The sequence below is a fragment of the Hordeum vulgare genome, chromosome 6H, assembly GCF_904849725.1.
Source record: "Hordeum vulgare subsp. vulgare chromosome 6H, MorexV3_pseudomolecules_assembly, whole genome shotgun sequence".
Classification (NCBI taxonomy): Eukaryota; Viridiplantae; Streptophyta; class Magnoliopsida; order Poales; family Poaceae; genus Hordeum; species Hordeum vulgare.
Window position 1 is genome coordinate 440,418,132 of NC_058523.1, and position 72,089 is coordinate 440,490,220.

At 41.8% G+C, this 72,089-nt stretch overlaps 1 protein-coding gene across 1 annotated transcript; it reads left to right on the plus strand.

Annotated features, from left to right (window-relative positions):
- The first annotated feature begins 21,859 nt into the window (after window positions 1–21,859).
- On the plus strand, window positions 21,860–25,884 carry LOC123401967 (bifunctional dTDP-4-dehydrorhamnose 3,5-epimerase/dTDP-4-dehydrorhamnose reductase). Its single transcript, XM_045095833.1, has 2 exons — window positions 21,860–22,525; window positions 25,092–25,884. The coding sequence occupies exons 1-2, from the start codon at window positions 22,076–22,078 to the stop codon at window positions 25,542–25,544; spliced, it is 903 nt and encodes a 300-aa protein (XP_044951768.1). The 5' UTR covers window positions 21,860–22,075; the 3' UTR covers window positions 25,545–25,884.
- The last annotated feature ends 46,205 nt before the right edge of the window (window positions 25,885–72,089 follow it).

The window sequence follows — 72,089 nt, forward strand, 5'->3', positions numbered from 1 at the left end:
TTTGTTCCGGATAGCATAAATAAATTATTGGATAATTCTTATAAGAAATCACCTGACAAATATGCATGCATGCAATATTTTTGGTTGTATCCAAGTGAACGGACGTGGATGTAGCCTAGAGGGCGGGGGGTGAATAGGTGCTTTAAAATAATTATGGTTTAGGCTTGACCAAATGTGGAATAAAACTAATGTTTAATTTATCAAGCACAAAACCTAAAACAATTAGGCTCACCTATGTGCACCAACAACTTATGCTAAGTAAGATAAACAACTAAGTGATAGCAAGAAATATAACAAGAAACAATATGGCTATCACAAAGTAAAGTGCATAAGTAAAGGGCTCAGGTAAGAGATAACCGGGGCACGTGGAGACGGTGATGTATCCCGAAGTTCACACCCTTGTTGTTGCTAATCTCCGTTTGGAATGGTGTGGAGGCACAATGCTCCCCAAGATGCCACTAAGGCCACCGTAATCTCCCCACGCCCTTGCACAATGCAAGATGCCGTAATTCCACTAAGGGACCCTTGAGGGTGGTCACCAAACCCGTACAAACAAGGTTGGGTCAATCTCCACAACTTAATTGGAGGCTCCCAACGACACCACGAAGCTTCACCACAATGGACTGTGGCTCCGTGATTACCTCAAATGTTCGGGGCATTCTCCACAACTTAAATGGAGACCCCGACGCATGCCCAGAGCTTTACACCATAATGATTGAGCTTCGACGCACCTTGAAGCTTCTAGGACGGCAAAGCATCCACGAAGAACAGTTTCTAGGGTACCAAGTACCCAAGGGTAACAAGCTTCTCAAACTTCACTTCCACGTATCACCGTGGAAAACTCAAACCGATGCAACTAATGCAATGACAAGAACACATGAAGTGGTCAAGGCCCTCACACTCAAATCCCTCCACAACAACGAAAGCTACGGAGGAATAAGAGAGGAAGAACAAGGAGCTTACAAAGAACTTCAAGATCAAGATCCAAGGGGTTCCCCTCACATAGAGGAGAAAGTGATTGGTGGAAATATGAATCTAGATCTCCTCTCCCTTCTCCCTCAAGAACTAGCAAGAATCATTGGAGGGATTCAGAGTTAGCAAGCTCTAAGAAGGTCAACAATGGGGGGCAAATACGAGCTCAACGGATAGGGACCATTGGGGAAGAAGACCCCCTTAAATAAGTCCCTCGAAATCCAACCTTTATGCACTCAGCCTGTGCACAAGCGATAGTACTGCTCAGGTGAGCGGTACTTCCGCGGGAGCGGAAGTTTCAAGGAAAAACGTGCAAATGACAAAGATCTTAGGGCGTAGCGCCGCCGGAGCGGTACTACCATTTGCTCGAGCGGTATTACCGCTCCCCCCAAGCGGTACTACCGATCAAAAAGGAAAAGACCCCGAAGATGCGAGAAGAAAAATATAAGCGGAAGAGAGGCCGGCACGGGAGGGCAGCAGTACCGCCAGAGTGGTACTACCTCTCTGCCCCAACAATACTTCCACTTGAGAAAGAAAACCTGTCCTGAAAGACTGCCATAACTTTCACATACGAGCTCCGAATTGAGCAAACTCAAGTTTGTTGGATTCCGGACGACAAGATCTATCCAACATCGACAAATGCAGTTATGAAAAATTCCAATGATATAGAGATGTGAAACCTCTATGAATGAAGAACTGGCAAAAACTCCAACATTGAAAACATCATAGAAGATGCACATGAACTCCATTTTCAATGAACTCAAGCTTGTCATAAAGATGACCATAAGCTCTAAAAATCACATAGAGAAACACCAAACAAGAACCAAGAAATATGATGCAAGGATGCAAATGGTTTGAGATCTCAAAAAAATGATACGATCAAGCTACTCAATTGAGAGCCACCTTGAAAGTACGATAATCTATCCTAAAATAGAAAAACCTATCAAGGGCAAACCTATACCTTGCACATAGTCCACTTCAGCTAGATGATGATGATCTTTACTTCCTCAAGATGGATCACCTCTCTTGATTGAGTTGTCTTGATGAATACTAGTTGATTTCTCCCCCATACTCACTATGGGTGAGCCACTCTTCAGCGCATCTTCACAAGTCCATTGCCACCATAATGGATGGCAAGCTTCAAGCATGATATCTTTGTGACACTTCACTTGAACTTGCACACCGCAATCTTCATGAAAATCACCACTTGATGTCATCCTTCATGGGTTGAATGAGATCTTCCTCTTGACGCAAGCCCATGGAAACACACCTAACCCCACATATTAACTCTCACGAAGACCATGGGTTATTACACAAAAGCGTAATGGACAATGCTTTTCATACCATGGGATCACTTGATCCCTCTCGGTACATCTTGTATACTTTGTGTGTTGATCAACTTTATTTAATCTTTGTCTTAGTATTGATCAACCTTGTATCTTTATGAACATTATTTGGACAGTACCTTTAATACCACCTTGGTCATCGTATAAACTCCTTAGAACCAACAGATGGACTTCAAGAAGTGCCTATGGAAAAACCCTTCGAATATAACTTAAGGCAACCGTTATTCCATAGGGGTTGTCATCAATTACCAAAACCACATATGGAGAAATATGCTCTGACACCAAGGTAGCTACGTCCTCATCATCCTTCCCTTCTTGAAAACAAATTCGTCCTCGGCCTTGATTAGTCTAAAATGTGGCTAACAAAAAAGACAAGGTGCGCATGTTTTATATGTATATGTCATCCATTTTCGTTTTCCTTCGTTTTTGTACATGTGACGTATTCATACGTGAGTAACTTCCATATGTCGTGACTATAAATTCAAACTATTATCACAAGAAGTAGTAGGCATGAAAATATTGCAATTTAAATTTGCACATATAAGTGAAGCTCTTATTCATATCAAAATATTTATAATTCTAATCATTAAACCATCCCAACATTGGTTAATAAAATTTAATAATTTCATATTTACATACTACATTATTCTTAAATAAGAAAACATGCAACAAGTCATTCAACACTAAATCGTCACAAAAATTAAGGGTTGTATCAAAATGATTATGCATTGGCACAGTTATTTTCATTTCTTTCAAGCTAGCATGATCATCACTCATGATGCAAATCTTATTCACACAAAATTCATTGTCTACGCCATAATCTCCAAGCAATTTATAAGTAAAATTATGGTTGTAAACACTTTGTAATGATTTCAAACATGTGATTTCAATTATTTTGTTTTTCGCGTGTGACAAAGGCATGGGTGCAATCAAAACCACATAATTCAAACAATTGACATGCAAAATTGGAGATAACACGTGCTCATGGTTAATCAGTTGTACTTTATCCAAATCAAATCTAGTCACCGAGGCACATGGATTTTTCTCATCAACAATTAGTTAAATGGGTGCACTCAAAATTGTTGGTATTTTAGTTGTTTGATCACATGACACATTCATAACAGTAACACGATTCTATAAAATAGGTGGTGCTCAAATCAATAGATAACTCAACAAATTATGTATTCAAGTCAACTAGGCATTCATCATACTCATGTGAAGTTATGTCGTCAATACCATTAGTGTTACCTTGTCTCAGTGACTCGGATGATGTAGGTATGGACAATGGTAATATACCATAGACTTGGGGCGATGTCGCGCTCACAATCTTAGGTGTGGCCGCTCTAGGAGGTGCATCGGTGGAGGATACAACCAGTGGTTGTGAGCATGAACTAGAATAGTAGTTGTCATAGTCTCCTAGGGCATCTTCGTGCATTTTTCTCTCAAAGATACAAGCACAAACACACATAACAGTAATGACATTCGGTACAATGAAATCTTGCATGAATCATGGTTCCAACCACAAAAAAAATTATTATTTTTATCATCCTGAGATTCATCCATGTCACAATGATGCATGTAAGATTTGAACTCTTGGTAGTAAGTATTAACAATGTTAGTGGCTTGTTTTAGTTCTTCCAATTTGTGAAGCAATTCACGATGATAGTATGGAGGAATAAATTGGTGTCTCATTATAGCTTTCAAATCTTTCCAAGTTATGGGTTGGTTATCAATGTTTTTCTTACGATACATACTCCATTAAACGGAAGCAAAACCAGTAAATTGTCGAGTGGCATCTCGTACTTTCTCAAGTTTAGGAAAATCATGGCTAGTAAAAATGTGTTCTACCTCAAGCTCCCAAGAAATATAAATAGTAAGATAGAATCTACCCTAAAATTGCGGTAGATAGAAAACTTGACCATATGCTTGTGTGTGTTGTCGCACCTCTTTTATTGGTGAAGATGTACTCATTGGCCAAGAACTTCTAAGTCCGAACCCTGTCATGATTAGTACAAATAAGAAACAAAATTCAAGAATGAAGTTCCTATAAACCACTAGGATGTGGTGGTCAAGAGCTCACAATAAAGAAAATATCAATATCTTACAGGTTCTTATCATGCAGCACGTGGTGGCCGGCAACCAACGGTGTCAAATAACTCCCGGGATTGAGTAAAATGATTACGTGGTGAACATTGATACGTCTCAAACGTATCGATAATTTATGAAGTATGCATGCCATGTTTGCCTATGTTTACAATACTTTTATATGGTTTTGCGACACTTTATATGATTTATTTAGAACTAACCCACACTGATGTTGTTTTCAGCACAATCGTGGTGTTGTTTTTTGTGCAAAAATAGAAGTTCTTGGAATTGGACGAAACTTTTTGACGATTTTCTGGAGGAAAAGAGAAATATTGAAGCAAGGAACCACCAGAGGGGGCCCCCTGGTGCCCACTAGACACCAGGGCGCGACAGCCCCCCAAGCGTGGCGTGGTGTCTAGCAGGCCACTCGTGGCCCATCTTGGCGTGATTCCAACACCCAGAAATCCTATAAATATAAAAAACTCCAGAAATAACCCTAGACAAGAAGTTCTACCGCTTCAGGCCTTTGTAGCCACGAAAAACCAATCTTAAGACGTTCCAGTACCCTGCTGGAGAAGGCAAATCATCTCCGGTTGCCATCTTCATCATCCCGACGGCCACCATGATGAGGAGGGGGTAGTCCACCCTCAGGGTTGAGGGTTTGTACCAGTAGCTATGTGTTTAATATCTCTCTTGTGTTCTTGAGATGTCATGATCTTGATATATCATGGGCCTTGTTAATATAGTTGGATCATATGGTGTTTGTCCCGAGCTATTATTGTGATGAATTGTGTCTTTCACTTTAAGATCTCGTTATGTTGGATTGAACATTCAGAATTGAGAGCACATGATATATGTGTTGCATTTGGATACCCTTAGTGACATTGGGGTATTCAAGTGATTCACTTGATATATGGTGTGGCATCAACTCGCGGATTCCTGAGGTGACATTGCGGTAATCTAGCCACAGTGGTTGTTTGCACGTTTTCATACTATGTTCTCTCGTAGAAATCTTGGTGTGCTCCTTGAAGTTCTTTATGTTGGATTGAGTATTATGATTCTGAATTTTTTATGGTGTTATTTTAGTACCAACCCTTGATAGATCGATCAGAAAGGATAAGTTGTTATCTTAGTACGAACTCTTGGAAAGATTGATCGAAAAGAATAACTTTGAGGTGGTTTCATACCCTACAAACAATTTCTTCTTATGTTATCCACTAGATAGGAACTTTGGAGTGATTCTTCATCACACGTTGAGGGATTGTTATGTGATCTAATTATATTAGCATTGTTGACAGATTGAACTAACGAAAGTACAGATCCTAGGCCTCATTTTCAAGCATTGCAATAGCGTTTGTGTCCACTTATGTTTCTTGCTACCTTGCTGTCTTTATATTTTCATATAAAAAAATCAATATCTACCATCATTACTACACTTGTATCACCATCTCTTCGCCGAACTAGTGTACCTATACAAATTACCATTGTATTTGGTGTGTTGGGGACACGAGAGACTTTTTATTATTTGGTTGCAGGGTTGTTTGAGAGAGACCATATTCATCCTATGCCTCCCACGGATTGATAAACCTTAGGTCATCCACTTGAGTGAATTTTTTTATTGTCCTATAAAACTCTTCGCTTGGAGCCCCAACATGAGTCTACAAGAACAAGTTGTGTATTTGACATCAAGCTCTTTTCTAGCGTCGTTGCCCGGGAGGTGAGTGCTTGAAGGTATATCTTTAGATCTTGCAATTGAATCTTTTATTTTCTTGTTTTACCACTAGTTTGGTTTATAAAAACAAAATTACAAAAAAATGGAATTGAGGTGGTCTCATATTGTTCATCTTTATCATGTCTTCCGTGAAAATGATGGTTGGGAAAATTGTGCTCAATCGCTAGAGGAAGAATTTATGAAAAATTCTTAACGTGAGTTTCTTGAATGATGAGATGATATAAACATTGCTGGTATGAATTGTCTGAATATCTATGATGCTAATGATATTCAAATCTACAAGCTTGGCGATGCTATGTTTGACAAAGATGAGATTTTTAGTCCCCCAAGTTTTGATGAGTAAATTTATTATGATGAAAGCATGCCTCCTAGTTCTGATGATTATAATGATGAAAGTGGGTTTGGAAGGGTGTTAACTCTAGGTACTAATGATCCCACTACTTTGGAGGTGTCAAATCTTTTCATAATGATAAAAGTGGATGTGGAGTGGTCATGACTTTATTTAGTGATGAATCCACTATTTTGGAAGAGGTTTCAATTGACTATGACAATAAAGTTGCTAGCTATGATGATTATGGTGAGGGCATGTATGTTACAAAGAGTAATAAAAAGCATGAAACTTGTAATCATTCTAATTTTCAATTGGATATATCAATCAAGTATCTCATGATTGTTATTTTGTTGATTTTTCTCCCACTGCTATGAATGAGAAGAATTTTGCTTGTGCGGGTAGTAATAAAAATTCTATGCTTGTGCATTATGAAAATAATGTTGTATGTGATAGTTATATTGTTGAATTCATTCACGATGCTATTGGAAATTATTATGAGGGAGGAACATATGCTTGTAGGAATTGCAATAATATCAAGTTTCCTCCCCATGTGTTCAAAGTTTTGAAGTCATGCTTGTTTTGCCTTCCTACGAAAATTGATTCTTGCTCCCATAAATTGTTTGCTTGCAGAATCCCTATGCATAGTAAGTGGTTTAGACTTAAATGTGCTTTTCATGTGACTCATGATGCTCTTTTTGCATGTTTCAATTACTATTCCTATGTGAGCATCATTGAAATCATCATGCCTAGCTAAAAGGCATTAAAGAAAAGCGCTTGTTGGGAGACAAAAAATATTTATCCTTTATGTTTTTGTGTATTAACATGATTAAGTTACTGTATTAATCATGCTTTATAGCTTTTATTTCAATAAAGTGCCAAGTAAAGCCTTTGGGATAGTGTGGATACTTGCTTGTTTGATTCTGTGCAAAAACATAAACTTTTACATCTAGTGTGTAATTTCTATGATTTTACTGGAGCGTCAAAAAATTCTGAAATTTTTGCATAGTTTTTGCATGCAAGTTATCTACGTTGTCCTAATTGTTCAGAATTTTTAGAGTCAGGGAAGTATGGTTTTAATGCAGATCTAACAGACTGTTCTGTTTTTGACAAATTCTGTTTTGCATGCATAGTTTGCTTGTTTTAGTGTTTCCATAACTTATATTGAGTGATATAAATTATGACAATGATATAATACAGTAGGTATTATGTGAGAACCATTATGAATCTTGTCTTGACAATACCTGAGTGAATGATCTATATTTGTCATACTAACCCATCTCATGAAGTTCCGTTAAGTTTTGTGTGATTGAAGTTTTCAAGCTTTGGGTTGGATGCCAATATGAGGATAATAAGGAGCAGAAATAACCTAAGATTGAGGATTCCCAAGGCACCCCAAGGTAATATCTAAGGAAGACTCAAGTGTCTAAGCTTGCGGATGCCCCGGAAGGCATCCCCTCTTTCATCTCCAACATTATCAGTATATCTTACTTGGAGCTATATTTTTATTCATCACATGTTATGTGTTTTGCATGGAGCATAATTTCATTTTGTTGTTCTCTGTTAGATGTTATTTGTAATCTTGTTTGTTAATAAAAAGTTCCAAGAATTGCCATTAGGATGCTTTAATTGCATGTGTGATGTGTGCTGTACAAAAACAGAAACTTTTCCTGTAGTGTTTGAATTATCGTATTTTAATGGAACGCAGAAAGTTTCTAAAAGAATTACAATGTATTGTAATACAGATTATTTATGATTTACTAAAAAATTAAGAATTTTTCGAGATACAGAAGTACACTTTTTAAATAAATTGTATAGACTGTTCTGCTTGGACAGATTGTTGTCATAGTTTTGTTATCTACTTATCCTATAGTTTCCCTGGCTTATATTGGTAGATATAAATGGTGGAAATGATAGTAGACAGTACGTAATGTTTTAAAATTATTATTCAACTTGTCTGGGTAGTACATAAAGAGTTGATTTACTTTTATGTGTACTAACCTATCTCACGAGTTCTTTTCAAGTTTTGCATGGATGAAGTTTTCGAGACTTAGGTGAAACCATGATATAAGAGGAATTAAGGAGACAGAAAAGCTCAAGCTTGGTGATTCCCAAGGCACCCCAAGTAAATATTTCAAGAAGTCTCAGGCATCTAAGCTTGGGGATGCTATGCATCCCACCTCTCTTCATCAAACAAATATCGGTTAGCCTATGTTGAGCCTAAATTTTTATTTCTCCACATGATATGTGCTATTATTGGAGTGTCTTTTGTATTATTTGCTGTTTTAAATAAAATATCAGCTCTGAAAATATTTATTTAGAGAGAGTCCTCACATAGGTACTTAATTGTTTGACTACTCATTGATCTTCACTTATATCTTTTGAGAGTAGTTTGATTGAATTGCTCTAGTACTTCACTTATATATATTTTTAGCATAGTGGTGCTGTTATTTTGAAGAAATATGCCCTCATGATTCACTTAGATTATTTTGAGAGTTAGTATAAACTTTGAAGAAATCCTCTCTTGCTTCACTTATATTATTTTTAGAGTTGAAAATTTTAAAGAAACTTGTGCTCTAGTTCTTCACTTATATTTTTTGGAGAGCTTGTTATTAGCAATGGAAATTTACTTTAAATGAAATTGGTCCCAAAGTGATAGATATCCAGGGGATATATAATAAAAACTTTCACGAAGATCATTGGATATGATAATTTTGATTCCTTGCAATAGTTTTGCGATATGAAAATAGTGATATGTGTGTTATGTTGACGAGTAATTATGCTTTAGTAAGAATATTGGTTTTAAGGTTTGTGATTCCTTATGCATGCACATGAAGTCAATAATTATGCTATGAAATTACATCCTACTTGTGTTGCATTATTTGGTGTTAGTTATGTTTAATGTTCGCTTATGATGGTTTTCGTTCCTTGGTTGGGCGCTTCTTAATCTATTTGCTAGCCTTCACGTGTACTAAGCAAGAATGCTGCTTGTGCATCCTAATCCTAAACCCAAATTTGTGCCAAATGAGTCCACCATACCTACCTATATGAGGTATTTCAGTGTCATTCCAAGTAACTTTGTACGTGCCAACTCTAATGTTCAAAATAAACTTATATTTTTGTGTGCATGTACCGCTCATGGAGCGGCGAGGGGTGGCCGGTATCTTCCATGTTAAATAGGCTATTCTCAAGCTAAGTGTTTATTCACTTGTCATTGCATGAGATTATGACAGTAATAGGGATGCCCAGTCCCAAAATGCAAAGAAAATTTATTTTTGGTTGTCAAATAATAGATTCCTTGTAAACTATTGGTATGGACGGTACCTGTGGATGCAGCTAGCCGTGGAGTGTGAAAGAATGGTGAAAAAGGAGTAAACTTTCTTTTTAGTTTGGGAACTGCCTATGATTTGTTTAGCATGGAAGATATTGCAAACTCTTAGTCGTTTTCGTTGACAAGAAAAGCATGCCACCCAAAGTAATTTTATCTCTCAATTTAAGCTTTGAGCTCTAGCTCCTCTACAAATATATGTTTCCCTCTACGAAGGGCCTATCTATTTACTCTATGCCATTTTTATTTTGAATTCGAGTCTCCATCTTCTCTTATAAAGCACCAACTAAGGAACACTATTATCATACTTGACCATTGGATGTAGCTAATATTTGGGTGTGTTGCATGAATGGATCAATGATTGAGCATGATGGGCCAGGGATAGCGTTCTTTAGCATTGATATTTTGAAAGACTTGGTTGCTTGTTGATATGCTTGAATATCAAAATTTTCATGTCAAATTATACACTATTGCTTTGAATCATATACAAGTCCACATGTCCATGCTATAAAGAAAAGAATATGATGAATATGATAGTTTTCAATTGCCACTCTATCATGATAAGATTTATAAGAAAGAGTTGTTGTTATAACGCTAGGAGAAGTGATTAAAATTATCATTGATCAAACTTATGCACTATGCTTGCATTCACACTTCATAAATTATTTATTTTAAGATTTATCTACTCGAGGACGACTAGGAATTAAGCTTGGTGATGCTGATACGTCTCCAACATATCGATAATTTATGGAGTATTCATGCCATGTTTGCATATGTTTACAGTACTTTTATATGGTTTTGCTGCACTTTATATGATTTATTTATAACCAACCCGGACTGACACTATTTTTAGCAGAACTACCATGGTGTTGTTTTTTATGCAGAAATAAAAGTTCTCAGAATTGGATGAAACTTTTTGACAATTTCTTTTGGAGGAAAAGAGAAATATTGGAGCAAAGAACCACCAGAGTGGACCCCTGGTGCCCACTAGACACTAGGGCACGCCAGCCCCCCAAGGCGTGGTGTCGTGTCTAGTGGGCCACTCGTGGCCCATCTTGGCATGATTCCAGCGCCCAAAAATCTTATAAATATAGAAACCTCCAGAAATAACCCTAGACGAGAAGTTCCGCCTCCGCAGGCCTCTCTAGCTATGAAAAACCAATATGGAGACGTTCCAGTACCCTGTCGGAGAAGGGAAATCATCTCCGGTGGCCATCTTCATCATCCCGACGTACACCATAATGAGGAGGGAGTAGTCCCCTCGGGGCTGAGGGTTTGTACTAGTAGCTACGTGTTCAATATCGCTCTCATGTTCTTGAGATGTCATGATGTTGATATATCATGGGCCTTCTTAATATTGTTGGATCATATGGTGTTTGTCCCATGCTATTATTGTGATGAATTGAATCTTTCACTTTAAGGTCTCTCTATATTGGATTGAACATTCAGGTTTGAGAGCAGATGATATATTTCTTGCATGCAGATACCCGTAGTTACATTGGGGTATTCAAGTGATTAACTTGATATATGTTGTGGCATCAACTCACAGATTCCTGTGGTGACATTGGGGTAATCTAGGCATAGGGGTTGTTTGCACATTTTCATACTATGTTCTCCGATAGAAATCTTGGTGTGCTCCTTGAAGTTATCTGTGTTGGATTGAGTATTATGAATCTGAATTTGTTATGGTGTTATTTTAGTATAAACTATTGATAGATCGATCTTAAAGGATAACTTGTTATCCTAGTATGAACACTTGGAAAGATTGATCGGAAAGAATAACTTTGAGGTGGTTTTATACCGTACAAACAATTTCTTCTTATGTTCTCCACTAGATAGGAACTTTGGAGTGATTCTTTATCACACGTTGAGGGATTGTTATGTGATCCAATTATATTAGCATTGTTTATAGATTGCACTAGCGAAAGTACGGACCCTAGGCCTCATTTTTAAGAATTGCAATACCGTTTATGCCCACTTTTGTTACTTGCTATCTTGCTGGTTTTACATTTTAGATTACAAAAATCAGTATCAACTATCATTACTACACTTGTATCACCATCTCTTCACCGAACTAGTGCACCTATACAAATTACCATTGTATTTGGTGTGCTGGGGACACAATAAACTTTTTATTATTTGGTTGCAGGGTTGTTTGAAAGAGACCAGCCTCATCCTACGCCTCCCATGAATTGATAAACCTTAGGTCATCCACTTGAGTGAAATTTGCTACTGTCCTACAAAACTCTGCGCTTGGAGGCCCAACACGAGTCTACAAGAACAAGTTGTGTAGTAGACATCAAACGGATGTATACATGGTGTAGAAACATGTGAAGCTTGGAAGGCTTAAATATATAGTAGCAAAAGATAACAATAATCAATTCAGAGATGCAATGTTGAATAAACACTCAACGATGGTAATGTGTCGGTCCTAGGATAGTTCGTATTAGAGATGCGAGACTATAACACTAATAGAGTTATGTCCTAGCACAAATAGCAGCAATGGATTGTATGAAGTAGCTCTCAACAACAAGATATAAGTGAAGACCACAATGGCACTAAAGATAATGATGATAAATAACCACGAAGTAGAATATACCAAACTCTCTCTAAAACTTTCCTCTCGAAATAATATATGATATTTATTTTAAATTTTAATAATGCTAGTGATTCAAGCTTTCTAATGCAAAAAGAATCACTCAATTTCGAGTTCATATGAGGAGTCAAAAAAATCAGGAACTGACCTTTAAAACAAAGACAAGCAGTGTTCGCAAATTTCGGAGGGCAAAAAGTCCTATTTAGAAGCTAAATTGGAAGTAACAATAATAAACAAATTTCATGCACTATTCACATGCGGCTCGTCGATAGCTTGAATTTGAGTACTCGTGGAGCCAAAATGAACTTCGTATGAGGGAGATATACCTATTTTCCTAAACACTTCGCAAAACAGATTCCAATACGAATTCAGATATGAGATTGAATCTAAATAGATACAAAATTTGTTTGTTTTTTCAACTTTTTTGACTCTCTATTTTCTTTATTTTTTATTCTATTCTATCTCTTTTTTCTATTTTTTTATTCAAAATAAACCATATAAGATGCATATTGGATCATATCGATTTGGTGGAGAACGACTTTGACAATTTGAGTACAAACATCCATGACATTATGCATTAGCAATTGCTAATTAAAATCCCAGAGGTTATTGACCACGCCGGAGCATGATCAACCTGACCATGAAGGTCTATTCCTGCAAGCAATCAAAGAACACACAAGAATATGATAAATCGATCTGAATATTACGAATATATATGAAGTATTGATACAGTGGGGATGTGAAAGTGGTCTTGGTCTGATCGTTGGACACAAACAAAGAACACGAAGTTGCAATGGCTAACTTTTAACTAAACAAATCCCAATGAAAAAGGTAATGGATTGATATGTTTATATAGGACTAAGGGGTGATGGCTAAGGAGGTGGGAGGATATCCCAAGGCATCCTAAACCTAACCCTAGGTTATACAAGGCCCATGGGCCCAAGTGGAGGTGATGCAACACCTTTTGATTTGGACTTTGACTCGGATTCTGCACCATTGTCGTATCATTTTGGCTCTATCTCCACACTCATAAGGAATTTTAAGGTGAATCCAATTGCGTTGGATAATACACAAAAATATACTTTCCAACAAAAAAGGAATCACCCACTTTGTAGTCGAGATGCAAAAGTTGTTAGCGTTTTGAGTCAGGTATATATGTGTGTACAGTCCGAATCTGAGTGCAGAACATGGGGGACTTGGTCTCTATTTTCTTTTGGGCCAAAAGCGACATGAGAGGACTTCTTTAACAGAACCTCATCATTTTTTATGCGAGAGGACTTCTTGAACAACACATAATCATTCACTTTTCCTTTGTCTTCACACATGGTCCGTACAAGTGTTCAACAATTATGCATTTAGGCATGAAATAAAAATAGATAAAGTATTTTTGTTCAGGATAACATAGATAAATTATTGCATAATTCTTATAAGAAATCACCTCGCAAATATGCATGTATGCAATATTTTTGGTCGTATCCAAGGTAGCCATGTCCCCATCGACTCATCTCTCTCCGTGTTGGTGGTCGTGTGCCCTCCATGTTTTCCACGCACCCCGAGCAATCCAAGATGTTGTCATCGGTGGATCTTGCCGCTGCAACACCATAGGGGACCAGGCGCTGCTGCGATCTCTACTCCCTCCCTCTTTGTCAGGGGCGGAGCTAGAGCAAATATTACCCGATGCACCACTTTAACAAGGTTTAAAAAAATTAATCAACAAATGTATTAAATAAAGGTGTATTTCATAACTTCTAGCACACATTATTGGTTATAACATAAGACGGTTTCTAAAACCAAAATATAGAAACCAAAATATAGCCAAGTACGTACTTGTGTCACAAAAGAGGCTGACCAGAATGCTTATTATAATAATAAAACAAGGATCAAAATTACTTGAAAAAGATCGAGTTGCAGTTCCAAATTCCGAAATACATCATCGGACAACAAGTTCAATAACCTACAAGACACAAATAGAATTGAACTTACTAGTAGAATATAATAAAATGCGCAAATGAAAGTACTTAAATGGCTAAAATTTGAAAGTTACCTTTAGTATGTTCTGTTCCTCCGAGCCATGAAATACTCAACCACTTGAGCATTGGTGACCTTTTTCATTTCTTCTTTCTCCACATAACAAATAACATCATCACTCAAACTATCATCATTAAGACGATTACGCAAGCAAGTTTTGACAAGTTTCATAGCTGAAAAGCATCTCTCAACTGTAGCAGTGGCAATAGGCAAGACAATTACTAGTTTCAAGAAGAGATAAAACAATGGATACATAATGTGCCTCCTGGTCTGCACCATTTTTTTTAAAGCTCGGTGATTGTTGCTATGTTGGAAAAACTATCATGTGTGCGTACATCAGCAATATAGAGGCGTATATCCTTATCAAGATCCCTTAGTTCCCCAGAATCAAAATCTTGAGGGTATAGTTTAGCCAAACTCATGAGATTCTCCAAACTGAAATCATGAAATGAATCTCTTGGACTCAAAGCCGCCGACCAAACAAGTAAATTAGCGGATGTCTCACTGAACCTATTGTCAAGCTCTTGAACTAGCCAATCAAAAGCATCATTGAAATAATCAACTTGATAGTAATGTATGTTTGTAATTCCAGTTACCTTCCTTCTCTTTTTAGGATTAACATATGCTTCTTCCATGTCCAACTCTACAATATCATGTTTCTCACAAAACACATGAACTTCAGCTAGCATAGATTCCCATCCATTTTCTCTAAGGTCATTCAGAACAACTCTAGTTGACCTCACACATTTCATGGCATTTACTATGTCTTGATCCTTCCGTTGCAATGCCAATGATAATGTGTTTGTAGTTGTGAGGATTGTCAACATGAGATGCAAATAGAATACAAAGTCAAAAGATTGAAAATACACTAGAAGACCAAGAGCTTGGTCTCTATTTGTTCTATCAGTGTCTTCTTCTTCAACAAATTCTAGAACTTTAACAACTGACCTGAACATGTCAATCAAACTCTTGAGTGTTTTAGCATGGGAACCCCAACGAGTGTCTCCGGGTCTTTGAAGGCATTGCTCTTGATTTAATCATGTTCCTGTTGTAAGTTGTCCACACCCTAAGGCCTTTCTCATTTCTTCAAGATTAATATCTCTAATCATGTCCCTTCGCTTGGAAGATCCACCCACAACATTTAGCAAGGTAGAAATCATGCTGAAGAAATTACTAACTCCTTTATGCTTTATTACCACAACCACAACAACTAATTGAAGCTGGTGAGCAAAGCAATGAACATAATAAGCTGTGCTACTTTCTCTCATGATCAATGATTTGAGGCCATTAAACTCACCTCTCATATTGCTAGCACCATCATACCCTTGTCCTCTAACTTGATTGTAACTCAATTTATATTTTGCAAAAAGAGAATCAATTGAACTCCTGAGGTATGAAGAAGTTGTTTCTTTCACATGGACAAGACCAACAAAACTTTCTTTAGAATCTCCAAAACTATCAACATACCTCAAGGCCACAACCATTTGTTCTTTGCCAGAGATATCTCTAGACTCGCCAACAAGCAAACAAAACACATTATTGCGAACTTCTTTGAGAATAGATTGCACTATCACATGCGCAAAACCTTCAGCGACATCTTTCTAGACTTGAGGAGCACACATAAGAGAATTTTTGCAGCATCTTTTCCCGCAGCCCTGCGTACAACTGGATCATGCTCAGCTAAGAAGTCACGAACTTCCAAGAAGTTTCCTCTGTTGTGCGATTCCTCTGACTCATCATGTCCCCGGAAAGGCAATCCTTGTTTCAGCAATAGTCTAGCTCTGTCAATAGCGGCATTCAATCGAGCAAAATATGCAACCTTCAAAGCTTCACTTTGAACCTGAATAGCAACATCAATGTGTTGATCTTTTTTCTTAAAATCAAGTAACTTTTTCATTGCTTGACTATGGACACTTCCCACCTCACCAACATGTTCTCTTAACCTTGATTTCATGTTCCAGCTCTTCCAACCATTCACAACGAATGCCTCATATCCAGCTTCTTTCTTGTGATTACGGTCCCTAAATAAGAAGCAAGAAAAACAATATGCCCTTTTCTTCTCTTTGCTGTATTCAAGCCAGCTCTCAAATTCATCAAACCATTCAGGATTGAACTTTCTTTGTTTACCCCCCAAAATCTGTGGATTCAAAATCAATCTCTCTTGGCTAACAAGGTCCATTCAACAAATATTTTCTTCTTACCAGATCTTTCAAATTAGGATGATAATGCTCTATCAATTTTCTCTTGCCCGGATCATATTGAATCTCCACTTCCCAATTTATGCCTTCCTGAACATCCTGTGATGGTGCTTTTCTTTTGAGAAGAAACCTGTCCATAGATACCTATCTGTATTTGACAAATAACAAGTGAGACATTTAGACTTGTATAGACAGATGACGGCGTACGGTGTCGCAAAATTACCGAGCTCCAGATCGGCTGACGGCGTGCGGCTTGCCGGCGTCGCTCGCGTGCGTCCTGTCGCGTCTCGCGTGGTCTGCGCTCTGCGACGTCCGATGCCTTGACGACTGTGTACGCGACGGCCGGCGGTACCGGCGACGGCCGACGGCGAAACTGGCAACGTACGCGGCGGCCGGCGGTATTGGCGATGGCCGGCGGCGAAACTGACGACGTACGCGATGGCCGGCGGCACTGGCGATGGCAGGCGGCAAAACTGGCACGTACGCGACGGGCGGTTAGGTTTTTGATTCCTTAATCAATAGATCGAGCCATCCAGTCCCGATTCCTTAATCAATCGATGGCATGGTTAGGTACGCGACGTGAATACGTGAAAGTGTGATGTAGCTTTTCCTGAATCACCACTCTTGGGCTTCCCTGATGCACCACTCTTGGGCTTCCCTGATGCACTGGGCTTTTTTATTTAATAAGTAATACTAGCTAATTTTTGGACCCGTATTCCAATGCATACGGGTAGGCCCAATGGGCTCCGCCCCTGCTCTTTGTTCCATTCATTCATGCTTCATGGATGCCAACACCACGGCGGGGCTGCAGGACGGTTGCTGCATGCCGGTGTTGTGAGGTCGCCTCGTCCGCGGGCCAGTGCCGCGACAATGCTACTTCTCGAGCTTGCGTTGGTTTTTCCCTTGAAGAGGAAAGGGTGATGCAACAAAGTAGCGATAAGTATATCCCTCAGTTTGAGAACCAAGGTATAAATCCAGTAGGAGTATCAAGATGAGGCACCAATGCACCTGCGCAAAAACAAACAAACTTGCACCCAATGCGATAAAAGGGGTTATCAATCCCTTCACGATTACTTGCAAGGTGAGATCTGATGGTGATGAAAGGTAAAAGGAATAAAAGTGCAGCAAGGTATTTTTGGTAGATCTGAATATATGATGTGTAAAATAGACCCGGGGGCCACAGTGTTCACTAGAGGCTTCTCTCATGATAGCAAGTATTACGGTGGGTGAATGAATTACTGTCGAGCAATTGATAGAATCGTGCAAAGTCATGGCGATATATAAGGCAATGATCATACATATAGGCATCACATCCGAGACAAGTAGACCGATACTGTCTGCATCTACTACTATTACTCCACACATCGACCGCTATCCAACATGCATCTAGTGTATTAAGTTCATAACAAACGGAGTAACGCCTTAAGCAAGATGACATGATGTAGAGGGATAAATTCATACAAAATGATATAAACCCCATCTTTTTACCCTTGATGGCAACAACATGATGCGTGCCTCGCTACCCTTTCTGTCATTGGGTGAGGACACCGCACGATATGAACCCAAAACCAAGCACTTCTCCCATTGCAAGAATTATAGATCAAGTAGGCCAAATGAAACCCATAACTCGAAGAGAATTACAAGGATACGAAATCATGCATATAAGAAATCAGAGGAGACTCAAATAATATTCATAGATAATCTGATCATAAATCCACAATTCATCGGATCTCGACAAACACACCGCAAAAGAAAGTTACATCGGATAGATCTCCGTGAAGATCATGGAGGACTTTGTATTGAAGATCCAAGAGAGAGAAGAAGCCATCTAGCTACTAGCTATGGACCCGAAGGTGTGTGGTGAACTACTCATGCATCATCAGAGAGGCAATATTGTTGATGAAGAAGCCCTCCGTGTCTCAATCCCCCTCCGACAGGGCACCAGAACGGTCCCCAGATGGGATCTCGCGGAGACAGAAGCTTGCGGCGGCGAAAAAGTATTTTGTGGCTCTCTCTGGAGGTTTCAGAATTTTTGGGAATTTATAGGCGAAAGAGGTAGGGCAAAGGAGCCACGGGGGGCCCACGAGCCTGCTAGGCGCACCCCCCTAGGGCGCGCCTAGGGGGCTCGTGTCCTCCCCCGAGACCTCCTTCCTTGGTTCTCAAGTCCTGTGCGTATCTTCTGTTATGGAAAAAATCATTTCGCGGGTTTTATTCCGTTTGGACTCCGTTTAATATTCTTTTCTGAAAAAGGTCAAAAACACGGAAAAACAGAAACTAGCACTAGGCACTGAGTTAATAGGTTAGTCCCAAAAATGATATAAAATGGCATATAAATGCATATAAGACATCCCAAGTTGATAGTATAATAGCATGGAACAATAAAAAATTATAGATACGTTGGAGACGTATCAGACAACATCTCAGATTTGATGACGGCTCAACTGCTGCGACGTTTGCACTCATGTTGCTCCGACGATGTTGTGACCGATATTGCGACGACACCCCATACCGTGGAGATAACTGATATGTCTCCAACGCGTATATAGTTTTTTATTGGTCCATGCTATTATATTATAATTCTAGGATGCTTTTTAGGCATTTACTTGTTGTTTAATGTTATTTTTGAGCACTAATCTATTAACCCAGTGCCAAGTGCTAGTTGTTTTTTATGCATGTTTTTGGCTTTTCATATTTACAGTGTGAAACGGAGTATAAATACCCCGAAACTTTTTAATGATTTTTTATGGACCAAAAGAAGACCTGGAAGCTTCGGGAGAACACCGGAGGCCGCACAAGGGCCCCACAAGCCAACAGGGCATGCCGAGGGGGGTGGTCGTGCCGTGTTGGCTTGTGGCCGCTTCCCTTGGCCTCGGATGCCCCTCTCTGTCCTATAAATTCTAATAAATCCCAAAACCCTAGAGAGCCTCCTGAAACATTTTTTCCGCCGCCGCAAGTCTCTGTTTCGCCGTATGCCCATCTGGAGCCCTGTTCGAGTGCCTTGTCGGAGGGGGGATGGATCATGGTGGGCCTCTACATCAACCTTGCTGCTTCCATGGTGATGTGTGAGTAGTTCACCATAGACCTACGGGTTCATAGCTAGTACCTAGATAGCTCTTTGTTTATGTTCTTCCTTACCAAGAACACCGCGATTCCCACGGTGATCTATCTTATGTAATCACTTTGTTCGGTGTGTTTGTTGGGATCTGACAAATTTTGGTTTTATATTCAGATTATTCACAAAAAAAGATTTGAGTTTCCTCTGAATTATTATTTGATACTAATTTGCATGATCATTATAGCTTCGTAATTCTCTCCGATCTATCGGTTTAGTTTTGCCAACTAGATTGGTTTATCTTTAGTGAGAGAGGTGTGTTGTAGTGGATTCAATCTTGCGGTGCTCTATATCCCAGTGACAAAGCAGAGGACAAGATACATATTTGTATTGCTCCCACTAAGGATAAAACGATGGGGTCATATTAATTCGATTTACTTTGTCTGCATCATGTTATCATTCTTCAAACATTACTCTGTTTTACTTAATACTCTAGATGCATGTCGGATATCGATCGATGTGTGGAGTAATAGTAGTAGATGCATACATGAGTCGATCTACTTGTTTATGGACGTGATGCTTATATACATATGATCATTGCCGTGAATAAATATTGCATAACTATCCGCTTTTCTATCAATTGCCCAATAGTAATTTGTTTACCCACCGTATGCCTTCGAGAGAGAAGCCTCTAGCGAACATTATGGCCCCCAAATCTATCCACATATATTTACAAACACTCTCAATACCTTGCTACCATTTTTTATTTTTATTTATTTTCTATTTTATATCTATCCAACTATCATCTACACTACTCATTTTCTTGCAAGTAACGAGTTTAAGGAGATCGACAATCCTCTTTCCCTCGTTGGGTGCAAGTATGTGCTATTTTGTGTCTAGGTGATGAAAACGGGAAGTTGTGTGATCCTCTCATTGGTTCGATAATCTTGGTTCTCATTGATGGAAATATTTATCTATAATTTCCTGCATCACCCCCTCCTCTCCGGGGACAAATCCCAACGTAGACCACAAGTATCAATAACACAAATAGTTGCACATATTTGGGAGAGCCATACATAATATTTGTCTCTTGCGCTAAAGTTAGAATTTCAAATTCATGCTTTAAAAAAAATCAAGGTTAGGCAAGCAAATACGTATCCAAAATTTTAAATACTCCGGGTATGCCATAGTTGCATTGTTAACCATAGAAAATTATGTTGTGAAAAGGCTGATCATCTTAAAATTTCCCTACAAGATTCTAATTAAGTATTCATGTCATTGGCAATTATGTTTGTAGCTTAATGTTAATTGCAATTATATGATGTTCAATATAATATGTGCTTCCACCCAGTTAGAGAATTATGTATATTTTCGTCACTTAGGGTCTAACTATTTGCTAATGATTGAACGATGGAGAAGTAATTGTGTTGTAGAGAACAGGAAGCAAAAACGAAGGTTTGGATAATGAAGATGAACATATGCTTACAACAAAGAACTGGGTAGCACAGAATGAAAGAAAAGATTGTTAGATGAATGTATTTTGAAAAGGCCATACTTCATGTGCAAGGGCGGGCGCTGCCATGAACGTGCATTAGGTGTGTGTTTTGATGGCTACACCTTGAAGGTTGTCAATGGTTGTAGACCACTATGTATCAAATTTTTCATCTTGAGTTTGATAAGAAGAGGACAAGCGATAAAACAGATGAGTCGGGGTTGTCGTGTTGAAGTAGATAATGTGAAAATATCTATGTCTAAGGACTAGGATGATGGTGTTGGATGGTCTTGAGCCATGCTTACTGGGTTGAGACTTTTTAATATTATTTTTTACCCGTTACAACTCATGATCATGTTTGATACTTCTTTCGTTTTTAATATAAATGTTTAAATAAAATATTAGATAACTATATATAAAGTAAAATGAATAAATCTATAATCTATATATATATATATATATATATATATATATATATATATATATGTAGTTTATAATAAAAACTATTAAAAAAATTATAATTAGAAACGGAGGGGTAGTAATTCCCGAAATGCTTGAGCCCCGCTTAGGCCTCCTCTCCCACCACAAAATCACGTGGGCAATATAAAAACGGAAGAAGCTCAATTAGTAAGTTTATTAACTCACTGAAACAGCCTGTCGTCGTCGGTGGATGGCCTTGCCCATGCCCATGCGAGGCGAATGCATAAACCGATCCGGATCACGGTGCACCGGACAGCGCTGCAGCGTCACCGTCGGTGCTCCACCACCCTCCTCCTCACCCAGGATCACCCGGCCGCGGGGGACAGAGAATATTATCATCCCGCCTCCCTATTATAATCCCGGCCCCTTCCCGTCTCCATCTCGATCTCGCCACCACTCCCCCGTTCCCACTCCCCTCCCGGATCTCCCCATTCCGCCATGGCGATCTCCACCAACGGCTCCTCGCCGCCGGCGCTCAAGTTCCTCATCTACGGCCGCACCGGCTGGATCGGGGGTCTCCTCGGCAAGCTCTGCACCGCGCAGGGCATCCCCTTCGCCTACGGCGCCGGCCGCCTCGAGAACCGCGCCCAGCTCGAGGCCGACATCGACGAGGTCGCGCCCACGCACGTCTTCAACGCCGCGGGCGTCACCGGCCGCCCCAACGTCGACTGGTGCGAGACCCACCGCGTCGAGACCATCCGCGCCAACGTCTGCGGCACGCTCACGCTCGCCGACGTCTGCCGCGCCCGGGGCCTCGTGCTCATCAACTACGCCACGGGCTGCATCTTCGAGTACGACGCGGCCCACCCGCTCGGCTCGGGGGTCGGGTTCAAGGAGGAGGACACCCCTAACTTCGTTGGATCCTTCTACTCCAAAACAAAGGCCATGGTATGCCCTGTACCCATTCTCCCTTGCTTTAAGCTCTGATTGTCCCAAAAATTCTCTCTAGAATGCCAAAAGTGGAAATAGACCGGAACCCCTTTGCTCGATTTACAATGTCAATGCCTCATTGCGCGCTTAAATTTTGAAATGAGCGGCTTGATCATGGAGGGAAATGTGTCTTGCCGGTGGTTGAGATTCCATTGATCTGTAGAGTAGTTGGGAAGGCCTTAAGAGAGATTTGCTAATTTGCTTGTCAGCACCACTGCTATTTCATTGACTATCATTTGGTTAGATCTGCGGTAGTTTGTTGAATACCCCTAATTTCCTGGTCATCCTAATGTTAAAGATTCTGATCACGTGTTAGCTTGGGTTGACTTGATTTAAATTAAGTCAATGAAATCATGCTTACTTATGGGATCAAGTTATGGGGTCTCATTGAATTGCTGGAGTACTCTAACTGGTTTCCCCATCCATGCACACTAGTTTGCTGTTTTGATAATTGCATGCTTCTTCGAATTTGTGCTGCCCACTACGCAGAGCTTTACCAATTTTGACTATGCAAAGTAATTAGCAACTCCGGTTGTATAAACGTCCTGCCTCGATTATGTCTGTTACTAGATCTTAGTCATATTTTGTGCTTAGGTGATTGTTACCACTTGCCAAAGTCATTTCATCTTATTTTAGAATGTTTGCTTTATTGGTGTTGTAAAATTGTCGTTTAAATTCTTGAATCGCATTATAAGCGCATTACACTCAAAACCAGTATAATCTGATATGACTTAACACATTATGCAAAAGGGTCCGTTGTGCTACTGCTAACCTGGTTGGATAAGAAAGGACAAAGTTTGACAACTATAGATATAAAAATTGCAATACAAAATGAACCAACTGAATTTCTAGGCTTGGGTGAAAATTGTACGTGATAGTAACAATAATAGTGATGTTCACCCCAAGCAACAAAAAGACTGATGTTTGTGATGTGCTTTTAGCCTTTAGGTAACTAAAGTTAAGACACTTAGGCTTGCAGTACGGAAGTGTGTTTATTTTCCCAGGAATTTGTTGACAATTATGACTTCTGCCAACTGCCTGAATGCCATGAACTCCTATCCTGGAAAGCAGATGTTTATTTTGAAAGCAAAAGATGCCCTTGTTAGCAGGACCCTTGTCAATTTGAATTCCTTATATTTTTACTTGACACTGAGACACAGAATATAAGCAGTACATGTATTTGCACTTGAATGTACATCGTTTGGTTGGGCTGATTCTGTGATCTGTATGCTCTGTGCACTATTAGAAGATACTGTGATGCTCGTGGAACTTAAGAAAAGAACTGAACAGCACTGTAGGTATGCAATTGTAGATATTACTCAAGAAACTCTGTTTCCCTCATGTTGCTTTCTTTTGAATGTTTTTTTGTGCTACATGCCTACATCATCATAGGGACGAGTGGATTGTTCATTTTGTTTTGATAGAGTGGCTAATACTTAATGTAGTGATATATATATTTAACGTCCTACGACTCTACAGGTAACAGTCTCCTAGGACAATTATTAAGGTACCTTTTTGATATTAAAGGAACTAACTGATGTTTTAGAAAAAGAGGGGGGGGGGGGGGGTCATATGATAAACGGACAGTGTGTTCTTCAGAGATGATGTCTTTTGGTGTCACATGGGTGCATAACAAAAACAACAACAACGACAAGAACAACAAAGCCTTTACTCCCAAACAAGTTGGGGTAGGCTAGAGGTGAAACCCATCAGATCTCGCGACCAACTCATGGTTCTGGCACATGGATAGCAAGCTTCCACGCACCCCTGTCTGTGGCTAGTTCTTTGGTGCATAACAATTAGTTCAAAACAATTAAATTGCACCAGTTAGACTTAGTAGCTTAAAATCGGAGTTTTATCTTTTGCTGATGCACGAATCCTGAAGTCTACCCGAATGTACCTTATTTCTCAATCTTCATACAAATAACAAAACCCTTAAAAAACGTATTTAAAATTTGACAAAATTGTAATGACATATAGTAGATGCAGATTTTCAAAGAGTGATAACTGTCCAATATATGACTATAGCATTAGCCAGCCATCCTACTTTTCTTATTTGGCATCAACTGTAACATGAAAAGCCTGTTCATATTCTACATTTCTACATAACCAAATTCATCCTTAATTAATGATCATGATTGAGAAATAAGCCTGTCCAATAGGTCTTACTTCCAAAGAAGTTAGCATTGGACTTTAAAATGCTCAACTTACTATCCATTGAATACTGAAATGATCATAGGTATTTATTTTAACGAAAAGTTTCTACATAGGCAAAAGCTCAAATAGGCAGATCTATGACTCAAAAGAATACCTGGTTTAATCTCAGAGAGCAGATTTTGGTGAAAATAATACCCGGTTAATTGTGCCATTGTCCGTATCCGTATCTGTGCTCATTACCATTATTTTCATGATAGTTTGCTACTTTTAATTAATCCCTCTGTAAACTTTTATAAGACGTTTTAGGTGAGGGATTATGTTATTAGAAGAAGTATTTCAGGGTGAAGCTAACATTTACCTTCAATAGGTTGAGGAACTGCTGAAGAATTACGAAAACGTGTGCACCCTTCGTGTAAGGATGCCTATTTCATCTGATTTGTCCAATCCTCGCAATTTCATCACAAAGATCACCCGGTATGATAAGGTTGTGGATATCCCAAATTCAATGACAATATTGGATGAACTTCTTCCCATCTCAATTGAGATGGCGAAGAGAAACCTCACCGGAATCTGGAACTTCACTAATCCTGGTGTGGTGAGCCACAATGAGATACTGGAGATGTACAGGGATTACATCGATCCAAACTTCTCCTGGAAGAACTTCAACTTGGAGGAGCAAGCCAAGGTCATAGTAGCACCGAGGAGCAACAATGAACTTGACACTGTTAAATTGAAAACGGAGTTCCCAGAACTTCTGTCAATCAAGGAGTCGCTGATCAAAAACGTTTTCAAACCAAATCAGAAGACATCCAAGGCTTGACCAAATGGAGCAGTGTGCACAGAGCCTTATGTTGATGTTACTTGTTCGACATACATTTACATCGCTCTCCGGTGCTAATCCAATAAGCATGCGTAGTGTTTTATTCCGTCCCGGTCGTGTGCACGCATTGTTGTTGCAGGAGATAGTTTCTTATAGGAAGTCACCATCCCTTGTCATTACCAGATTATTACACAGAACACCACATGGTGTTGCTATTGTATCCTATGAATACGGTGGGAAATGGACCGAGTGAGGAACAGGGTCCTCTGTTGTATTGTACTATCACATAACTGGAGTGCATCATTTTTTATAAAGTTTGGTAGGAGATTGCTTTGGACCCATTGCTTTGGACCCTGCAATATGTTGCTGCCTGTCGGTTCGTTCATGATAAAAAGAAATATTTGCCCACATGGGATGGTATTGACTGTGGACATTTGTGCCGTGAAAGTGTAAACGCCACCCTCCATTTCTTTTCTATTTTCGGAAACAGGCTTCGAGGCCTGATTTATTTAAAAGCCACGAAGCTTAAACACTCCAAAAAACACCCTCCAAACATGACCTCAGTCCCGGGGAAGATCAGGAGGCTGACATCCGAAGCAATAGTTTGACCTCGCCATTTAGTAGGTTGACCAAAATCTCCTGTTCTATTCAGCAACTAGGTGTAATATAAATTGTTTTTATATCCGAAAAATGGTTATTGTAATTGAAAAAGCCATTTTTCATGTGTTTCAGGCCGGGCCGACCCGGGCTTGGGCTTTTCATATCAGCCTTTGTCAAGCCAGAGCGAAAACTCATCATTTAATATATGTTCTATGAAAATATATCCACAATGAATATAATTGTATTGATTTGGTATTTTAGATGAAAAAGATTCTATAAGCTTGACCAATGTTTATACAATTCGACTTTGATATTTTCAATATACTTCTTATTTTGGAATGGAGCAGTAAAGGTATCTCTAAAGGCGTGACTGCAGCGTTTCAGTGCCCATGCTCATCTGCATCCGGTTAGATTTTTTTTTCAAAACAAGTACTAATTTCTTTTAAAAACTTTTATTTTTTCCCATGGTAGATAAGTTCTTGCATGAGGTCCACTTCAATTTTCAGATCATTTGACATCTGAGCAGCTCTCAGCAAAAAATATAAATCAGGTCAAAATTGTGGATAAACATTAAACTATTTTAAAAAAATCGTCATCGAGCTGTACGTGTGCTGAACGCGGAGGCGCCGTTCGTTCGACACTTGATCGGGATGGATCGTGATGGGATCGTGAGACGGATCGTGATGAGATCGCGGGACGGACTGCGACTTGGATCGCGAAGATGTTCGACTACATCAACCGCGTTATATACACTCCCGCTTAGCGATCTACAAGGGTATGTGGTTCCGATCTCTCCTCTCGTAGATTGTCATCACCATAGATAGATCTTATGTGTTCGTAGGAATTTTTTGTTTACCATGCAACGTTCCCCAACAGTTTATACTTGGGCATGTACCGCCCCAACCAAAACCCAGGGGTTATTCCTCTCAGGTTGGGGCACGGTACTTGCTACTTGTGAGTTGCGTTTGGTTTTTCCACGAATAGGAAGGGTGAAGCAATATAGTAGCTGATAAGTATTTCCCTCAGTAGGAACGAAGGTTATCGAACCAATAGGAGAACCACATAAATTCCCGTCTTCAGCAACTACACACACAAAAGCAAACACTTGCACCCAACGCGGGCAGGAGGGTTGTCAATCCCCTTGAACTCGTTACTTCCAAGAATTAATTATGACAGTGATAGATATAATAAAAGAAAAGTAAAAAACAAATTAATAAAATTACAACAATGTATTTTTGTTTTTAGCAATACTATTAAGTAGACTTGGGGGCCATAGTTTTCACTACAGGATTCTCTCGAACACATAGCATACGATGGTAGACAAATTACTGTTGGGTAATTGACACAAAGCGCATAGTTATGATGTTATTCACGACAATGATCATGTATATATGCATCAGTTCCAAAACAAGTAGGCCAAAACGATTCTGCATCTACTACTATTACTTCACTTCGAGAGCGCTTCTATGCTTGCCTCTCTAGGTATCAAGTTCATGAAAAATAGAGTAATATTTTAGGCAAGATGAAATGATGTAGACAAAGTACACCCAATCAATATGAATAAACCCCATTGTTTATCCTTAATGTTAACAATACAAATACATGTCTTGTCCCCTTCATTCACTCGGATATGGAGCACCTCAAGATCGAACCCATTACAACGCACCACCCCACTGAAGATAAATCAATCTAGTTGGCCAAACCAAAGGGACATATCAGAGAGAAATACAAATCTATAACAATCATCCATAATAAAGTTTAGAAAAGATTCAATTACTTTCAATGAATAATTTGACTACAAACCCACAATTCATCGGATCCCAACAAACACACTACAAAAAAAGATTACAGTGTATAGAACTCCAAGGAGATCGAGGAGAACATGGCATTGAAGATCAAAGAGATAGAAAAAGCTATATAGCTACTAACTATGGACGTGTAGGTGTGTGGTCAACTACTCACACATCATCATGGAGCCATCGAGGTTGATGTAGACAACCTCAATGATCGATTACCTCTGGAAGATTACCAGAAATCGGTGGACTCCAAAAGACCCGAAACTTCACGAAGAATTCTGATGGAATATACAAGAATTATTGGGCCAAAAAATATACCAAAGGGGGCCACAAGCCAATATGGCGCGCTGTAAGTGCATCGAGTGCCCCTTAGTGATTTTGGTGGTTTGAAGACTTATAGGTTAAGTATCTAATGTGTTTATGAGTGTACACATGATCTAGAAGTCGCTGAGGAGTTTGAAATATTCAATGAATATCGACCCCTAAAAATGTATATCTTCGGCTGAAGAAATTGGTCTGAAGCTGAAGAATTGAATCGCGAACAAATTGCGATGAAATTGATATTCCTCATGAAGATATTGAAGATGAGGGATTCGGTGTGTCCTGAAGAAAATCAATCTGAAGACTTTGAAGCATGAAGATTTATTCTTTCTGTTTTATTTTCTTCACTCTTGAGTCATAGGAACACCGTACTGTTAAAGGGGGTCGAGGTAACACTTCGGAATGAATTTCCTCATGATGCTCAATCCAAGACTAATCCTACCAAAAGCCTCAAGTGAGAAATATGAGAGACATGAGGACTCTCTCAGTTGAGGGTCCCGACCATTAACGTAATTCGCGCCACATCACGGATCTTATCCACACCAACGGTCACATTATTTAAGGGCAATAATGTCAAATCTTGTTGGGATGCTCCCAGGCTATAAATAGCCGCCCCACAACCATTAGCTGGTTGGCTGCTCCATGAGAAACTGACACTTGTCATTTAGAGCAACCCAAATTCCTCAGTGTCTTCGAGAGTAAATCATCAGTGAGGAAATACCCCAAACACCAAACCACAAACCAAAAACCAAGTGATTGAGCATCACTGAAGAATTTGTTCCTGTGTGGGACTGAAGCCTTTTACCTTTGAGGACTGTGCATCCTCCAGACGGTTAGGTGTCATGGTCTAGAGAAATCCAGCAGTCAATTGTGGATCACCGGGTGGCCAAGTTTGTGAGGGTTTGGAAGTCTGCCCTGAAGACTTAACACGAGTGTTGGGCGAGGACTGTGTGTCCTTAGCTTAAGGAGAATACGGTAGGGACTGTGTGTTTCGGGACTGTGTGTCCTTTGGTTTCAATACCAAGCCGCTCCTAACCAGACGTACAACTGTCACAGCAGTTGGAACTGGGTCATCAACCAATGTCTTCACTGTGATACGGGTTCTATTTCTTCAACTCTTTCAATTCCTCAATATTGTATGTTGAAGATTTTCATTGTCACTGTTTGAAGAATTTGCTGAAGACTTTCTCTGAAATTCCTCAACCTCAAATTCTTCACGTGAGTTAATCCTCACCTGTTTTCTCTGTGCCTACGTACCGTGCAAACTGTTTTTATTTCTCATCTTGAAAACTGCTGTAGTGATACTTTGCACCGCTGATCCTTTGCTGTTTCCGCTGCAAGTTAGTCATCAGTGAGGAATTTCCTCAAAAGGAATTTCCTCAGTGATGAAATTCTAAAAATCTCCTATTCACCCCCTCTAGTCGATATAACGCACTTTCAGTTGGTATCAGAGCGAGGTACTCCCTTGTTCTGTGTGATTTTGGTTTAACCACCTGGAGTTTTAGTTATGTCAACTGCATGCATGATCAAGGTTACTGCAGGATGTCCTACTTTCGAAGGAAAGGACTTTCCCTTCTGGAAGACCAAGATGCAGATGCATCTACAAGCTATTGACAATGATCTCTGGTATATTGTGGAACATGGTGTTCCTCTCATCACTGCTACTGTCTCTGCCGCTGATGTGAAGAAATTCAAGCAACTTGATTCTCAAGCGAAGAATATCATCTGTGGCCATCCGAGCAAAGGTCAGTATGGCAGAGTGAGTGCTTTGGGCTCAGCAAAACTAACCTGGGAAAGGCTGTCCAAAGTAAATGAAGGAGTATCAACCGAGCGTGATTCTCGTGTTGATGTTCTCCGCAATCTCTTCAATCGCTTCAAGAGGCTTGACAATGAAAGCTGCCAAGATACCTTTGATCGCCTCACTGACATATCAAATGAACTGCAAGCACTGGGAGCTCGAGACATTACTGACCATGAAGTTGTGAAGAAACTGCTAAGATCTCTGGATTCATCATTTGATATTTTGGTTCTGATGATTCAAGAAAGACCAGACTACAAGATGCTTGATCTTGCTGATATACTTGAAAGACTTAATACCCTTGAATTCCAACAGGAAGAAAAGAGAGATCTATATATACCAAGCTACTCTAGACCTCGTGCACTGAAGGCCAAAGCAATTTCCTCATCTGAAGAAGAAGACTTGGATTGCAGCATTGGTGATCCTGAAGAACTTGGACAGGAGCTAGCAATGCTCGTGAGGAAATTCCAGAAGTTTACAAGACGTGGCTAGTTTGGTAAATCTTCAAGAAGAGATATGAGGAAAGCAGAATCTTCATCTGAGGACTACAAGAAAAGAACATGCCACAAATGCAAGAAATCAGGTCACTACATTGCTGATTGTCCTCGTTGGGTGAAGGAATCAAAGAAGAAGAAATACAAGGATGAAAGTTCTGATGACTTGAAGAAAAATATTTACGGAGAAATAAAAGTTCTCGGAATGACCTGGACATTTACGGAGAATTTTTGTGGAATATATAAAAAATACTCGCGGAAGAATCAACGGAGGAAGTGGAGCGTGGAGCCTACAAGCCCACCAGACGCGGGCCCCCCTGGCCGCGCCTGGCAGGCTTGTGGGGCCCACAACGCTCCACCGCCTCCAATCTCAAGTCTATTTAGTCCGTTTCATCCGGAAAAAAAATCAAGGAGAAGAGTTCATCGCGTTTTACGATACAGAGGCGCCGCCACCTCCTATTCTTCCTCTGGAGGGCAGATCTGGAGTCCATTATGGGCTCCGGAGAGGGGAAATCATCGCCATCATCATCATCAATCTTCCTTCATCGCCAATTCCATGATGCTCTTCACCGTTCGTGAGTAATCTCATCGTAGGCTTGCTGGACGGTGATGGGTTGGATGAGATCTATCATGTAATCGAGTTAGTTTTGACGGGGATTGATCCCTAGTATCCACTATGTTCTGAGATTGATGTTGCTACTACTTTGCCATGCTTAATGCTTGTCACTAGGGCCCGAGTGCCATGATTTCAGATCTTAACCTATTATGTTGTCGCCAATATATGTGTGTTCTTGATCCTATCTTGCAAGTTGTAGTCACCTACTATGTGTTATGACCCGGCAACCCCGGCGTGACAATAATCGGAACCACTCCCGGAGATGACCATAGTATGAGGAGTTCATGTATTCACTAAGTGTTAATGCGTTGGTCCGGTTCTTTATTAAAAGGAGAACCTTAATATCCCGTAGTTTCCATTAGGATCCCGCTGCCACGGGAGGGATGGACAATAGATGTCATGCAAGTTCTTTTCCCTAAGCACGTATGACTACATACAGAATACATGCCTACATTACATTGACGAACTGGAGCTAGTTACATATCTCTCCGTGTTATAACTTTTGCATGATGAATAACATCCGACATAATCATCCATTACCGATCCAATGCCTACGAGTCTTTTCCTACTGGTCCTTGCTACGTTACTTTGCCGCTACTGCTGTCACTGTTGCTACTGTTACTCTGTGGCTACTGCTGTTACTTTGCTGCTACTGCTGTCACTTTGCTGCTACAGGTTACTGTTGCTACTGCTGCTATCACACTACTCTGCTACTGATACTTTGCTGCAGATACTAAATCTTTCAGGTGTGGTTGAATTGAAAACTCAACTGCTAATACTTGAGAATATTCTTTGGCTTCCCCTTGAGTCGAATCAATAAATTTGGATTGAATACTCTAGCCTCGAAAACTGTTGCGATCCCCTATACTTGTGGGTTATCAAGACTATTTTCTGGCGCCGTTGCCGGGGAAGCCAAAGTCAAGAATAGTCTCCCGTCAACGTGCTATTTTTTGGCGCCGTTGCCGGGGAAGCACAACTATATTCTCTGAGTCACTTGGGATTTACGTCTGCTGATCACTATGGGGAATCCAAAAGATCCAAGAACTGAAGTCTTGCCTTCAACTAGGAGGACAGGTAAGGAACTGCCATCTAGCTCTGCACTTGATTCACCTTCAGTTATGAGTAAGCTTCCGACACCACCTCCTGCTAGAAATCTTGATATGTCGCCTGTGCTTGATGATGCTACTTCTGCTGCCCATGATGCTTATGATGATGCTATGCTTGATACTGCTTTGCCACTTGGTGCATTCCTTGATGCACAAATTGCTAGAGTTACTGCTGATGCTTATGATGCTTCTGAAACAGCTGATACTATTGAAGTAGAACCTGCTATTATGCTTGATATGCCTGAGTGTTATGTTATGGAGGGAGAGATAGCTGAGGATTTTCTTGCGTGTAAGGATAGCTATGATGTTGAGAATTTACTGCGCAAGTGGAAAGAAAATCTCTAAACGCTAGGATGAAATACGACTCGAAGTTTGCTACTTCGCCTATCTTTGTGACCGATAAGGATTATGAATTCTCTGTCGACCCTGAGTTAATCACTCTGGTCGAATATGATCCTTTTCACGGTTATGAGTCTGAAACGGTTGTAGCCCATCTTACCAAACTACATGATATATCCACCCTATTCACGAGGGAGGAAAAGATCCGCCACTACTATATCCTCAAGCTGTTTCCTTTCTCGCTAAAGGATGATGCTAAGACTTGGTTCACTTCTCTTGCTCCTGGTTGTGTGCGTAGCCCCCAGGATATGATCTACTACTTCTCTGAAAAATATTTCCCTGCCCATAAGAAGCAAGCTGCCTTGCAGGAAATATACAACTTTGCGCAAGTTGAAGAAGAGAGTCTCCCACAAGCTTGGGGGAAGCTCGTCCATCTACTGAATGCTTTGCCTGATCACCCTCTTGAGAAGAATGAAATACTTGATATCTTTTATAATGGACTTACCGATGCTTCTAAAGACCACCTAGATAGTTTTGCTGGTTGTGTTTTTAGGGAACGAACTGTAGAACAAGCTGAGATCCCATTGAATAACATCTTCTGCAATCAGAATGCTTGGACTATTCCCGAACCACCTCCTAAGCCAACTCCTAAGAAAAGAGGTATCCTATTCCTCAGTCCTGAAGATATGCAAGAAGCTAAGAAATCTATGAAAGAGAAAGGCACTAAATCTGAAGATGTCAAAAATCTACCCCCGTCGAAGAGATCTATGGTCTTGATAACCCGATACAGGTAGTAGAAGTAAATTCTCTTCGTAGATTCGATGAGAGTGATATTCCTTTTGATAAACCTGCTAGCTTATGCCTGGATGAATTCGACAACTTTGTTGCCAAACAACAAAGTTTCAATAATTATGTTAGGAGACAATTGGAACAAAATGCTCGTATGCTTAGTCATTTAAGTGCTTGTGTGGACAGAAACGTCAATGATCTTAAGCTTCTGAGTAAACATGCCTCTATGGTTACTACTCAAGTAGAACAAGTACTTAAAGCTCAAAATGACTTGCTCAATGAGTTGAATGACAATTATGTCAGAGTCGTCACTAGAGGCGGTAGAATGACTCAGGAACCTTTGTATCCTGAGGGTCATCCTAAGAGAATTGAACAGTATTCTCAAGAAGTTAGCACTGATGCACCTAGTCATCCTAGAAAGAAGAAGAAAGATGATAGGAACTTGCACGCTAGCAACCCTGTTGCTGCTACACCTGAGAGTCCAAATGATGTCTCTGTCTCTAATGCTGAAACACAATCTCGTGATGAACATGAGCCTGATGATAATATCAATAGTGATGTTCATGATTATGCTCAACCTAGCAATGATAAGGATGTGGAGATTGAACCTGATCTTGATAACCCACAGCCTAAGAATAAGAGAGACGATAAGAACGACTTCACTGCTAGGAAGCATGGTAAATAAAGGAACCATGGGTTCATAAACCCATGCCCTTTCCTCCCAAACCATCCAAGAAAAAGGATGATGAGGATTTTGAGCGATTTGTTGAAATGATTAGACCCGTCTTTCTGCAAATGCGTTTGACATATATGCTCAAAATGTCTCCGTATGCTAAGTACATGAAGGATATTGTTACTAATAAGAGGAGGATACCTGAGGTTGAGATTTCCATCATGCTTGCTAACTATACTTTCAAGGGTGGAACTCCTAAGAAACTAGGTGATCCCGGTGTGCCCACTATACCTTGCTCCATTAAAGGCAACTACGTTAGAACTGCTTTATGCGACCTTGGAGCCGGTGTTAGTGTTATGCCTCTCTCTCTTTATCGTAGACTTGAACTGGATAAGTTGACACCCACTGAAATCTCCCTGCAAATGGCCGACAAATCAACCGCTTTCCCTATCGGCATTTGCGAGGATGTGCCTGTTGTGGTTGCTAACGTTACTATCTTAACGGACTTTGTTATTCTGGATATTCCCGAGGATGATGCCATGGCGGTCATCCTTGGAAGACCCTTTCTAAATAGTGCAGGGGCTGTTATTGATTGCAACAAAGGCAATGTCACTTTCCATGTCAACGGTAATGAGCATACGGTGCACTTTCCGAAGAAACAATATCGAGTACATTGCATCAATGCTATAAAAAAAACTTCATCGATTCTTATTGGGAGCTTTGAATGCCCTATACCTAGTGTCAAGATGAAGTATGTTTTGCTTGTTGGGGATATTCACATCCTCATTGAGGTAACTTAGTGACTATTCAAAATTCTCCGTTTCCTTTTGCGATTCAAAAAAGTTTGTCAAGGAGACTTGATCAACCTCATTGATGGATTTCTTTCGATGACCATGAGATGGATGAATCGAGGAATCACAAACCTCTGTTCCAAGCTTTCACCTTTGGTTTCTTAGAAGAAAAATGATAGATTTAATTTAGTTTTCCCTGTTTTCTGCTTTTAGCGTCCCGTAGAAAAGTACCCCGAAAATAAAAGTTCTCCGAATGTCGTGAAAATCAAGTATGATTTTTTTGGAATTTTTGAAAAATACTGAGACGAAGAGCTAGTGAGGGGGATGCACCAGTGGGCCACAAGCCGTGGAGGCACGGGCACCCCCTGGCCACGCCTACCAGGCTTGTGGGGCCCACGTGCACCCCCTCCACTCATTCTAGCTCCCATCTGCTTCCCCTACCTCCAGAAAAAATCATTTCGTAGCTCAGACCCGTGTTCTTGCTCTTCTTGCTGCGATTTTCGATCTCCTTGTGCAAATCACCATTCACCAAGCTGTTTTGGGGAGATTGCTCCTTGGTATGTGACTCCTCCATTGGTCCAATTAGTTTTTGCTCTAGTGCCTCATACTTCGCGTATTTTTGCTGCCTTGGTGACCCTGTTCTTGAGCTTTACATTCTAATTTTAGCTGGTCCCAAGTAGTTTTGATGCGTAATATGGCCTCTAGGCACTTGTGGGAGTAGTTTCTACAAGTTTAGTTGAGCCTTGTTCACTTTTCCTTTGGGTCACTGAAAATTTCAGAAAAGGAAGATGTTTAGGAGAAACTTTCATGGTGGTTCCTCAAGCAAGAGAGGTCCTCGTCTTGCGATTCAGGAGCCCGATCCTTACCAACCGAGGAACGCACAGATACAACCATGTGAATGGCCTTCTGATGAATTCATGATTGAGGCAGGTTTCAAAGACGAGTTTGATACACTTGTTCACAACATCGGACTTGATGAATTCATCTCCGATAAATGTGAACAATATGTTGCTCTCACTGCCTATTTTGTTCGTAGATTCAAATTTTCAGTTGGCCATGATACATCTTACTGTTTGATCTCTATGACAAATCGTATACCATGGATTTAGAGGATTTCAATAGAATTTGCAAGATACTTATTTGGGGTAGTCTCAATGATCCTCCTAAATCTCTGGTTAGAGATTTTTTTCTGGTATAACTGTCGGAGAAACTAGAGATATTACACAGGCTACCATGGGGAGCATTCATTTTCCTGCCTTGCATTATTTTGCCCTCTTCATAGGCAGATGCATTAATGGCAAGATTGAGCATTGTCACCTCTGCGCACCCGACCTTAGTGTTCTTAAGAGCGCAGTTACGGGTGATAAAAGTTTCAACATGAGAGCTATAATAGCAAGGATGCTGAATAATAATGCTAATGAAGGAGATTTCTTTGGTGGGATCTATGCCACTCGCATAGCAAATTTTGTTGGAGTACCCATCCGCGAAGGAGATCCCCGCTCCATACAGCTTACCTTGACCGCACTGCTTTGACACGCTATCAGTTCCTTAAGAGGGATGATGAATCCCTCCTATACCGTTTAATATTTAACCGGCAACGTGTTTTCCATATTACCCTTCCTGCTCCTGCATTCTTTGAATTTCAGGTCAAACGGAGATATTACATAACTAGAGGAGAGGCACAGGAGTATGAGAGGGAGGCAAAGGCTGCTCGTCTCCGTGAGGTAGCTATTCAGGCAGTGGCTGCAGCGCTCCCGTACAACCCCCATTATGATTTTGGGTATCGCCCGGACAATCCTTGGGAGTAGACCAACTTAGGCCAAAAGCCTAAGCTCGCGGGAGTACGTGTTTCTCACCGACTTTATATTCTTGTTTACGCTTTCACTTTGTTAGTCGGTGTTCATACTTTGCCACTGTACATCCATGCTAGTTTATTTCTTTTTCTCGTTTTCTTTTCGTTTGTTTGTCTAGTTTGAGAAAACCCCAAAAAGATTTTCTTGTTCTTCTTTTGCTTGTTGGGAGCTTTCTCGTGTAAATAGTTTTCTTTTTCTTTGGGTCAAGGTAGAAGACCATGGTTACAATGTTTAGTGGCTCTCACATACTTATGTGTTTATCTGTTAAAGAGCCATATTACTTTGTCTTGTCCTTTGTGTTTGCTTGCAGATTCCAGCTTAGTCCAATGCACGAGCACGCTTATTATTGTTCACATCATTCGGTCGTGCAAGTGAAAGGCAATAATGACGATATATGATGATGTGACTGAGCCTGGAAAAGATGGTATGAACTCGATCTATTTTGTTTTTGTAAATATGACTAGCTCATCGTTCCAAATTCAGCTTTGTTGTGAGAGAAACATGTTTGCAATGACAACTTAGAGATCATAGTTTCTGATGCCATGCTTAATTAGCTAGGAGCTTATAATGGTTTGTCTTGGATGCCAACATGAATCTTGAGATGATTATGATGTAGTATGATAGGATGGTATCCTCCTTTGAATGATTCAAGTGGCTTGACTTGGCGCATGTTTACGCATGTAGTTGAAACAAAATCAACATAGCCTCTATGATATTCATGTTCATGGTGATTTATGTTCTACTCATGCTTGCACTCAATGTTGGTTAATCTCAATGCATCTTGATGACTGTTGTCGCTCTCTAGTTGGTCGCTTCCCAGTCTTCTGCTAGCTTTCACTTGTACTAAGCGGGAATACTGCTTGTGCATCCACTTCCATAAACCCAAAGTTGTTCCATATGAGTCCACCATACCTACCTATATGCAGTATCTACCTGCCGTTCCAAGTAAATTTGCATGTGCCACTCTCTAAATCTTCAAGAAATAATCTGTTTTGCATGCCCAAACCGCTCATGTGGTGACAGGAGGCTATCAGTATCTTCCATGCTAGGCGTGTTATCCTCGATATGTGTTTATTCACTATCATTCACGAGAAAGGGGCCGGTAATTGGAATGCCCGGTTCCATGCTCAAATCGAAAAGATAATTGCAAACAAAACCCCCCTGGATTGATGTTGGTATGGACGACACCCGAGTATTCGGCTAGTCGTGGAGTGTGATTGATCGGTGGTGGGGGAGTCAAAACTTTACTTTTCTGTTTGGGAACCGCCTATAGCATGTGTAGTGTGGAAGATGGTGAGAACTCTTGGTCATTGCGTTGACAATGAAAGCATGCCACCCAAAATTATTATCTCTGTTTTAAAATCTTGAGCTCTGGCACCTCTACAAATCGATGCTTCCCTCTGCGAAGGGCCTGTCTATTTAAGTTCCTGTTGAGTCATCCTCTTCTTATAAAAGCACCAATTAGAGAGCACCTCTGTCATTTTTATGATTTTCTTTTAACTGTGATTGAGTATGACTGTGACTGGATCTTCTTTGCCATGAATTACAATGTTTAGTCAGCCTTTGGTCTTTGAAGGTGCTCTGCATTTATGTTTTGCGGTTTCAGAAAGAGCTAGCGAGATACCATCTATTTACACTGCTTCATGCTTGTTTTGATTGAAGTGTTGACGTTTGAAACTTATTATTATTTGCCCGCTAGTTGATTATGCCATTGATATGAGTTTACCGTGAGACCTAGATGTCATTTGCTTATTTGGTTAGCTTGTGATCTTGCTGAAATTCTGGATATGAGTTAGACATAGTTGCAACAACAAGATCAAACAGAGTTCGTAAAAGTTTTTCTTTTGTCTCTTTCAGTTTGTCAACTGAATTGCTTGAGGACAAGCAAGGTTTTAAGCTTAGGGGAGTTGATACATCTCCATCGTATCTACTTTTCCAAACTCTTTTGCCCTTGTTTTGGACTCTAATTTCATGAATTGAATGGAACTAAGCTGGACAAATGCTGTTTTCAGCAGAATTGCCATGGTGTTGTTCTTGCGCAGAAATAAAAGTTCTCGGAATGACCTGGAAATTTATGGAGAATTTTTGTGGAATATATAAAAAATACTGGCGCAAGAATCAACAGAGGAAGTGGAGCGTGGAGCCCACAAGCCCACCAGGCGCCCCCCCTGGCCGCGCCTGGCAGGTTTGTGGGGCCCACAACGCTCCACCGCCTCCAATCTCGGATCTATTTAGTCCGTTTCGCCCGGAAAAAAATCAAGGAGAAGAGTTCATCGCGTTTTACGATACGGAGGCGCCGTCACCTCCCGTTCTTCCTCTGGAGGGCAGATCTGGAGTCCGTTCTGGGCTCCGGGGAGGGGAAATCGTCGCCATCGTCATCATCAACCTTCCTTCACCACCAATTCCATGATGCTCTTCACCGTTCGTGAGTAATCTCATCGTAGGCTTGCTGGACGGTGATGGGTTGGATGAGATCTATCATGTAATCGAGTTAGTTTTGACGGGGATTGATCCCTTGTATCCACTATGTTGTGAGATTGATGTTGCTAGTACTTTGCCATGCTTAATGCTTGTCACTAGGGCCCGAGTGCCATGATTTCAGATCTGAACCTATTATGTTGTCGCCAATATATGTGTGTTCTTGATCCTATCTTGCAAGTTGTAGTCACCTACTATGTGTTATGACCCGGCAACCCCGGAGTGGCAATAGTCGAAACCACTCCCGGAGATGACCATACTACGAGGAGTTCATGTATTCACTAAGTGTTAATGCATTGATCCGGTTCTTTATTAAAAGGAGAACCTTAATATCCCGTAGTTTCCATTAGGACCCCACTGCCACGGGAGGGATGGACAATAGATGTCATGCAAGTTCTTTTCCCTAAGCACGTATGACTACATACAGAATACATGCCTACATTACATTGACGAACTGGAGCTAGTTACATATCTCTCCGTGTTATAACTGTTGCATGATGAATAACACCCGGCATAATCATCCATCACCGATCCAATGCCCACGAGTCTTTTCCTACTCGTCCTTGCTATGTTACTTTGCCGCTAGTGCTGTCACTACTGCTACTGTTACTCTGTTGCTACTGCTGTTACTTTGCTGCTACCGCTTTCACTTTGCTGCTACTGGTTACTGTTGCTACTGCTGCTATCACACTACTCTGCTACTGATACTTCGCTGCAGATACTAAATCTTTCAGGTGTGGTTGAATTGACAACTCAACTGCTAATACTTGAGAATATTCTTTGGCTTCCCCTTGATTCGAATCAACAAATTTGGGTTGAATACTCTACCCTCGAAAACTGTTGCGATCCCCTATACTTGTGGGTTATCAATCCATCCAATCTAACAGGCTTTGCATGTGAATTATCCTATTCCTCAGATGAGTCATTTGACTCCAACTATAAACTGTTCAAAAATCAATCTGGTGAAGTATTTGCTCGATATGTTCGAACTAACTGCAGGAATGGACCACCCCTGAGGAAAATCTGGGTCCCCAAAAGTTGCCTTGAAAATCTTCAGGTGAATGTCTTCATGACACCACCTATGAAGAATCTGAACCCCATATCAAATTCCTCAGGAGGACCAAAGTCTTCAAGAGGATCAAAATCCTCAACTGGTCAAAACTATGCTCGTACCCGTGCTAATGCTTCTAATATGCAGGAAAATTACAAGGGACATGAATATGAGTATTACTCTTCAAATCATTATGTTCATAAATCCTCAAAGAATTTCTCTGCCTATTCATTTGAGTACTCTAACCCCCTTACTGTGAAGAGAAGTGCATTAGCTTCAATGCCCCCTTTCTCATATGGCGCTCGCAGGATGCTGAATTCTTTACCACCCCTTCAGATGTGGGTGGTGAAGAAGTTGAACTAATCACTTCTGTAGGACAGGTCTCCAGATGAAAATCATCATCTGAAGAATTTGCTGGAGACCTGAGGAAAATGCTTGATAGGATGCAAGCTAATATTGATGAAATGAAAATATTTCACACATCCTCAAAATCAATGTTTATGATGAAATTCCTATCTGATGAAATTGATATCATATTTTTCAAGTCTGAAGCATATGAGATGGTAAGCTGTACTAATTCATCCACAGAATGACAAACCCAAGAGCACTGAGTAGGTTCTTGATAGTGGCTGCACACACCACATGACTGGTGACAAAATCTTGCTGATGAATATGCCACTGACTCCATCACCCCTGAAGCAAATCACTTATGCTGAGAAAGGTAAAAGCAAGGTATTGGGACTTGGCAAAGTGGCTATTTCCAAGGACAGGCATATGGACAAAGTGATGCTTGTTGAATCCCTTGGGTTTAACCTCATGCCGGTCTCAATACTTTGTGATCTTGATATGGTCGTTATCTTTGGAAAATATAGATGTGTTTTCATCATGGAATCTGACAGATCCAAAGTCTTCGAAGGTGTTAGAAGCGTCAGGTTTTGCAAATTGCGGTGTGAGCTAAATATCTTAGAATCTTCAAATGTTTTGTAAAAACATGCACACATCCTAACACTTATGCAAAATTGACGACTTAGATGTGCAACACACGAAGAATCGATTTTCTTCAACCAATGAAGAATACCACTCTTAGTGTGAGGAAATTAATGAAGAATTTGGTTCTTAGGGCCCTACGACAATTGTACGCGGCGCCCGAAATCATCATTCTTATACGGTGGGTCACGCCACCACCCAACTTTGAAATTCCTCAAAGTTGATTTTCTTCAAAGTTGTTGTTCTTCAAAGATGTTTTTCCTCAAAGTTGATTTTCTTCCAAACTGAAATTCATCAACCTGACGCTTTGTCACAAAATCCTCAAGTTAGTCAAAATATTCAAAACACTTGATGATTTACATTTGCCTATATATATATATATATATATATATATATATATATATATATATATATATATATATATATATATATATATATATATATATATATATATATCGTGATTTCAAAGTCCTCAACAACATTCACTTATAGCTATTTCTTCAATTTGATTTTTCCTCTAAGTGAATCTGATCGGACCCTACTCCCCCTTATGCTTTACTCACCCGGTCTATTCAATTCTTCATATGCGTTCTACTTGAAACTTTGTTCAAAATCCTCAATGCATCCTTGTCAGCTGATGATTTTGCAACAAAATACTCAAATCCTCAAAAATGATTTTTTATCTTGTTACACAATAACCGAACCCCAGTTCCCACGATCAGATAAGCATGATCTCCACCACTTTAAACTCTGGCTACACGTGTCATGCGGAGACGAATAGGCAAGGGCAGTTTGGTCCGAAAGAATCGGCCGGACAGTTTTCACCTGAGCTATAAATACGTCCTTACCCCCTTCGGTCAAAACTCTTCGTTCCTTCTCGATCTTCTCTCCGCTACAGAAAAGACCTAGCACCACCGCTAGAAGTTTCGTCGCCGGCGAGGAACAGCTTCACTGCCTCGACCTCCCCATCGCCAAAATCACGCCGGAGCCAGAACATCTTCGTATGCCGCCACCGTAGGCGTGTTCTGCCGCCAAGTTAGGGCGCAGTGGACTCGCACCGAAGAGCATCTATTGTTGCTTCTTCTGTTCTTCGTGTTGCTATATAGGGTAAATAAAATCTTATTTTTACTGTCCCTCTCGATCTACTATTTTACCTTAGATTCGTGAAATCTGTTTTTCCTCAGTGTCTATCAGTCTCTATTCCTCAAACACTTGATGAATTTCACTAAGCAACTTTCACGTGATTCCTCAATTGTGCAAATTTCGAATCTGTACAACTCTGGAACCCAAGATCAGAGTGCTTAGACAAATTCCTCAACCCACTGGTCAAATTTCTCAACTTTAAAGTTTTTCAATTTCTTCAAATCTGAGAACACATATGACCTCTCCAAATTCCTCGCACATATACTCTATTCACAGGTACAAAAATGTCAGCTGATGAATCTCTAGGTTCTCATCAACTTAACTCATTTGCAGCATTTCTTGAAGAAAATCTGCCAGTGTCATCAGAATCCTCAAGAGTTCAAATTCCTCAGCAAAAGCCTCAGCTGAAGAAAATGGAAGATGACAGGAAGCAAAAGGGTGGCAAGAAACTGGAACAAAACATTTCAATCGATATCCCTGACGATATATACCTGGACTATTGCACGCCAGATGATCAAGAACCAATGCCTAAGAGGAAAATCAGGCTCCAAAAGATAGAACGCAGGTGGGCTAAGGAGTGGAAGGAATACCGCTTCGTTACTCCTAAGTACGCGAAGAAATTCGCCCTTAAGCCACCTGGCAAAAGGCCTCCTCTCGAGGATCATCAGGTTGCACATCCTTCAAGCCTCAAGACTATTGATGATTATCCCGAGGAAAAAGACAAACATTTGTCAAAGCTTCAGAAGAAAGCAGAAGCTGCGGTGAGGAAATTCAATGAAGAATCTGCTGCTGCCACTGCAACCACCTCCTCTGCTGCTGAAGCTTCCGGCACGACTATTCCTCAAGTGAAGCCTGTGCCACAGAAACCAAAGGCTTCAAAGCCTAAAGAGCAATTGCTTCAGAAGGCTGCGCCTGCGCCAAAACCCTCAATGGTCACATAGGCATCAAAGCCTGCTCCCAAGCAGATTGTCAAGCATCAACCAGCACACTCCAGTTCCTCAGTGCCTTCTGCCACAAGTTCAGAGACAAAATCTTCACCTACCCCTCTGAAGACTAAAATGACTACTGGAAGAGGCATCAGACCCAACCCAAGCAAAGTCATCAAAGTCCCTTCTGCATCAGAAGGAAGTGATGAATATGATGATGAAACACTTCAGGCCATCATCAGAAACAAACAGGAACGTGTCGCACAAGCTTCAGGCACCGCCATTCCTCTTGCAATGGACCCAAAGATCCTGTTGGACTTCATCAATTTCTGGTATGATGACCCTAACACACCCATTGATGACTTAAAGCTTCCCCCGGGTATCAGCCATATGGTGGCCGCATTCATCAATGAGGCCAAGTGGAAGGAGACGCAAGCCAAGCAAAGGCTGCAAAGCTGAAGAAGGAGAAATTCCTCAGACAAAATCTCCTCAACCTGACGCCTGATGCTCTTGTGTCAACGAAGGCAAAACTGAAGACTTTGACAGACAGGTATACGAAACTATCTGATCGTCAAAGTCTCAAGACCAATTTCATCAAGTTTGCTACCAATGTAGTTGATGAATACAACAAGAAAGCTGCACCTCCAGCAAAACCACACCAGCCAGAGCAGTCTGAGCCCAGCTATTCTGTTCAGCTCACAAAGGACGATGAAGAAGAAGCAACCCCTGCTGAGGAAATACCTCAAGAAAGCCGTGCTGATGCACCGATTATTGAGGAAATAGCCAAGGACATTCGAGGTGATGAATCTGTGCCAGCTGATGAATCTGCTCCAGCTGAAGAAAATGCTTCAGTTGATGAAACTGCCAGGACTGATAATGCACCAGCTCGTGAAGAGAAAATTTCTTCACCTAAATCCTCAAAGGTGAATAAAATGGTTCCGTCTGCATTAGACGTGAAGAAAACCAAGGCTGCCGAGAAAGAAGCAAAGAAGAGAAAAGCTTCTTTAACTCCAGAATCATCAGAGGCCAAGCGTCAAAAGACTCTTGATGAAAATGCTCCTTTGGATGCTGTGCCTATGAACATAGCTCCATCATATACTATGGTTCCCTTCGGAATTGACTATGTCATTCCTGAAGAAGATGAGGAGATCCCTGTTGATGAGGAAATGAAGGACGCTGATTCTGACGAAACCATAGATGAGGAAATTCAAATTGATGACATTCCTCTGTCATTTGTTCCTCACAAGACGCCTGACGAACCATCTCAAGGATCAGTTGCAACAGCTGAAGAATTTGGCTCCTCCTCCAAGCAAATTCCTCAAGCTGAGGAAAACCAAGAAGAAGATCCTCAGCCCGAGGAAAATCCTAATCCCGAGCAAGACCCTCAACCTGAGGTTCAGGCTGAAGAAAATCCTCACCCTGAGCAAAACCCTCAACCTGAGGCACAAGCTGATGAAATTCCTCAACCTGAGGAACATGCTGAAGAAAATGCTCCCGCACCCAACATAGAAACTACCATTGTGGTTGTCAACACTGAGACTGCAATGATTGTATCTCCTCAAGAGAAGCAGAAAAATCTTCAGCCAATGCAAAATAAGCCTTTTTCAAAGAGGCGAAAGTTTCAGAAGGAGGCGTTCTATGAAAAGCGCATGTAATTCATCACCGACAATCCTTAGGACAAGCTTCGCATCAGGCATAGGAAGTTTTGGACAGGGACTCAGCTCAACTATTATGCATCTGTGCTCTGTGGAAGCAACAAAATATTTCAGAACATGCATATTCCTCATGTTGAGTTGGAAGAAATTTCTTGCTTTGCCCCAGTCCTCAACGTTCTTCATGAAGCCGGACTGCTGCCACTTTGCACTGATATCTGTGATCGGAATAGCGACATCATTCTTCAATTCTATGCAACTTTGCACATCTCTGGAGATCCAATAGATATCAACACTTGGGTGTTGGACTAGATGACGCAACACACACACTACAAGGCCCGTGCGAATGAGCTGATGCGAGTACTTCCGGTTTCAATTTCCTCAGAACATGCTGTGAAGATATATGATGAACGGGAGTTGCCCAATAAGCTGATGGAAGTCCTCATGAAGCCTCTGGCCAAGGATCAACCACCGAGAACGAATTTTCTGGTTCAAGACTTGAAGTATGAACCGAGGACTGTCTACATGATTCTGTGCACTGTCATTGCTCCAATCAAGGGCCATGATGATGAAGAAGATGTTGTAGGCATCATGAAGAATATCCTCTTCAACATCATCCATGGCATTCCCATAAACCTTCACGACTTCTTCCTGAGGACTCTGGCTGACAATGCTATGTCACCCTTCGACCTGAAGATTTACGCTTCATGGATCAAGAGATTAATCAGACGCAGGTCAGGCATCAACTATCATGCTTATTTCAACAATCACATTGGATATATGCCTCTGATCAGAGTCAACAAGAAGACTTTTGAGCCTGTTGATGGAAAAGGAAAGTCTGTTATCGATGAAGGAAGTCAGCCCCTTGATGTGCAGTTTCGTGAACCAGATGCATATTCTTCATGGGATGATATTGAAACTCAAGAGCCACCAAGTCTAGTTGCACCAAGGGTGATGACTAACAGAAAACTACTCCTCAGTCTTCATCAGAAGGTCGATCGAAATCACAAAAGGGTCAAACGTCAATTCGGTGCCATTGTGAAAACCCTCAATGAGACTCAGAATGCAGTGAAGAAAAATCACCACTATCTTCATGAGGTTTTTGATCGCACCTGGGCCACACTGGCTCATGTGAAGACTCCAGAAGAACTTGATGAATTGGAGTTACTCGGGACTTCGACTGGTCGTGGCCTCCCAAGAGGAAATTGAAGCCAATCCCAGTTCCAGATCTTGAGGACAACTCCTTTTCTTTATTCCACACTTCAAAGTCTGTTGAAGATCAAGCAGATACTGCCACCGGCCCAAGGAAGAAGCCCGCCAAGAATCCTCATGCGTATTCTTCATCAGGCAAGAAGTGGAAGTCTTCAAGGGGCGTTAGTCCTCACTTTTGTCCCTTTTCGTCACTTGATGACAAAGGGGGAGAAATCTGAGAGTTAGTCTTCACGCGGGATATATTTTGGGGCTTATGAACTTTATTAAGTTACAAACTCTTGGTTCTTCTAAAGTGTTTTATGTAATGAGTTGTAACTTAAGCCCGATGGTACACTGACGCTTTTGAACGTTTTTCTTCGCATGCTTATTCCTCAAAATATTAATGCACACATGCTGGAATTCGTCAGATACCATTTCTCATCATGCATTCTCAAATTCTTCGTATTATATGTCATATGTATGCATGATTTACAAGACTCAGGGGGAGATCTCCATGATATAAATCATCAATGTGCATTTGCTGTGAAAAGCAAAATCCTCAAGATATGCACATCTTCAGGGGGAGTCTCTCTGTATCTTGATTTCAAATTCCTCAAATTAGTATTTACAATTCATATTTGTATCCCCGTTGAAGACTTAACCTAATTGTCATCAACCACCAAAAAGGGGGAGATTGTAAGTGCATCTAGAGCCCCTTAGTGATTTTGGTGGTTTGAAGACTTATAGGTTAAGTATCTAATGTGTTCATGAGTGTACACAAGATTTAGAAGTCGCTGAGGAGTTTGAAATATTCGATGAATATCGACCCCTAAAAATGTATATCTTCGGCTGAAGAAATTGGTCTGAAGCTGAAGAATTGAATCGCGAACAAATTGCGATGAAATTGATATTCCTCATGAAGATATTGAAGATGAGGAATTCGGTGTGTCCTGAAGAAAATCAATCTGAAGACTTTGAAGCATGAAGATTTATTCTTTCTGTTTTATTTTCTTCACTCTTGAGTCATAGGAACATCATACTGTTAAAGGGGGTCGAGGTAACACTTTGGAATGAATTTCCTCATGATGCTCAACCCAAGCCTAATCCTACCTAAAGCCTCAAGTGAGGAATATGATAGACATGAGGACTCACACAGTTGAGGGTCCCGCCCGTTACCGCAATTCGCGCCACATCACTGATCTTATCCACACCAACGGTCATATTATTTAAGGGCATTAATGTCAAATCATGTTGGGATGCTCCGAGGCTATAAATAGCCGCCCCCACAACCATTAGCTGGTTGGCTGCTCCATGGGAAACTGACACTTGTCATTTATAGCAACCCAAATTCCTTAGTGTCTTTGAGAGTAAATCATCAGTGAGGAAATACCCCAAACACCAAGCCACAAACCAAAAACCAAGTGATTGAGCATCACTGAAGAATTTGTTCCTGTGTGGGACTGAAGCCTTTTACCTTTGAGGAATGTGCATCCTCCAGACGGTTAGATGTCATGGTCTAGAGCAATCCAGCAGCCAATTGTGGATCGCCGGGTGACCAAGTTTGTGAGGGTTTGGAAGTCTGCCCTGAAGACTTACCACGAGTGTTGGGCGAGAACTGTGTGCCCTTAGCTAAAGGAGAAGACGGTAGGGACTATGTGTCTCGGGACTGTGTGTCCTTTGGTTTCAATACCAAGCCGCTCCAAACCAGACGTACAACTATCACAGCAGTTGGAACTGGGTTATCAACCAATGTCTTCACTGTGATACATGTTCTACTTCTTCAACTCTTTCAATTCCTCAATATTGTATGTTGAAGATTTTCATTGTCACTATTTGAAGAATTTGCTGAAGACTTTCTCTGAAATTCCTCAACCTCAAATTCTTCATGCGAGTTAATCCTCACCTGTTTTCTCTGTTCCTGCGTACCTTGCAAACTGTTTTTCATTCCTCATCTTGAAAACTATTGTAGTGATACTTTGCACCCCTGATCCTTTGCTGTTTTTGCTGCAAGTTAGTCATCAACAAGGAATTTCCTCAAAAGGAGTTTCCTCAGTGATGAAATTCTAAAAATCTCCTATTCACCCCCCTCTAGTCGATATAACGCACTTTCATGCACCCACCCCTTGGATGAACCTTGATGGCTTGTGGGGCCTTAGCAGGTCTCTCGACCCCCCCTCTTCTCCTATATGGTGTTTTTCACCCTACAAAAAAACATAAAGATACTTTCGAGACGAAGCTCCGCTGTCTCGAGGCGGAAACTTGGGTAGAGGACCTTTTGCTCTCCGGTAGAGAGATTTTGGCGGGAAAACTTCTCTCCGGGAGGGAAAGATCGAAACCATCATCATTACCAATGCTTCCTCCTTCGTGGGAGGAAATATCTTTATCAACATCTTCACGAGAACCATCTCATCTCAAACCCTAGTTCATCTCTTGTATTCAATCTTTTGTCTCAAAAGCTCAGATTGGTACATGTGGGTTACTAGTATTGTTGATTACATCTCGTAGTTGATGCTTGTTGGTCTACTTGGTGGAAGATATTATGTTCAGATCCTTAATCACCATTATTATACCTTTGATATTGAACATGTTTATGAGGTGCAAGTACTTACTTTTGTTCCTGAGGACATGGGATATGCCCTATTATAAGTAATCATGTGAAGTTGGTATTCATTCGATATTTTGATGATGTCTGTGTTGTTGCTGCTTTTAGTGGTGTCGTGTGAACGTCGACTACACGACAGTTCACCATGTTATGGGCCTAAGGGAAGGCATTGTGGATTAACAAGTAGATGATGGGTTGCAAGAGTGACGGAAGCTTAAACCCCAATTTATGTGTTCCTTCATAAGGGGCTGACTTGGATCCACACGTTTCATGCTATGGTTAGGTTTATCTTAATTTTTAATTCGTAGTTGTGGATGCTTGCGAGAGAGTGTAATCATAAGCGGGTTGCTTGTCAAGTAAGAACAACACCTTAACACTGATCCACCCACATATCAAATTAAAAGTAACAAACACAGATCAATTCAAACATGATGAACATAACTGGACAGAAATTCCCATGTGTCCTCTGGAGCGCTTGCTTCATATAAGAGTACTTTAAGGCTTGTCCTTTTATATAAAAAGGATTGGCCTATCTTTCTGCACACTTGATAATATTGTTACTTGACACTTGTTATGAATTATCCTGCTACGAAACTACCTATCACTATTACTTACAGCACTTGCGAAGACTACCTTGCTGAAACTCCTTATTATTTCCTTCTGCTCCTCGGTGGGTTCGACACACTTATATATCAAAAGGACTACGATTGATCCCCTATACTTGTGGCCATCAGCACCATGGAGCCCAAGTCAAGAGAGATGAACACATACTCGGGACAAAGCTTTGACGCGGAGCGGATCATGAGTTTGTTGTCATCTCCTTTGTCCATGCTAGTCAATCCGCCCCACTCGTCTAGTGATTGGAGATGGTCACCAATTACCAACGAGGATCTGGGTCGCCTGTTTCTGCAGGGGTGTTTGCTGAAGCGTAAGCTACTATATTGGCTCGCTCCTCATCAAGACGATGCCCCCAAGCACATTGATAAGAATCTCTTATTTCATACTACTTTTATCTGTCGTGAGTTGTGGCTCCCTATGAATACCTTCACCATGAGAATTATGACTCATTATAGACTGCAGCTACACCACGTAATCCCAAATGGGGTGCTATACCAAGCTTGTTTTGTAACCTCTGTGAAAGCTTCCTTGGAGTCATTCCTCACTTTGTCTTATGGAAGCATTTCTTCAAAGTTGTGTTCTCTTTCAAGGGGACAAGATTTTGGCCTGCGGGGAGATCAGTCATTCGGACTCGTCCAAACTCTAGGTACGTTGAGCTCGCAGTGTCACCGAAGATGGAGGAGTGGAGGAAGGATTGGTGAAAGAGCATGGCTCTCCCATATTTGGTTTTGGTAATTAATGACAATCCATATGGACTAATGGCTGCTTTGACCTATACTTTAAGGGTTTGTCCATAGGAATGCTTCAAGATCATATTTTGGCAAAGGAAGTAGATCATACAACATTATATGATGACCAAAATGTTATTCAAGGAGTTATCCAAAGATTGACCATGTGAGAGTTGAGAATATTGCAAGCACGTGTTGAATAGGAAGATTGTGTGAGCATTCAGGTTTTGATTCAAGGCATAATCTTTATAAAGAGAGAAGAAAAGATACAAGGTTGGCCAAGACTAAATACAAAGAGTGGGTTGAAGTTGATCAGCACACAAAGTGTAGAAGATGTACCAACGGGGATGAAGTAATCCAATGGTATGGTAATCATCGTCCATTAAGCTTTGTGTACTAACCCATGATCTATGTGAGGTTTCTTCGTGGGGGTAGGTATCTTTCCATGGGCTTGCACCCAAAGGTCTCATATAACCCATGCAAGATGACATCAAATGGTGATCATCGTCAAGGTTGCATTGCAAGTTCAAGTGGAGCATCATGAGGAGATCACATGCTTGAAGTTTGTCGTCCATTTTGGTCACAATGGACATGTGAATATGTGTCTATGAGAGGTTCACCCATAGTGGAGTATGGGGGAGAAATTTACTATTCTTCATCAAGCCAGCACAATCACGAAAGGTGGTCCAACTTGAGGAGGTTAAGATCGTCATCATCTAGCTCAAGTGTACTATGTGCATGGAAAAGGTATAACCTTGATAGGTTTTCTATCTTTCTAGTCTTGCGGTGTTAGTTGAGACCAGGTTATAGGACCGACAACCATACTATCAAAGGGAGATCACGAGTGGGTGGCCTGATTGTATCGTTCATAGAGAGATCACACCTTTGCAGACTATCATATTTCTTGGCTCTTCTTTGGATTTTCTGTGTATGAGTTATAGAGCTTGTGGTTATCTTCAAGACTAGCTCATGTTCATCAAAATGGATTTCATATGCATCTTGTTTTACATTTTCAGTGTTGCTGATTTTTCTGGTCCTTTTTTGAGAAAGAGTTCTCATCCTTCTATTATTGGTATTCTGTCGTAGTTGGATAGTTCTTGTTGTCTTCTATCCAACAAGATTGAGTTCGTTGATTTCTGATTTCATTTGCTGGTTGTACCGCATGTGATAGGTGTTGTACCACTCATTCCTTGGGCGTTACTACCGGCCTTTGTACTGCTTCATCTACCACTCGGAGGGTGATTCCTCTTGGGTTTAGGTAGCGGTACACGACGGTGGTTGGACGGTTATACCGGTTATTTTCATAATAGTTGGTGCAATTGGTATCCCTAGCAGTTGTACTGCATGGTTCTTTTTTTTTGACCGGCTACTGTAGGGAAAACCCCCCACAGCCATTTTCCTTTATTCCCATAAATGAGAGCAGTATGTACAAGAGGAGATTTAGAATGTACAAGGGGAAGAAGAGCAAAGGATTACAAACCTCAAGGAGGCAAAAAGGAAATCCATTTAAGGAGATCATCCCTGAAACTAGCCTTAATTCTGTGAGCTAACAGAGAAATGTCATGAATGAATCCAGATCTCCATTTTCTGAACTTTGGCTGCTCCTGGTTGAAGACCTTTGCATTTCTGATAATCCAGATGTTCCAACATGCAGTGAAAACCACCTCAGCAAAGAAAGGGTTATGAAAGTCTTTTCTAGCCGCAACAGCAGCACTCCACATAGATGAACCCTACCATGTGATCTGCAGGTAATTCCAGACCCTGGTACTGAAAAGACAGTTGAAGAATAAATGATCTCTGTCCTCCTTGACTCGAGCGTGGCATAGAACACAAAGGTTGGTATCAGAGACCTTCCAGTGACGCCGTTCTAGCATATCTTGAGTGTTTAGCCTGTCCATGATGAGCATCCAGGCAAGCATCTTAATCTTCATAGTACAACAGCTTCTCCAGATCCAGTTAAGTAAAGGGTTTGGTACAATGCTGCTGTGAATATGAGCATAGTATCTCTTGGCTGTGTAGACCTTAGCATCCTTTCCCCATACCCATCTGTCAGAGGCCTGATGATTAAGATCGAGGTCCTGAAGCAAAGATTGGACCGAAAGCAGTTCCTGATAAGCTTGAGCAGACAGTGGTAAGTGAAACATGGAGAGCATGCTATCATCATAAAAGGCAGTAAAGACCTCTTGAGCTGTGTAGAAAGGGTCAGCCACAAAAGAGAACAGTCTTTGGAATCTGGCCGCCAGTGGCATAATGGAGTTTCCAATCAACCAGGAGTCAGACCAAAACAGAAAGGAATCACCCTTGTTTGGCAGAACATATGTAACTGATCTGAATTTGTCAAGCCGTTTACAGATATCCTTCCACCAAAAGGAACCACAAAGTGCAGTTCCCTGAGGTACAGTGTTATGATAATAAGTGTTCCAAATCAGATGAACCCAAGGGATATCAGCATGATTGAGGAACTTACCAGCATGTTTGAGCAGGAGTGCTTCATTCTGGACTGCTAGGTTCATAATCCCTAGCCCCCTTTATTTTTAGGCCAGCACACCAGAGGCCAAGCAGCAAGAGAGGGTGCATGATCATTCCCATTTCTTCTCCATAGACATTGCCTTTGAATCCTCTCCAACTGCTTCAGTATACCTGGTGGGATATCCAGACTGCATAGAAAGAAGATAGGTACAGAAGACAGGGCTGAGTTTAAATACTGCAGCCTTCCCCCCTGAGAGAGAAAAGATGAACTAGCACTGAGTCTTCTTTCCATGTTATCAACCAGAGGCATGAGATCAATGATTCTTGGGTTAGTTGTCCCAACAGGAAGGCCACGATATGTGAAGGGTAAAGATCCCACTCTACAACCAATGGAGCCTGCCAGATCCTGTAGATGCTGAGGAGAAGTGTTAACAAGTAGAAGTGCAGATTTGTGGTAATTCACCCGTAATCCACTGGACTAGGAGAAAAGCAAGAGCATTTTCTTGAACTGCAATAACTGGGATTTATCAGCAGGTAAGATGATAAGAGTATCATCAGCATATTGCACTATAGGGTAATCCTTATCATGACAAGGTATAGGCAGCTGTATCAGCCTCTCCACCAGCAGTTGGTTAACCAGAGTTTGTAAAAAATCAGCAGCAATAGCAAAAAGCAGTGGAGACATAGGATCTCCCTGCCCGACACCTTTCTTGCACATGAACTTCTTTCCAGGCACACCATTGATCAGAACTGAAGATGATCCAGAAGTTAGGAGCTGCCTAACCCAAAGTATCCATTTGTCATTGAAGCCCTTGTGCTTAAGAATCTGGAAGATGAACTCATGTTCCACAGAATCAAATGCCTTTTCAAAATCCAGCTTAAGAATAACTATAGGCTTCTTGGATTGATGACATTGGTGCAGGTACTCTAGAGTCCATCCCACACAATCTTGAATGGTTCTAGATTTGATAAAACCATACTGGTTCTTGTGAAGACACTTCACAATCTGCAACTGAAGCCTGTTAGCAAGCATTTTGGACATAAATTTGAGACCCATTCGAGTAAGTGATATTGGTCTGTAATCTCCCACATGTTCAGGTGATCTCTTCTTTGGAATCAGTGTAATATAGGATGAATTCATGTTCACAAGCTGGGCCTGTCCAGCATGGAAATCGGCAGTAAGCTGGTAAAACTCAGGGGAGATAATGTGCCAGCATTTCTTGAAGAAAAGACCATTGAAACCACCAGGCCCTGGGGCTTTGTCAATGGGCATATCCTGAACAGTCTTGTCCATTTCAGACTTGGAAAAAGGTTCTGTGAGAATGTATAGACCCTCCACCTCAGTCAGCATGGATTGTAAATCAAATGCCATGTTAATGCCAAGAGAAGTTCCCATTCTATCCTTGAAAGATGCCCAAAAACATGCAGCAATTTGATCATGATCAGAGATGGTAGAACCATCATTTAACTTGAGAGATGCAATGGAATTCCTCCTATATCTCTCAGTGGCCATAGCATGGAAGAATTTAGTGTTTTCCTCACCAACCTTAACAAATCTGATAGTGTCTCTCTTCTTCCAGTACAAGCACTGAAGATGCAGAAGATGTTGCAAATGTAATTTGACAATTTTCCTGAAATTAGCTTCTGGTCTGAAAAGTGACCTCAACTCCTCAAGATCATCCAAACATAGCACCACTTGATTACATCTGGAAATAAAAAAATTTAACTGTGACAGAGACGTCTGCTATTTCTTCAAAGCCTGCCGAAGATGCTTCATCTTATCCACAATAACATCAGTAATGTGTGTCTTCCTTGAAGGAATGAGCCAGGACTGCTGTACACATTCCATGAATCCTTCCATTTCAACCTAGTAGTTTTCAAAGCGAAATAGGTTGCATTTAGGGATGGAAGTGTTAACAGTGACCACACAGGGAACATGATCAGAAGCAGTCTTTGCCAGGGGTAGCACTTGAGTAAGAGGATATGAGGAGATCCAGTTGACTGATGTAAAAAACCAGTCAAGCTGCTCCAGAAGAGGGGAATCTTGCATATTGGACCAAGTGTAAGATCTTCCTTTAATGGGTAGTTCCAGCAATCCCAGATGCCCAATAATTTCATTGAAGATGAACATGTCATTCACATCAGCCCCAGGAAGGTTTCTGTTGTCAGGAGATCTAATGAAATTAAAATCTCCAAGAAGCAACCAATTAGCCCCAGTGGGAATATTAAGATTGTAAAGCCAGCTAACAAAAAGATCTCGGGCCTCTCCTTGACATGGCCCATAGACATTAACTAAAGTCCATGATTCACCCGTGTGATTTGAGGTAAAGGAGATGATCAATCCATAGGGTGTGCATTCCACTAATTGACCAGTAAGAATGGAAGAGTTCCAAAGGGTGATAAGCCCTCCTGATGCACCCCTGGAAGGAGAGTAAGCAAACTGATCAAAGCGTTTGGGGCAGAAACCTTTGACTGCACGAAACTCTATTGACTGCATTTTTGTTTCCTATAAGCAGACCACAGCAGCTAGGCTCTCATCAGTCTTGTTACGGACCGCCCGCTGCCTATGATCCGAATTTAGGCCACGCACATTCCAACACAACACACGCCAACTTCTCGTAGAACGACTATCCATTGCAGATCATATATATAGCAAAAGCAAGGCTATGTAATAGCGAGTGCAACCAAGGTTCCGAAAACCAAAAGACAGCGCAAGCAGAAGTTTGACATTACATAGAGCGAGTACAGTAACAGATAAACATAGATGGATTAAACATCAGAAGACGATGGCGCAGAATCAGCAAGATCTTCCATAAGTCGATCCACCGTGAGCTTCTCAGGAGCTATGCCGAGTGACTGTCCCACCTCCTGAATCACTGGGATAGGAGTGGCAGGAGGTATTTGAACATCCTCAGTCTCCTGCGATGTAGAGGGCATTGGCTTGGCCTTGGGCTTCCTCTTCTTGGGGACATGCGCCGGCAGCTCCTGCAGAATTGGCTTGAACCCGTCTCGCTTGATGGACCCGCGAGTACACCGACGGACCGAGGAGTCAACCACTGGAGTGGCCTTCTTGCGGGTCCCCTTCTTGGATGGAGCAGGAGAACGAAAAGATAAGTCCTCTGTAGATGAAGAAGGACTAAGAGGGATTACCTCGTGCATTGAGATAGAGGTACTAGCAGGCTCCGATAGAGAAGGTTCTGGAGCATCAGTGTCGAATGTCACTGCCCAGGATCGCTTGGGGATCATAATGGGCTCCAGAATTGGCATCTGTAGTTGACGAGGTACGTGCATAGCAGTAGGAGCCCCCATAAGAGCATCAAAGGTGCGTGCCCAGGACATCACAGGTGGCAGAGGAGGCCCATACACAACCCTAGCAGCCCCATCAAAGATGTTGTCAGTCTAAATGAGGGGGGGGGGGGTTTGTAGAGAACAATTGCCAGAGGATTGTCATCATGCGCCTCTTCCATCACAGGCACATCTTCCTCTGGCTTAGCATCATTGTCCGGGGCAGCCATTGGCATGTCAGCATCAGGGGCATCATGATTAGCCAGCGGTGGTTCTTGAGCAGCAGGTTCCCCCTCCATGTCACCCTGCGGCTGAGGGTCAAGGTCCACGAGCTCATGAACCGAATCCGAGGAAGAAGGACTCGGTTGATCAATCACCATAGACTCTTGATCCTGAACAGGATCAGCAACAGGTGCTTCCGGGGCCGCTTCAGGTTCCCATCCTCCTCCAGCAGTGGCAGCAGGCGGCTGACCCCAACCTCCGTCATCAGCAGCAGCAGGCGGCTGACCCCAGCCTCCGTCATCAGCAGCACCAGCAGCAGGCCCTGGGTCTTCAGGCGCTAGCGGTACCGCATTCCAACCCAGCGCAGGATATGGGGGCAGAGCAAATTGTAGATTATCATGAACAAGATGTCCAGGGAGCGGATGAGGGTTGCCATTGAGGGGCATGGGATCCTCATCATTAGGCAGAATCTCAGCAGTCGCCGCACCCAGGATGTATACCGGAGCAGACCAGGAAACCTTGGCGCCACCCCAAGCAACATATTCAGAGAAGTTGATACTGCGAGGGACCAGCCGGTCATCTGGGAACGCAGCAAACACAATAGAGCGAACCAGGTAAGGATCATCACTGACCCAATGGTGAAACTCCCCAAAGGTATTGACAGCGGCCCGGAGATCTTTAGTATTACGGAAGTCGAGCGGGACCCCCAAAAGCATGAGACAGCCCTGACGAAAACCCTCTTGGCCACGGAAACCAAGACCCTGATCGTGACGCAGGAAACGCACGACAGAGTTATGAGCAACTTCCTCCGGAACCATATGGACCGCAGCATAGCTTTCTGCCGCATCTCGGAGCTCAAACAATCCAACACCCTCAATCCAAGGTTGGGCGGACCGAACATGCAACCCTTGGTGAATAAGAAGAGCAACAACTTCTTGCCGTACCTGAATCACGTTGTCAGCCGGTGGTGCTGGGTGGACGTCAGCGATGACAAAGTGCTCATGACGTCTGGTGATGGGGACCGCAGGCGTGGTGTAGGTCCGAGGCAGCCGGTCGGGACCTCCATCGATGATATTGTGGACAGGTGGGAGGAAGAACTCGGGATCAAGCTCAAAGTTCGCCATTGCGGGAGGCGGTGGCGGAGTGACCGGTGGCGTCTCAGAGGGAGTTCGAGGAGGCGACGGCGATGAGACAGGATGGAACTGTGTCGCAGGGGTTGCTGTTTCGCCGAGAGTATCAACAGTTCCCGAGATATCAGCGACAGGGGAGGTGGTGGGTCTCTTACAGTTCCAAGTAAGACAATTATTACGCATAAAAGAGGCCCCTCTAGATCATGCGTGGCCCACCGTGTTGTCAGTGCATCTAGGCGAAGCCGGGCAGTTCGCAGCTAGATGGCCCCGAGCGTTGCAAATTGAGCGAGAAAAGATATCCTCAACCATGCTATTAATGAGTTCGTCAAAGGCCAGATGGGCCTCCTGAGAGGAGGGAATATCCATCGAGTGATTAGGGTCGGGCCCAGAGAGAGAGGTAACCTCAGCAAACTCATTAATGAGAGTGGAAATAGGCCCAGAATCCAAACTTGCCACCGAAAATTGATTCTCATCATTCAAAATACCATGAATCTCGGCGGGATCAGATGTAGCTCCTTGTTGCACGGGAGAAGTTCCGATTAATTTGGCAATTTGAAAATCATCGCCGGGAGATCCGGGAGATGAAACTTGGCGAGAAACTGTCCCAAACGTAATATGCGGCGTGGCTGTCGTCCACCGGAGTTCCGCCGGTGGTGGTGCTGAGATGATGACACGTTCAGGAGAAGGCACCGAATAACTAGCCTGTTCAAGCGTGACGAGCTCATCATGGGAAACATGATATCTGTATCCCTTGCAAACCTCATATTGCCGAAGGGATGCAAAAGTCAGCTTCTTACGAACAGAAGATCCAGATTTAAGTGAAGACTTGAGGGGTCTCGAATGCATGGCCATCAGACCTAAAGAGGCTCTCCTCTTAGAAGGACTCACAATAATCCATTCAGCATGACATTGCTTCTTCCACAGAGCAAATTCGCGATGCCAATTAGGACCTCCATGTCCCCATAGATGGAAGAAGCACTTAAAACTTGAACACTTGAAAGAACGTAAATCCAAAATATGAAAACCAACTTGCATGCAGGAGACTTTGAATGAGAAAACCGAATCTGTGACTTGAGAGACACGAAACTCAATAGCCGATCCTCCAATCACCGATTCCAGAGCTGCGGCAACTGTGTCAGTCGAAAGACGGAACACATGACGACCAAAGGAAATCACCATGATGAAAGGGCGGCGGTGCTTCATAGGGTGCACCGTAATACCAGAGTGGCGATAAACCTCATCAGAGAAAGCCAAACCGTGCGAAAAATCCAGATCCAACGTAGAACCACCCATGCAAGCCATGCACGACCACGAGAGGAGGGTTGGGAAGGTTCACCTGAGCATAGGAGAGGCGAGGATGGAGGATACGCCGGCTAGAGTTCGAGATCGCCATTGGGTCGCCGCGGTGGGGGGTGGGAGGTGGGAGACGCCATCTCGTTTCTCGGCGCTTTACTGCATGGTTCTTATCATGCTAGTGGGTGTTTATGTTGGAAATATGCCCTAGAGGCAATAATAAGTTAGTTATTATTATATTTCTTTGTTCATGATAATTGTTTATTATCCATGCTAGAATTGTATTGATTGGAAACTCAAATACACGTGGGGGTACATAGACAACACACTGTCCCTAGTGAGCCTCTAATGGACTAGCTCGTTGATCAAAGATGGTCAAGGTTTCGTGGCCATAGACATGAGTTTTCGTTTTATAATGAGATCACATCATTAGAAGAATGATGTGATAGACAAGACCCAAACTATGAACGTAGCATGTGATCGTGTCAGTTTATTGCTACTGTTTTCTGCATGTCAAGTATGTGTTTCTATGACCATGAGATCATGCAACTTCCGGGCACCGGAGGAATGCCTTGGGTGTATCAAACGTCACAACGTAACCATGTGACTATAAAGGTGCTCTACACGCATCTCCAAAGGTGTATGTTGGGTTGGCATGGATCAAGGCTGGGATTTGTCACTCCATATGACGAAGAGGTATCTCTAGGGCCCACTCGGTAATACAACATGACAACAAGCCTTGCAAGCAATGTGACTAAGGAGTTAGTCACATGATTTTGTATTACAAAACGAGTAAAGAGACTTGCCAGTAACGAGATTCAACTAGGTATGGAGATATCGACGATCGAATCTCGGGCAAGTAACATACCGATGGACAAAGGGAATAGTATACGGGATTAACCGAATCCTTGACATAGAGGTTTGACCGATATAGATCTTTGTAGAATATGTAGGAACCAATATGGGCATCCAAGTACTACTATTGGTTATTGACCGAAGAGTGTCTCGGTCATGTCTGCATAGTTCTCGAACCCGTAGGGTTTGCTCACTTAAGGTTCAGTCACATTTTAGTATAGTTGAGTTATGTATGTTGGTGACCGAAGGTTGTTTGGAGTGCCGGATGAGATCCCCGACGTCATGAGGAGTTTCGGAATGGTCCAAAGACGAATATTGATATATTGGAAGGGGTATTTGGGCTCCAAAATTGTTTCGGGCATTTCCGGTAGTGTACCGGGAATGGCACATGGGTTCCGGGGGTCCATCGGGAGAAGTCCACCCACCCCAGGGCCACATGGGCCTAAGAGGTGGCGCACCAACCCATAGTGGGCTAGGCAACCAACCCCTAAAGGCCCTTGCGCCAAGGAGGTGGGGTGAGGCCAAAGTGTGAGGGGATCCTACTAGGAGTAGGACTCCACCTCCCTTAGTGGAGGAGGATTCCTCCTCTTTGGGTTGGCCGACCAATCCTAGGGAAACCCTAGGGCGCCACCCCTCCCCTCCCTCGTATATATACTAGAGGGGAGAGAGGGCAGCCAACACACAATTGAAGGCGCAACCCCTCTCCCTCCCTCTAGTCCGTCCTTCCTCTAGAATAGGTTCGGCAGTGCACAGCGAAGCCGTGCTGGATCAGCTCCACCATCATCGCCGCCACACTGTTAGGCTGTCGGAGAACTCAGCTACCTCTTCGCCCCCTCTTGCTGGATCAAGAAGGCGTATATCATCATCGAGGTGTACGTGTGCTGAACACGGAGGTGCCGTCCGTTCAGCACTAGATCGGGATGGATCGTGATGGGATCGAGGATGGATCATTATGAGATCGCGGGACGGACTGCGATTTGGATCACGAAGATGTTCGACTACATCAATCGCGTTATATACGCTTTCGCTTAGCGATCTACATGAGTATGTAGATAAAATCTCTCCTCTCGTAGATGGCCATCACCATGGACCGATCTTGTGTGTGCGTAGGAATTTTTTTGTTTCCCATGCAACGTTCCCCAACAGTGGTATCAAAGCTAGGTCTATGCGTAGATGACATCTCAAGTAGAGCACAGAGGAATTTGTGGGCGTTGAAATTCAGATTGCTTCCCTCCTTAGTCTTTTCTTGATTCGACAGTATTGTTGGATGAAGCGGCCCGGACCAACCTTACTCGTACGCTTACAAGAGACGAGTTCGATCGACTCACATGCAATTTGTTGCATAAAGATGGCTGGCGGGTGTCTGTTTCTCCTACTCCAGTTGAATTGGATTTGACACAGGCGGTCCTTGGACAAGGTTAAATAGCAACTTGTATATCACCATTGTGGTTTTGCATAGGTAAGAACCATTCTTGCTAGATACCCATAGCATCCACGTAAAACATGCAACGACAAATTAGAGGATGTCTAACTTGTTTTTACAGGGTATGATGTTAGATGATATGGACAAACACATGATATTATATATTGGGTGTATGAGATGATCATGTTGTAATAGTTAAATATCGAGTTGCATGTCAATGCTCCAGCAACCGGCAGGAACCATAGGGTTGTCTTTAATTTATATTAGCGCTCGATGATGCTTTGCTTAATTGCTAGTTCAGTAGATTTAGTGCACTAGGATAGTTGGCATGAAAACCTCGATGGCCGCACAATGATGGAGATCATGGTGTGGCGCCGGTGACGATGGAGATCATGCCGGTGCTTTGAAGATGGAGATCAAAAAGCACAAGTTCATGGCCATATCATGTCACTTATGATTTTCATGTGATGTTAATCCTTTTTATGCACTTTGTTTTGCTTAGGATGACGGTAGCATTATAAGGTGACCCCTCACTAAAATTTCAAGATAAAATTGTGTTCTTCCTGAGTGTGCATCGTTGCAAAAGTTCATCCTTTCTAGACACCATGTGATGATCAGGTGTGATAGACTCTATGTTCACATACAACGGGTGCAAGACAGTTGCACACATGGAACACTCAGGTTAAACTTGACGATCCTAGCATGTACAGACATGGCCTCGGAACACAAGAGACAGAAATATCGAACATGAGTCATATAGTAGATATGATCAACATAGAGATGTTGACCATTCAAGCCAACTCAACTCACGTGATGATCGGACTTGAGTTGGTGGATTTGGATCATGTACCACTCGAATGACCAGCGTGATGTCAATTTGTATGGGAGTTCTTAAGTAATATGATTAACTGAACTCATTATCATGAACACCGTCAAAATATCTTTGCAAATTATGTTGTAGATGATTATCCTGCATTGTAGCTCCCTTTTTTTTGATATGTTCCTAGATAAAACTAAGTTAAAAGATGATAGTAGCAATTATGCGGACTCGGTTCATGAACCGAGGATTGTCCTCATTGCTGCACAGAAGGCTTATGTCCTTAATGCACCGCTCGGTGTGCTAGCCCCTAGCATCGTCCGTGGATGTTGCAAACATCTGGCATACACGTTTTTTGATGACTACGTGATAGTTCAGTGTGTAATGCTTTATGGCTTATAATTGTGGCACCCAAGACGTTTTGAACGTCATGGAACATATGAGATGTTGCAAGAGTTGAAATTAAGATTTCAGGCTCGTGTCGTGTTGAGAGGTATAAGACCTCCGACAAGATTCTTTACCTGCAAAGTAAGGGAGAAAAGCTCAATCGGTGAGCATGTACTCAGATTGTCCGGGTGCTAAAATATCTTGAATCGAGTGGGAGTTGATCTTCCAGGTAAGATAGTGATCGACATAGTTCTCGAAAGTCATTTCCACCAAGCTATTGAGCTTCGTGATGAACTATAACATATCAGGGACATAGATGATGATCCCTGAGCTATTTGTGATGTTTGACACCATGAAGGTAGAAATTAGTAGGAGCATCAAGTGTTGATGGTTAGTAAAAAGCACTGGTTTAAAGAAGGACAAAGGGAATGAAGGGAACTTTGAGAATGACAAGTCAGTTGTCACTCAATGAAGAAACCCGAGGTTGAACCTAAAACCCGAGACTCAGGGCTTCTATGATGAGGGGAATGATCACTCAGGCAGAACTACCCTAGACACTTGGTAGATAAGAAGGATGTTGATAACCCACAAGTATAGGGGATCGCAACAGTTTTCGAGGGTAGAGTATTCAACCCAAATTTATTGATTGGACTCAAGGGGAAGCCAAAGAATATTCTCAAGTATTAGCAGTTGAGTTGTCAATTCAACCACACATGAAAGATTTAGTATCTGCAGCAAAGTATCAGTAGCAAGGTAGTATGATACAAGCAGTAGCAACAGTAACCAGTAGCAGCAAAGTGACAGCAGTAGCAGCAAAGTAACAGTAGTAGCAACAGAGTAACAGTAGCAGCGGTGAGAGCACTAGAAGCAAAGTAACGTAGCAAGGACCAGTAGTAAAAGACTTGTAGGCATTGGACCGGTGATGGATGATTATGCCGGATGCTATTCATCATGCAACAATTATAACACGGAGAGATATGTAACTAGCTCTAGTTCGTCAATCTAATGTATGCATGTATTCCGTATGTAGTCATACGTGCTTAGGGAAAAGAACTTGCATGGCATGTATTGTCCATCCCTCCCGTGGCAGCGGGGTCTTAATGGAAACTACGGGATATCAAGGTTCTCCTTTTAATAAAGAACCGGACCAACGCATTAACACTTGGTGAATACATGAACTCCTCATACTATGGTCATCTCCGGGAGTGGTTCCGGCTATTGTCACTCCGGGGTTGCCGGGTCATAACACATAGTAGGTGACTACAACTTGCAAGATAGGATCAATAACACACATATATTGGTGACGACATAATAGGTTAAGATCTGAAATCATGGCACTCGGGCCCTAGTGACAAGCATTAAGCATGGCAAAGTAGTAGCAACATCAATCTCAGAACATAGTGGATACTAGGGATCAATCCCCGTAAAAACTAACTCGATTACATGATAGATCTCATCCAACCCATCACCGTCCAGCAAGCCTACGATGAGATTACTAACGAACGATGAAGAGCATCATGGAATTGGCGATGAAGGAAGGTTGGTGATGACGATGGTGACGATCTCCCCTCTTCGGAGCCCAAAACGGACTTCAGATCTGCCCTCCAAAGGAAGAACAGGAGGTGGCGGCACCTCCGTATCATAAAACGCGATGAACTCTTCACCTTGATTTTTTTCCGAGCGAGACGGACTAAATAGAACTGAGATTGGAGGCGGTGGAGCGTTGTGGCCCCAAAAGCCTGCCAGGCGCGGCCAGGGGGGCCTGCGCCTGGTGGGCTTGTGGGCTCACAGCTCCACCCCTTCGGTTGATTCTTGCGCGAGTATTTTTTATATATTCCACAAAAATTCTCCATAAATTTTCAGGTCATTCCGAGAACTTCTATTTCTGCGCAAAAACAACACCATGGCAATTCTGCTGAAAACAGCGTTAGTCCGGGTTAGTTCCATTCAAATCATGCAAATTAGAGTCCAAAACAAGGGCAAAAGAGTTCGGAAAAGTAGATACGATGGAGACGTATCAACTCCCCCAAGCTTAAAGCCTTACTTGTCCTCAAGCAATTTAGTTGACAAACTAAAAGAGACAAAAGAAAAACTTTTACGAACTCTGTTTGATCTTGTTGTTGCAACTATGTCTAACTCATAACCAGAATTTCAGCAAGATCACAAGCAAACCACATAAGCAAATGACATCTAGGTCTCACGGGAAACTCATATCAATGGCATAATCAACTAGCGAGCAAATAATAATAAGTCTCAAACATCAACACTTCAATCAAAACAATCATGAAGTAGTACGAACAGATGGTATCTCGCTAGCTCTTTCTGAGACCGCAAAACATAAACGCACATCACCTTCAAAGACCAAGGGCTGACTAAACATTGTAATTCATGGCAAAGAAGATCCAGTCACAGTCATACTCAATACAGTTAGAAGAAAAGCATAAAAATGACAGAGGTGCTCTCTAATTGGTGCTTTTATAAGAAGAGGATGACTCAACAGGAACATAAATAGACAGACCCTTCGCAGAGGGAAGCATTGATTTGCAGAGGTGCCAGATCTCAAGCTTTGAAAACAGAGATAATAATTTTGGGTGGCATGCTTTCATTGTCAACGCATTGACTAAGAGTTTTCACCATCTTCCACGCTACACATGCTATAGGCGGTTCCCAAACAGAAAAGTAAAGTTTTTACTCCCCCACCACTGATCAATCACACTCCACGACTAGCCGAATCCTTGGGTGCCGTCCATACCAACATCAATCCAGGGGGAGTTTTGTTTGCAATTATCTTTTCGATTTGAGGATGGAACTGGGAATTCCAATTACCGGCCCCTTTTCGTGAATGATAGTGAATAAACACATATCGAGGATAACACGCCTAGCATGGAAGATACTGATAGCCCCCTGTCACCACATGAGCGGTTCGGGCATGCAAAACAGATTATTTCTTGAAGGTTTAGAGAGTGGCATATGCAAATTTACTTGGAACGACAGGTAGATACCGCATATAGGTAGGTATGGTGGACTCATATGGAACAACTTTGGGTTTATGGAAGTGGATGCACAAGCAGTATTCCCGCTTAGTACAAGTGAAGGCTAGCAAAATACTAGGAAGCGACCAACTAGAGAGTGACAAGATTCATCAAAATGCATTGAAATTAACTAACATTGAATGCAAGCATGAGTAGGACATAAATCACCATGAATATGAATATCATAGAGGCTATGTTGATTTTGTTTCAACTACATGCGTGAACATGCGCCAAGTCAAGCCACTTGTATCATTCAAAGGAGGATACCATCCTATCATAGTACATCACAGTCATCTCAAAATTCATGTTGGCAACCAAGACAAACCATTATAAGCTCCTAGCTAATTAAGCATGGCATCAGAAACTATGATCTGTAAGTTGTCATTGCAAACATGTTTCTCTCACAACAAAGCTGAATCAGGAATGATGAGCTAGTCATATTTACAAAAACAAAATAGATCGAGTTCATACCAGCTTTTCCAGGCTCAGTCACTTCATCATATATCGTCATTATTGCCTTTCACTTGCACGACCGAACGATGTGAACAATAATAAGAGTGCTCGTGCATTGGACTAAGCTGGAATCTGCAGGGAAACACAAAGGAGAAGACAAAGTAATATGGCTCTTTAACAGATAAATAGGTATGCATGCGAGAGCCACTAAACATTGTAACCATGGTCCTCTAAATTGACCCAAAGAAAAAGAAAACTATTTACACGGGAAAGCTCCCAACAAGCAAAAGAAGAAAAATGAAATCTTTTTCAGTTTTCTCAAACTAGACAGACACACGAAAAGAAAACGAGAAAAGGAAAATAAACTAGAATGGATGATACAGTGGCAAAGTGTGAACACCGACGAACAAAGTGAAAATATAAGCGAGAATGTAAAGTCGGTGAGAAACACGCACTCCCCCAAGCTTAGGCTTTTGGCCTAAGTTGGTCTACTCCCAAGGATGGTCCGTGCGATACGCAAAATCATAATGGGAGTTATACGGGAGCGCTGCAGCCACTGCCTAAATAGCTGCCTCACGGACAAGAGCAGCCATTGCCTCCCCGTCATACTCTTCTGCCTCTCCTCTAGTTATCTAATATCTTCATTTTACCTGAAAGTCAAAGAAGGCAGGAGCAGGAAGGAAATATGGAAAACACGCTGCCGGTTAAATACTAACCGATATAGGAGGGATTCATCATCCCTCTCAAGGAACTGATAGCGTGTCAAAGCGATGCAATCAAGGTAAGCTGTACGGAGCGGGGGATCTCCTTCGCGGATGGGTACTCCAAAAAATTTGCTATGCGAGTGGCATAGATCCCACCAAAGAAATCCCCTTCATTAGCATTATTATTCAGCCTCCTTGCTATAATAGCTCCCATGTTGAAACTTTTATCACCCGTTACTGCACTCTTAAGAATACTAAGGTCGGATGCGAGAGGTGACAATGATCAATCTTTCCATTAATACATCTGCCTATGAAGAGGGAAAAATAATGCAAGGCAGGAAAATGAATGCTCCCCATGGTAGCATGTGTAATATCTCTAGTTTCTCCAACAGTTATACCACAGAAAAAATCTCTAACCGAATATTTAGGAGGATCATTGAGACTACCCCAAATAGGTATCTTGCAAATTCTATTGAAATCCTCTAAATCCATGGTATACGATTTGTCATAGAGATCAAACAGTACAGATGTATCACGACCAACTGAAAATTTGAATCTACAAACAAAAGAGGTAGTGAGAGCAACACACTGTTCACATTTATCGGAGATGAATTCTTCGAGTCCGACGTTGTGAAAAAGTGTATCAAACTCGTCTTTGAAACCTGCCTCAATCATGAATTCATCAGAAGGCCATTCACATGGTTGTACCTTTGTGTTCCTCGGTTGGTAAGGATCGGGCTCCCGAATCGCAAGACGGGGACCTCTCTTGCTTGAGGAACCACCATGATAGTTTCTCCTGAACATCTTCCTTTTCTGAAATTTTCAGTGACCCAAAGGAAAAGTGAACAAGGCTGAACTAAACTCGTAGCAACTACTCCGACAAGTGCCTAGAGGCCATATTACGCATCAAAACTACTTGGGACCAGCTAAAATTAGCATGCAAAGCTCAAGAACAAGGTCACCAAGGTAGCAAAAATACGCGAAGTATAAGGCACTAGAGCAAAAACTAATTGGACCAATGGAGGAGTCACTTACCAAGGAGTAATTTCCCCAAAACAGTTCGGAGAATGGTGCTTTGAGCAAGGAGATCGAAAATCCCAGCAAGAAGAGCAAGAACACGGGTTTGAGCTGCGAAACGATTTTTTCTAGATGTAGGAGAAGCAGATGGGAGCTAGAATGAGTGGAGGGGGTGCACGTGGCCCCCACAAGCCAGGTAGGCGCGACTAGGGGGGTGCCCACGCCTCCAGGGCTTGTGGCCCACTGGTGCAGCCCCCAGACTAGCTGTTCGTCTCTGTATTTTTCATAAATTCCAGAAAAAATCATACTTCATTTTCACGATGTTCGGAGAACTTTTATTTTCGGGGTACTTTTCTACGGGATGCTAAAAGCAGAAAACAGAGAAAACTAAACTTAATCTATCATTTTTCTTCTAAGCAACCGAAGGTGAAAGCTTGGAACAAAGGTTTGTGACTCCTCGATTCATCCATCTCATGGTCATCGAAAGAAATCCGTCATTGAGGTTGATCAAGTCTTCTTGACAAACTTCTCGAATTGCAAAAGAATACGGAGAATTTTCGAATAGTCACTAGGTTACCTCAATGGGGATATGTATCTCCCCAACAAGCAAATCATACTGCATCTTAAGAGGAGGAATAGGGCATTCAAAGCTCCCAATAAGAATCGGTGAAGTTTTTTGATAGCATTGATGCAATGTACTCGATATTTTTTCTTTGGAAAGTGCACCGTATGATCATTACCGTTGACATGGAAAGTGACATTGCCTTTGTTGCAATCTATAACAGCCCCTGCAGTGTTTAAAAAGGGTCTTCTGAGGATGACCGCCATGGCATCATCCTCGAGAATATGCAGAATAACAAAGTCTGTTAAGATACTGACGTTGGCAACCAAAACAGGCACATCCTCGCAAATGCCGATAGGGAAAGCAGTTGATTTGTCGGCCATTTGTAGAGAGATTTTAGTGGGTGTCAACTTATCCAGTTCAAGTCTACGATAAAGGGAGAGAGGCATAACACTAGCACCGGCTCCAAGGTCGCATAAAGCAGTTCTAACATAGTTGCTTTTAATGGAGCAAGGTATAGTGGGCACTCCATGATCACCTAGTTTCTTAGGAGTTCCACCCTTGAAGGTATAATTAGCGAGCATGTTGGAAATCTCAACCTCATGTATCCTCCTCTTATTAGTCACAATATCCTTCATGTACTTAGCATACAGAGACATTTTGAGCATATCTGTCAAACGCATTTGCAGAAAGACATGTCTAATCATTTCAACAAAGCGCTCAAAATCCTCATCATCCTTTTTCTTGGATGGTTTGGGAGGAAAGGGCATGGGTTTTTGAACTCATGGTTCCCTTTCTTTACCATGCTTCCTAGCAGCAAAGTCTTTCTTATCGTATCTCTTATTCTTACGTTGTGGGTTATCAAGATCAACACTAGGTTCAATCTCCACATCCTTATCATTGCTAGGTTGAGCATCTTCATGAACATCACTATTGATATTATCATTAGGCTCGTGTTCATCACCAGATTGTGTTTTGGCATCGGAGACAGAGACATCGTTTGGACTCTCAGGTATAGCAGCAACAGGGTTGCTAGTGCTAACTCCTTGAGAATCTTGTTCAATTCTCTTAGGATGACCCTCAGGATACAAAGGTTCCTGGGTCATTCTACCGCCTCTAGTGAAGACTCTGACAGAATTGTCATTCAACTCATTGAGCAAGTCATTCTGAGCCTTAAGTACTTGTTCTACTTGAGTAGTAACCATAGAGGCATGTTTACTCAGAAGTTTAAGGTCATTGACATTTCTGTCCACACAAGCACTTAAATGACTAAGCATACGAGCATTCTGTTCCAATTGTCTCCTAACATAATCATTGAAACTTTTTCGTTTGGCAACAAAGTTATCAAATTCATCCAGGCATAAGTTAGCAGGTTTATCAAAAGGAATATCACTCTCATTGAATCTACGCAGAGAATTTACTTCTACTGCCTGTATCGGGTTATCAAGACCATGGATCTCTTCGATAGGCGGTAGATTTTTGACATCTTCAGATTTAATGCCTTTCTCTTTCATAGATTTCTTAGCTTTGCATATCTTCAGGACTGAGGAATAGAATACCTCTTTTCTTCGGAGTTGGCTTAGGAGGTGGTTTGGGAATAGTCCAAGCATTCTCATTGCACAAGATATTATTCAGTAGGATCTCAGCTTGTTCTCCGTTTCGTTCCCTAAAAACACAACCAGCACAACTATCTAGGTGGTCTCTAGAAGCATCGGTAAGTCCATTATAGAAGATATCAAGTATGTCATTCTTCTTAAGAGGGTGATCAGGAAAAGCATTCAGCAGCTGGACGAGCCTCCCCCAAGCTTGTGGGAGACTCTCTTCTTCAACTTGCGCAAAGTTGTATATTTCCTGCAAGGCAGCTTGCTTCTTATGGGCAGGGAAATATTTTTCAGAGAAGTAGTAGACCATATCCTGGGGGCTACGCACACAACCAGGAGCAAGAGAAGTGAACCAGGTCTTAGCATTATCCTTTAGCGAGAAAGGAAATAGCTTGAGGATATAGTAGTGGCGGATCTTTTCCTCACTAGTGAATAGGGTGGCTATATCGTGCAGTTTGGTAAGATGGGCTACAACTGTTTCAGACTCATAACCGTGAAAAGGATCAGATTCGACCAGAGTGATTAACTGAGGGTCGACAGAGAATTCATAATCCTTATCGGTCACAAAGATAGGCTAAGTAGCAAACTTTGGGTCGTATTTCATCCTAGCGTTCAGAGAGTTTTCCTTCCACTTGCGCAGTAAATTCTCAACATCATAGCTATCCTTACACGCAAGAAAATCCTCAGCTATCTCTCCCTCCATAACATAACACTCAGGCATATCAAGCAATTCATATCTTGGAGAGGTAGCTCTAGCAGGCAAAATAGAAGGTTCTACTTCAATAGTATCAGCAGTTTCAGAAGTATCATCACATCTAGCAGCAACTCTAGCAATTTGTGCATCAAGGAATGCACCTAGTGGCAAAGCAGTATCAAGCATAGCATCATCAGGCATAGCAGTATCAAGCATAGCATCATCATAAGCATCATGGGCAACAGAAGTAGCATCATTGAGCACAGGCGACATATCAAGATTTCTAGCAGGAGGTGGTGTTGCAAACTTACTCATAACTGAAGGTGAATCAAGTGCAGAGCTAGATGGCAGTTCCTTACTTGTCCTCGTAGTTGTGGGCAATACATTAGTTTTTGGATCTCTCAGATTCTTCATAGTGACTAGCAGACGTAAATCCCAAGTGACTCAAAGAATATAGCTATGCCTCCTCGGCAACGGCGCCAGAAAATAGCACGTTGATGGGAGAATATTCTTGACTTGGCTTCCCCGGCAACGGCGCCAGAAAATAGTCTTGATAACCCACAAGTATAGGGGATGGCAACAGTTTTTGAGGGTAGAGTATTCAACCCCAATTTATTGAGTCGACTCAAGGGGAAGCCAAAGAATATTCTCAAGTATTAGCAGTTGAGTTGTCAATTCAACCACAGCTGAAAGATTTAGTATCTGCAGCAAAGTATCAGTAGCAGAGTAGTGTGATAGCAGTAGTAGCAACAGTAACCAGTAACAGCAAAGTGACAGCAGTAGCAGCAAAGTAACAGCAGTAGCAACAGAGTAACAGTAGCAGCGGTGAGAGCAGTAGCAGCAAAATAACGTAGCAAGGACCAGTAGTAAAAGACTCGTAGGCATTGGATCGGTGATGGATGATTATGCCAGATGCTATTCATCATGCAACAGTTATAACACGGAGAGATATGTAACTAGCTCCAGTTCGTCAATGTAATGTAGGCATGTATTCCGTATGTAGTAATACGTGCTTAGGGAAAAGAACTTGCATGACATCTATTGTCCATCCCTCCCATGGCAGCGGGGTCCTAATGGAAACTACGGGATATTAAGGTTCTCCTTTTAATAAAGAACCGGACCAACACATTAACACTTGGTGAATACATAAACTCCTCATACTATGGTCATCTTCGGGAGTGGTACCGACTATTGTCACTCCGGGGTTGCCGGGTCATAACATATAGTAGGTGACTACAACTTGCAAGATAGGATCAAGAACACACATATATTGGTGACAACATAATAGGTTCAGATCTGAAATCATGGCACTCGGGCCCTAGTGACAAGCATTAAGCATGGCAAAGTAGTAGCAACATCAATCTCAGAACATAGTGGATACTAGGGATCAATCCCCGTCAAAACTAACTTGATTACATGATAGATCTCATCCAAACCATCACCGTCCAGCAAGCCTACGATGAGATTACTCACAAACGGTGAAGAGCATCATGGAATTGGAAATGAAGGAAGGTTGGTGATGACGATGGCGACGATCTCCCCTCTCCGGAGCCCAGAACGGACTCCAGATCTGCCCTCGAGAGGAAGAACACGAGGTGGCGGCGCCTCCGTATTGTAAAACGCGATGAACTCTCTCCTTGATTTTTTTCCGGGCGAGACGGACTAAATAGAGCTGAGATTGGAGGCGGTGGAGCGTTGTGGGCCCCACAAGCCTGCCAGGCACGGCCAGGGGGCCCCGCGCCTGGTGGGCTTATGGGCTCACAGCTCCACCCATCCGGTTGATTCTTGCGCTAGTATTTTTTATATATTCCACAAAAATTCTCCGTAAATTTTTAGGTCATTCCGAGAACTATTATTTCTGCGCAAAAACAACACCATGGCAATTCTGCTGAAAGAAGTGTTAGTCCGGGTTATTGATGTGTACTTTACTATTACTCCAAGTAGCACATGGGTATTAGATACCTGTTCAGTTGTTAAATGTTAGTAACTCGAAATAATAGCTATGAATAAACGGAGACTAGCTAAAGGCGACGTGACGATGTGTGTGTT

Bases quoted from the DNA above. Each gene is read 5' to 3' on its own strand.
- LOC123401967 (XM_045095833.1), top strand. From the start codon at position 22,076: ATGGCGATCTCCACCAACGGCTCCTCGCCGCCGGCGCTCAAGTTCCTC. The intron at 22,526-25,091 runs GTATGCCCTGTA...TACCTTCAATAG, and splicing joins ACTCCAAAACAAAGGCCATG to GTTGAGGAACTGCTGAAGAA.